We start from the raw sequence: 61699 nt of genomic DNA, 5'->3' as shown, positions 1-61699 counted from the left end.
CAAAATGTGTAAAAAGTAATCATTTCTAGATTATGGGTTTTTACTAGGTTTTTTATTAACATCAGAATTTTCTTGTTTGTGTCAATGGTAAAATAAAGACTGCCGAATACAATAATATTTTATTAAAAAAAGAAATGCCATCAACAAAAATAAGTAGCGGCACGTGATTACCTCTCACCCCAGCAGGAAAGGGGTTCAATCCCAGTCGACGCTGCCGGGATGTTCTGAGGCATAACATCTCTGATCACGCCGAGGATCACGCCTTCCTTCGGAAGGGAAGTGAAGCCATTGGTCCCCGGTTCATGAGTTGACGGGTCGATAGGTAGGGTCCAGGTGTGGGAGCTTCCTCCCTAGCGTCGGTAGCATTGGTGCTCAGCACGGAAAACAAATCAAGGGAAGAAAAACAAAAATCAGTATATGAAGTATATAAACTAAACTAAAAGTAAAAACTATGAAAAAAGTATAAATCACTTACCCTCTAACATGTCCATCGTTGCGCACTGTCCAGTTTGGACCGTAGTTCCTCCACTTTCCTGCTGTTCTTCACTATTTAGCAAATGGAATGCGTAAACAAAGCAGGATGCAGCAAAGTTTGAAGTTTTTTTTTTACCCATTAATGAGTATAAAAATACACATTTTTTGACTGGTACTGCATACTTAAAATGTGTATTTTTTACACATTTTAGGATCTCCAAATATACACATTTTTTGACAGCTGCATATAAATATGAAAAATGTGTATTTTTTTACTCATTTATGTGTTTACGCTGGTTACCGTGTACACGGTGTTTCGTGAAAACCCATTTATGGGTAAAAAAATACCCATTTTCAAACCATGTATGCAGCTGTCAAAAAATGGGGGAATTTGGAAATCATAAAATGGGTGAAAAAATACCCATTTAAAGAATCAGTTCACGATTGCATAATGGGTATATTTTCTACCCACTAATGGGTGAAAAAACACTTTGAAATTTTATCGTCTCATTCCGTCACCGACCATTGGGAATGCAAAAAGTTTCTGTCCGCTTTTTTTAGCAAAAATGAACGATCTCTGGAAAAGGTTAGATTCCGAAACATTGGAGAGACTTACGGATAAGTCTATACAGTTTTATCCAATGTGGTATTATAATATCTCGTGTTATATTTTTTTTCGCTACAAATGCATTTATTCTCAATGTAAATATTAGAAAGTTTTTTTTTATATCAACGAGGACCAGCATCCTCCATTTGAAGAAATGGGTATTTTTTTACCCATTTTACGAAAAACACAATTCAAGAAGATGGGTAAAAAAACACCCATTTATTGACAGATCCCTCATTTACCCATTAATGAGTAAACCATAGTTTACCCATTAAATGAGGAGGGGCACTTTTAGCGAAAATGGGTGTTTTTATACCCATTAATGGGTTTTCGCGAAACACCGTGTAGGTAAATTGATGCAGTCCCAAAAAAGCCATCGTTGCGTAAAATTAACTTACCGGTAGGTAAAAAAGATTAGGAGAAGATCCAGCTAAATAAAGCCAGCAAATATAGGTGGTAAAGAGATCAATAGATGCCGTTTACAAAGAATTTACGAGATATATGAATCTCTAATAATTTCTTCTGACAATGAAGAAGAACCAAACGGAAAAAAAACATGCTGTTTCAATCATCAAACAAATAAAAATACAGTTTTTACCAATTTTAATTGACCACTGAAAATCAATTTTTATTGACCAAATCAATATACAAAAATTTTCACATTTCATTCGACTGTTGAATTATTCAAAAATTCCTTGTATCGCACAGTTAGCTCTGTGACGGATTTACATTTACTGTAATGTTTCGTTCCCCAGACATTTACCGATATCATGTCATTGAGTTTCCGGAGCAACATTGGTACTTTCAAGCCAAGTACAGAAAACGATTTGAACAAAATCTCGATAGCTCGTGTGCTTGAATCGCCACAAGGAATGACGTTTTGATTGAAGACAACGTACATATTGCCTTGTTTGTATCGATCAGCTACACAGATGATGTGTGGTCCAACAAATGTTGCGGATGATTGTTTCACCGCAAGCTTCTCATCAAATCCAATGTCTGTTTGCGTGTATTTAGTCCATCTAATCAAAGGTGCAGCGGCAATTTCCTCCATGCTAGCATTTGCCAATGTTATGGTTCGCTTGATGCCTTTATTTGACAGCTTTTTCATCAGCCTCAAAGCTCCTCGGACAAAATCTGAATAAGGAAAAATAGAAATGTATAATTTTAACATGCGATATTTAGTTTTCTTACCATCTTCTACCATATTCCAGCTAGTAGTGTCGAAGAGCAGTCCTACGCGAAGTAGTGTTTTCAAATCACCAGCTACATAAATATTTGCCTGGATTCGATCGAATGCCTGTATGATCTGTAAAAAAAAACACTGTTAATAGAAATTAGTTTATGATACCTGTAGGAATAAGGGCAGCAAGATGTGCAGCATGTCGAACGCATTCGTCCTCCACAATAATCATGTCCTTCTTAGTTCGCCGAAACAGCCTATCTTCGGGCAGCAAGTCCTTCCGCATGTTGCTTACCCTCGTTTCGATCAGGCCTGTGTGAGGTCCTTTGCCCAAACCTCCGTTGTGCCAAAAGAAGTTACAGTCCTAGAAGTTATTCATTCATAGGCGCTCAGTCAACAGTGATTGGGGTTGCCGGTTTTAGCCCTGTACAACATCAGTTATGTGTCTTCGAACTCACCTCCTTTGGTGCCTTTTCCGAGATTCAAGTTTTTTCCAAATGAGGAAACTCCTCCAATATTTGTATAGCCAACTCTTTCTTTTGCTGCCAAGTGGGATACCTTAAATAGCAATAAAAGAAAATTAGGATAATTAGTGTCCATAATGACGACATACCTCTTTTCTCGTAAAATTTGATGTTCGAAGAAATGTTTTGTAAGCAAACGGTTCATAAGGAGTAATTGTTTCGAGTCTGGAACCAACTTGCAATCCAACTGCCGGGTTAAGGTTTTAAGAAACTTTGGTTCCTTGGCGAGAATAGAGCGAATCGTCTCATTTTGTTGTTCGTTAACGGACATGTCTTGTTTGTTTTCTGCCACGTTTTCAGAAACATCATTGTCTTCAAAGTGTCGTTCGATGAGATTGAGTATGATTTTGCGGGGACCTTTTTCTATTATGCCCATTTCACGCAAGTCGTCATCATTCAATTCCCAGAGGGACACGTTATCAATAAGGTTTGCTGAAATAAAAAAAAGGAAAAAGGACTTTTGTTAATGTTATGGATAGAGGAAGGGTGCCAGTTTTGGTCATAGCAAGTTTTTGCCTGATAAAATTATAAGTAAGTAGTAAGGTTTCAAATATCTGTTACCCTATCTTTTTCTCATCTTACAAAGAAAGGTATATACACATACAAACAGATAAAAGACTCGCATTTTGTTCATCGAATTCAAATTAATTTAAATGTTTCATAGTCCTCGCCTGTGGCGCACATAGTCAACATCTTTGCGTTTGACGTTTACACATTACCACACTGACGAGCATGCTGCTCTTAACAGTGTACTCAAAAGATGGTGATAGTGTTTAAGCGACGATGTTTTTCAGTGAAATATATTCAATGCGTTATGTCTGTTTGTCTATGGTATATGTATTTATATATCTATCGTTTGGAAAGCCGCCTTCGATCCAGGTCATATAACATTCGACTTAGCTCGACGAGATAGGAACATGGGTATGCGTGTTGTGTGTGTATCTGTGCATATGTGTGTGTGTGTACGTATGTAACAAAAAAAAAACACACACATACACACACACGAAAGTGTTTCGGATTAAAAATGGAAAGTTAACGATATAATGGCATAACCATTTTTATTTTATGCTTTTACAATCTTGTCCTATTTAGTTATCATTAATGTTAGTTAGTTATGTTATGTGTTATGTTAGTTATCAATAAACAATTGTATTTCAAACTTATATAATAAAAGCTTTCAAAGTTATTTCCCAACTGCCACAAGCTGTAACATCTTCTGTTCAATAAATTTTCAAAAATGATTCTTACTACATTAGGGGAAATAGTCACTTTGTATACAAAAAGTTGTGTATCAAATTCAACAATATTCAATTCTTGAATAATAAAAAATATGTCAGAATCATGTTCGATTGTTGCTAGAAGTATTCCATAAGATTGTAGAGAACATTTTTCGTATTTTACAACGAAGCTTGGACAAAAATTAACTCCATTAATTTCAAGACGATCAATTGTTTTCAGTTCGTTAGGTAGATCAAATAATAGTAGGGCAGTGTCCAATAAAGTTTTGTTAATAAATGATGATGAATGGATTATTGGTTTATCAACTACATAGTTATGTTTTAAAATTGAATTGACTTGCTTCAAATTCAATCTTTTTGTCAGGCTGAGGGATAAGTTTCTGAAATTATTGCATGTTTTACTTTGCGATTTTGACTCCTTAAACTTTGCTTCGAATATCATACAGCTAAAATGAGCAATTGGACCATTTTCTCGGCAAACTTGAGCGTAATGCGCAATATGATGGATTTTGTTTATTGCGTTAGTAGAAGGGAAACATATCTTAAACGACTGATGATCAGTCCGCATCGTGCTCTCTTGCCGTGCGGATCTATTTGCTTTTTGCTTAAGGAAGTGTTACTACTACCTAAAGCTACAACAAATTTAAACAGCACTTTTCAGTGCTAAACCTGTAAAAATTTTCTACCTTGTTCAACTCCTCTTATTCCTCTTCGATCCTTGTTTGGACCCTACCCGAGGTAATCCTTCTTGGATATCGATTTGGAAAATTCCTCTTCGATCCTTCAGATTCTTATAGTAATCTGCTTGGAAGTCGATTTGGATAATCGCATAATCGCACTTTTCAGTGCTCAACCTGTAAAAATTTTCTACCTTGTTCAACTCCTCTTATTCCTCTTCGATCCTTGTTTGGACCCTACCCGAGGTAATCCTTCTTGGATATCGATTTGGAAAATTCCTCTTCGATCCTTCAGATTCTTATAGTAATCTGCTTGGAAGTCGATTTGGATAAAAATTTACTGCCGCCATGGCGCCTAAACGCAAAAGAAAGGGGCAAACTCTTGACCCCCCTTCTGATGAAATTAATTTGAGTAATCAATTTGATTTACTCACGGATGATGAGAATGATCCATCATCCAAGAAAAATTCTAGTAAACTTTCCCGGCTTAATGCCAAGAAGGAAAAGATTCCCCCTATTGTGATAACCACTACCGATTTCCATGCTCTTCGCATGGAACTTTTGAATTTCGTGAAAGTTAAGTTTTCACTACAAATTGGACGTCGGGGTGAATGCCGTGTTTTGGCTGAAACCTTGGACGGATTTAAATGTCTTCTCAAGTATCTTACTGAGAAGAAGCACAAATTTTTTACTTACGACACCAAAACTGAACGTGTGTTCAAGGTTGTCATGAAAGGACTGCCCAGTGGTGAATCCCTGGATCAGATCAAAGATGAACTGGCAAAATTACTTGGAGTTGTGCCACTCCAAGTAATCAAAATGAAAATGAAATCCCGTCCTGGCGATTCGCGCAACGGGATTTCTAATGATTTTTATTTAGTTCACTTCAAGTCTAGTGAACTAAACAACCTTAAGGCCTTAGAAAAAGCTAGCCTTATGCTCCATGTCCGAGTGAAGTGGGAACACTTCAGGAAGACTGGAGGAAATTTCCAAAACCTCACTCAGTGCCGTAAGTGCCAGGGTTGGGGCCACGGAACTAAAAATTGCTACATGCCAGCTAAATGCATGAATTGTGGTGATTCCTCTCACGCAAAGGACGACTGTCCTGTGAAGGAAGATCCTAAGAAATTTAAATGCTCAAATTGTGGTGAAAACCACAAATCCAATTTTTGGGAATGTAAGACTCGCAAAGCGATCCTACAATCTCGTTCTAACCGACAGGTAAGAAACGCTCCACGTTTCCGACCAGGTACAAATTCCTCTGCTGTTAACAACGGTCAGCGAGGAACAAATTCTACATTCGTACCCGTAGGTACAAATATCACCCCTGCTTCAAATCTTTCATCTGTACCTACTCCCCTCGCTGCTAACAATGTTCAGCGACTTAATGGAGCTACCTATGCTGCTATTGCAGCGGGTAGAAATCAAAATACTAACCAAAGTAATTCTAACGGAAATTTTGACAATTTTGACTTAGGAAGCATTACTGCCCCTAAAATGGAATTTTTACAGAAATCATTAATTGACATGATTTCTGATATGCTTAAATCTAACTCCATGTTTGATGCTATTCAAACTGGAGTAAAATTTGCAAATAATATTGTCATGACTTTAAAATTCAGTAATGGATTTTAAAGCATTAAACATTTTAAATTGGAATGCTCGATCTCTTAAAGATAATGAAGACGAGCTATTTAATTTTTTGAGAGTTCATAACGTGCATATTGCCGTTATAACTGAAACGTTCCTTAAACCTGGCCATAAGGTTAAGAAGGACTCAAATTATTTAATTTATAGAAATGATCGTCTTGATGGACCCTGTGGTGGCGTTGCCATCATTATTCATAGACGAATCAAACACAAAATACTTTCTTCATTTGAAACCAAAGTTTTTGAAACTTTGGGAGTTTCTGTTGAAACAAAATTTGGACAACTTACGTTTATAGCTGCCTATTTGCCATTCCAATGCGTAGGCCTGCAAAAGAATTTTCTCAAGGGTGACCTTCAGAAACTTACCCGTCATAGGTCTAAATTCTTCATTATTGGTGATTTTAATGCAAAACACCGCTCATGGAATAATGCTCAAAGCAATTCCAATGGTAATATTCTGTTTGATGATTGTTCTGCAGGTTATTACACTATTCAATATCCAAACAGCCCAACATGCTTTTCTTCTGCAAGAAATCCCTCAACTATTGATTTGGCCTTAACTGATTCATGTCATCTTTGTAGCCAATTGGTTACCCATGCTGACTTCGGTTCTGATCACCTTCCAGTAACTTTTGAAATATCCCAAGAAATAATTTCTAATCCCAACAGCTTTACTTTCAATTACCATAGGGTTGATTGGGAGCAATATCGAACATTTATGGAATATAACTTCGATCCAAACATTCCTTTGCAAACCAAAGATGAAATTAATTATGCTCTTGAATCTCTGACTACTTCTATAGTTGAAGCAAGAGCTGCCTCAGTACCAAAATGCGAGGTTAAATTCGATTCAATTATAATAGACGATGATCTTCAGCTCTTGATCCGTCTTAAAAATGTCCGTAGGAGACAATTTCAAAGAACACGCGATCCTGCCATGAAAGTTATCTGGCGGGATTTGCAAAAACAAATTAAAAAGCGATTCTCTGCCCTGAGGAACAAAACTTTTGAAAATAATGTTTCTAAATTAGACCCGAGTTCCAAACCCTTTTGGAAACTCACAAAAATTTTGAAAAAACCTCAAAAGCCAATTCCAGCGCTTAAAGAAGGTGGTAAAATTTTGATCACAAATTTGGAAAAAGCTCAGAAACTTGCTAAGCAATTCGAGAGTTCCCATAATTTCAGTTTGGGTCTTACTAGTCCTATTGAGAATCAGGTTGCTGGGGATTTTCTGAATATTTTCTCTCGCGAAAATATTTTTGATGATTCCTGGGGGACTGATTTGGACGAAGTAAGGTCTATAACTAAAAAATTTCAAAATATGAAAGCTCCAGGTGATGATGGAATTTTCTATATCCTCATCAAAAAACTCCCAGAGAGTACCTTGTCTTTCTTGGTAAAATTATTTAACAGATGTTTCCATTTGGCATACTTTCCTGATAAATGGAAAAATGCAAAAGTTGTTCCAATTTTGAAGCCGGATAAAAATCCAGCTGAAGCTTCTAGCTACCGTCCAATAAGTTTGCTTTCTTCAATAAGTAAACTTTTTGAAAAAATAATTTTGAATAGAATGATGCTTCACATCAATACGAACTCAATTTTTGCAGATGAGCAGTTTGGATTTCGCCATGGGCATTCAACTACTCATCAACTCTTGAGAGTTACCAATTTAATTCGTTCAAACAAATCGGAAGGCCACTCAACTGCAGTTGCTCTTCTAGACATAGAAAAAGCATTCGACAGTGTTTGGCATGAAGGTTTGATTGCTAAATTGAAAAAGTTTAATTTTCCACTTTACATTATGAAATTAGTTCAAAATTATTTAACTGACAGAACTCTGCAGGTAAACTATCAAAATTCCAAATCTAATCGACTACCTGTTAAAGCAGGAGTTCCTCAGGGTAGCATTCTTGGGCCTATATTGTATAACATTTTCACTTCGGACCTCCCTGATTTGCCTCAGGGTTGCCACAAATCTTTGTTCGCTGATGACACAGGCATTTCCGCTAAAGGAAGAAGTCTTCGTGTTATTTGCAGCAGACTTCAGAAAAGTTTAGATATTTTCTCTTCTTATTTACAAAAATGGAAGATTTCTCCCAACGCTTCCAAAACTCAACTTATAATATTTCCACATAAGCCTAGGGCTTCCTTTTTGAAACCTAGTAGTAGTCACATAGTCACTATGAACGGAGTTCCAATTTCCTGGTCAAACCAAGTGAAATATCTTGGATTAGTTCTTGACCAAAAATTAACTTTTAAAGATCACATTGAGGGCATTCAAGCCAAATGTAACAAATATATAAAATGTTTGTATCCTCTTATAAACAGGAAATCCAAACTTTGCCTGACGAATAAACTTCTAATATTTAAACAAGTTTTTAGACCGGCCATGCTTTACGCTGTGCCAATATGGTCTAGTTGTTGCACTACCAGGAAAAAAGCACTTCAAAGGATTCAGAACAAAATTCTGAAGATGATTTTGAAGTTGCCTCCCTGGTACAGTACTACCGAAGTACATAGAATTTCGAATGTTGAGACTTTAGCACAAATGTCCAACAAAATAATTAATAATTTCCGGCAAAAATCGTTACAATCCTCAATTGCAACGATTAATTCCCTTTATACTTAGATAAGATTTAGTTTTAGTTATTTAGTTTTAAGCTATCAATTGTTATACTGACATGCAGGTTTAAAAAACCTGTTTAAAATACTGAATTGCCAAGACAGGAACAATGTAAAAACACTTAGATATATATCATAACAATTAAGGCTGGTAAGTTACTGTAGTAACTGGAGCACCTAGGTTAAAAATGAAATGTAATTTATTTTGAATTTGGAACAAATAAAGAGTTAAAAAAAAAAAAAAAAAAAAAAAAAAAAAAAAAAAAAACGACTGATGAAATTTCGTGACAGATTCTGACATGTTTTCAATCATTTCTGGTGTTACTTTGTTTGAAAAGCTAATGTAAGTAATTTGAAGTAGGGCTGCTATTATCTCTCGATAATTTTCATTGGACTTCAAAATTTCGTGAAATATGAAGGGGAAGCTACGCAATAGTAGCCAGCATTGAGCCGCTGACTGACTTAGACCATTATTTTTACTTTTTAGGTTAAGTTTGGTGAAGTTTGCTGAGGGTTTGTCTCGCACCTCAGTGTCTCCTTATTCAAAATTGTCTATCAACTGATTTATGTTGTACTCAGTAATTATTTTGCTTCTAAAAACCACTGCTTGCAAGATTTTTTTAAGAACCATTGGGACGATGCCTTCTAAGAGGTCATGCATAGGATCTAGCGTTCGGCTTATTGGCCACCTGAAATACTTAAGCATGTGGAGAGCACAACTAGCTTTTATGCCATAGAGGCTCGATGGTTTTTGAGATTCTTCCGAAGCAATCAAGGCATTTTGAACTGTCTCAACAGTTCTTATAGGGAAATTATCACTGAATTGTCCTGAAATCAATTCATTTCTACTTATCTCACAAACCCTGCAAAACATATTAGCAGATGGTCCCATCATGCCGTATATATCGTGTAGCGCTAAAGTATCACCTAGTACGTGGACTAGTACTGCCCTCAGAACCCAAACTCCGGACTCTGTTTTGACTGGAATTCCTTCATCTGACTCTAATCGAGAAAGGTCTTCAATTAAAGGTTGTAGAACTTTTTTGTACCTAGCAGGACAGAAAAAAATACTGATTAATAGGCTGTTACTATGATAAGTATAGTACACCGGAGCATTTAAAACCAAATAGTTAGTGAAAAAACTAGAGACTACTAGAGCTATTCAGTAATATGTGTTCTGATTTCAGTTGACATAAAAAATACAATATTTTTAGTAAAAATCTTCCATATAATGCCCCGGTGTATATACCTCAGTGGGCCAGGAATTAAATCTAGCATGAAAAAAACAATAACGATCTTTAATTCTGGTCCACTAGGCAATGTAATTATTAGTATAACTCTTGATTTATTACCAAAACTTTTGATGAAAATTGTATTTTTTGAACTTCCGTTCATTTAAAACATAAAAAAAAATCATACAATAGCATGAATTTTACCCTAATAATGGATCAATACAGGATGAACAATTCAAAGATTTATTTTGTTCATTTAGAGATTTTCTCCCTCAAACTGATGCGTCTCTGGAACTTCTCTTAAGGGCCACCCACATTAGATCCGTAGACAATAGATTTCGCTGTCACTTTGCCGCAACGCGTCAGATGAGTGACAGGATCAGGATTATGACAGAAAAGTTATTTTTATTTTCGGTGAAAAATATTCTTGTTAACAAACCTTTTAAAAACAACGGAAAACTCTGCGATACTTAGCTTGCACTAGCGAAAAATATTAATCTGGTTAATTTAGTAAAGTAACGAAAAAGGAAATTGACGAAGAGAATCAATCCCTATAGAAAGGGGTTGTAAATAAACATAGAACACGCTTTAGATTTTTTTTGTATAAACGATTTTCTACGCTGGGGGAGGGGGTTTGAGATACCTTAAAACTATCTACGTAGTTTATGGACAGTCCCATAGAACTTTTTGAATCGCCTAATGTGGGATGAATACACTCTGGCTCAAGCATATGTATCAGATGACTGTTTATTATTGGTAAAAATCATGAGTTAACTTATAAATTATAATGAAGTAATGAAATTGGGTTGTTAGCGGAATGCTTAAATAAAACAGCAAACAAGGTTATCTTCCATTTAATTCCACTTAATTAAGTGGAATTAAATGGAAGATAACCTTTTTTGCTGTTTTATTTTATTATAAATTATAGCTAAAGGTCCACAAATGGGACAGTTACTTTGATCTTACCCGTATTTTTTTAGCACAATTGACTTTACCATCAATGTCAAATGAATGCGATCTAGTGATGAGTTGATTCGTGGATCAAAGTTTTCAATTTTGAAACAGATGTTAGTCATTTTATTTTTGCTTTTGCGCGAACCGAGTGGGTTCACATACTCCCCCTCATCAATGTGAATTGAGAGCCTTAGACAATTCAGATGAAGTTGGAGAAAAGGATGATTTTGGAAGTGCTCACCATCTTTGAACGTTACTATTGAACTATCGGTACTCGTTGTTTCATTTTCAACCATCGCTCTTGCTTTAGGATTGGACATGATGAGTTGCAGTGTCTCTAAAATCGATATGTAGTGAAATACATCTTTTTGGATTTTTACTCTCGTGATGTATTCATGCTTCCGAAATGTTCGCTGAAATTTTCTTCCTCTTGAGCGGCAGACTACGACCCGTTTCAATTGTTTGTGTTTTCCCAAGACAATCTCCTTAGGCTCTGGTATTGAGCATCCAGCCTTTCCAGATAAATATGCAATATTGTCTGCTGGACACTTAACGTTGCTAGTCAAGTCAGGAATTTGCAATTCATTGATAAGTCGTACCGTATCCTCGTCATGTAGCATTTTTTTCGTTGTTAGGTAAGATTTTATTTTTGACATTGTATACTGTTGAATCCACTCAGATATGAATACATATCCATTGATAAACGACTTTAATTTAGTCTCTGGGACTGATACATCACACCTGAGATCTGTTATCAAGGTAGAAACAGCATTTGTGGTATCTTGCAATGAAACGGGCGTTTTGTAGAAAAATGGATTTTCTATTTTTGATTCATCGCAATCGTTGACATTTTGGGTTGGCTCTGTATCTAGAGGATGACTAGACTGAAAGTCAAAGTCTGTCAATGGATGCTTGTTTAGTACGTGTAGTTTGAAGCTTGAGAAGTAGGAATAAATTGATCCACACAATGAACATTTAAATGGGAATTCTGCTTGTAAGCCTGTTAATATTCCGTGACTCGTCACAAAATGGTGCTTAAGCTCATCGATGAATCCTTTAATAAATAAGCCACAATCCTGAACATGACATGTAAACCCTTTAAATGAAAAAAAAAGTAAGTTTCATTTATACACTAGTAAAAATCCACACATAACTAATAGAAAATTTCTATAAAATATTAAGCATAATATTCATTTGGCCACACATAATTAGATATCATGGAACAAAACACATACAGATTATGTGTCATATAAACAGTATGTGTGATCACATATAGAGATGATATGTGCAAGTGAGATTTATGTGTCTGGCATATAGAAACTATATCATAAATCTAATTGCAAAAATCTATGTGTGGAACACATAGAAACAATCATTGACTTTTTCTCAGTGTAGGTATTTTGCCCATTTACATTATAGCCAATATTACTAAATAATGTTGACGGGTCGTTTAATATTTACGTTTTAATCATTTTAACGTAATAGCAAAAGTTAAGAAATTCTTGTGACTATGTTCTTTTTTTTTTTTTTTTTTTTTTTTTTTTATTAAAGTCACTTTAACACTCATGGGTCATTCGTGACTTGTCCGGGTGAGATTTGTACTCGTGACTCTGGCGTGAGAGGTATGAATGTTAACCACTATGCCGGGGTCGCCCCCTACTACTATGTTCTTTTTTTTTTTTTTTTACTATGTTCTTTTTTTTCCCTTTGGTTTGTTTTTTTTTCCGTCGATCTTGTTTTCCGTGCTGAGCACCAATGCTACCGACGTGCCAGGAAGGTAGCTCCCACACCTGGACCCTATCTATCGACCCATCAACTCATGAACCGGGGACCAACGGCTTTACTTCCCATCCGAAGGAAGGCGTGATCAGAGATGTTATGCCTCAGAACATCCCGGCGGCGCCGACTGGGATTGAACCCAGGCCTGCTGGGGTGAGAGGTAATCACCACCGGCGCCGTTCCATGTGACTATGTTCAAAATCGTATTTATCTGTACGGAATATGACACACGGCCCTCCGGGCCTCGGATTGCAAGCCTCAACTTCAAACACATGTTATTTCATTTTAAATAATCTTTAAAATTGTAAAAGTAACAAATTATAGGCGAAGGGTCAATCCTGATTGAGGCAGAAACAAATTCAGGTTAAATTTAAGACAAATGAGAGTAAATAGTAAATAGATGGTTTACAAAGCCGGGAGATCACTGAAGCACAAATAATGAAATTTGTTTTGAGCTGATGTATTTCAATACTCTCCCTAATAAAAATACCATAAACGAATGATAACCCAAATGGTTGAACTATTCCACAAATGGTTGGGATGATACCCGGAACACGTCGTTAAGCAACATCACCATAACAGTTTTATTAGGGCTGTATGAGATCTTTTTTGAATCAAGGCCGTGGAAATACGTGAGAATGTAGTAAAACATACATCTTAAAATAGTTGATTTTAAATAAAAACACATCACACTTACCAGTGAGCTTTTCATAGGTACCGCTGTCCAATTTTTTTGTAGCCGTTCCATTCCGTGATATCATCAATTCGAAACCGTTTGATTGGACTGTACGCCAGTCGGAAGCTCAGACAAACCGAAAAACCGCCGCAAGTGAAATGCACTTTGCACAATCCGTCTACCAATGCTGCAGAGAGAAATTTAATATATAACCTAAAATCAATCAATGTTATTAAAATAACCTTACAAGATACTGCCTACTAGAACGGTCGGAGGTTTAGCCAAATCAGCAAGGGGCTCAGCCAAATTCAGACAATCCGCCGCAAGGGAAGTGGAAGCGTAAAAATTACCGGCTGCTTCCTCTGCTACGCCTGCCAGGAGCTCAGTCAAATCCGGAAAAAATCACCGTAAGCAAAGTGAAAGCAAAATCCTTCTACCACTGCTACTGAGAGAAATTGATTAGAGAATTAAAAAACAACCGTTGTTGTTAAAATAACATCATACTTACAAAATACTGTCTATTGGAACGGTTGCAATGTTATCTGTCGGAGGTTAAGCCAAGTCCGGAAAATCCACCGCGAAGTAAAAGCGTAATCCAACTACAGTTGTCAACTGGAATTGGCTCTGCCAAATCCGGAAAATCTGCGACAAGCGAAATGAAAATGGAACACCGCGAACAACTGCTGCAGAGAGAAACCTAAAATTACCATCGAATTAAAAATCAACCAATGTTGTTAAAATAACATCATTCTTACAACACTTACCCGGAACTATTATTGTACTGTAGCCGAACAGAAGCTTAGCCAAAGCTACCAAAGGCTCAGTTAAATCCAGGAAATCCACCGCCACCGTTAACTAGGGAAGTGGTTAACAACTGGAACGGCTATCTCACAACCACTCTACGCCTGCTGGAAGCTCAACCAAAACCGAAAAAACCGCCTCAAGCGAGGTGAAACTGCAATCCGGCTACCACTGCTAGAGAGAAGTTTAATGTTGAATTAAAGATAAATCAATGTTGTTAAAACAACGTAATACTTACAAAATACTCTCAACCGGAACGGTTGTATTGTAACTGGCCGGAGGCTTCACCAAATCTGTCGGACACTCGGCCAAATCCAGATAATCTTGTGATCTAATTAGAAACAGCACTGATCCTACTGCAACCTCGAACGGCTATCGCACAACCACTGCTACGCCTGCCGGAAGCTCAGCCTAATCTAGAAAAAAACACAGCAAACAAAATTGGAATCCACTGTTGCAGAGATAAGTGTAATCAAAATCAACCAATCAAAAATATCAGGAGACGGGACAGCTCGGGAGACAGGAGATATCCACAAATTTTCTGAGCCGTGTTAAATGCGCGAACAGCCGGACCGCGCGAGCAATAAGAGCGTAGAGAAACAGAGGGGCACGACTTGCACTCAAGATTCATACTGATATACACGGTATTCTGGGACTACTCAGTTTTTAGTTGAAAGATGTATTTTACAAAATCGATCGGATTCAGGACTGTATTGGTGATCAATAGTTGAGCATTTGTGGTTCAACTAAGTACAATCGAAATGATGATAGTTTTGCCTAGTCGAAATCATGTATACTTAAAATGCTCAGGTAATACAAAACATTTTTAAAATAATGTTTATATTCTACCAAAAATGCTCAACTGTTGATCTTCAATTGTTGAAACTTTATTAAGGAGAACCTAAGACATCATATACGAATAACGTTACGCATGGTTGCTTAATTTGAAATGTTACATACCAGATAACAGATTGACCGAAGGAAAAACAAATCAAAAACGAAAAAAGCTGTCAATTGCATCCTTTGTATTTATAAAATAATAAAAAAGATTTAAACTGATAAATATGATTTTTTATTTAATCTTGAAAACCACACCGAATGCACTTCATCGAGGAGGGTCTTAGGAAGAGTTCTGCATGTTTGGTTTATCCCGATTGGCCTGGAGTGCTGATCAATAGTCGATTTTATTGAAATATTAGAAAAATGGTAAGTTTCTCATATATTGCCCACTTATTGAAAAAAAAAGTATATTGGAGCTATTGTTGCACAACCACACCGAATGCACTTCATCGAGGAGGGTCTTAGGAAGAGTTCTGCATGCTTGGTTTATCCCGATTGGCCTGGAGTGCTGATCAATAGTCGATTTTATTGAAATTTTAGAAAAATGGTAAGTTTCTCATATATTGCCCACTTATTGAAAAAAAAAGTATATGGGAGCTATTGTTGCACAACCACACCGAATGCACTTCATCGAGGAGGGTCTTAGGAAGAGTTCTGCATGTTTGGTTTATCCCGATTGGCCTGGAGTGCTGATCAATAGTCGATTTTATTGAAATATTAGAAAAATGGTAAGTTTCTCATATATTGCCCACTTATTGAAAAAAAAAGTATATTGGAGCTATTGTTGCACAACCACACCGAATGCACTTCATCAAGGAGGATCTTAGGAAGAGTTCTGCATGCTTGGTTTATCCCGATTGGCCTGGAGTGCTGATCAATAGTCGATTTTATTGAAATATTAGAAAAATGGTAAGTTTCTCATATATTGCCCACTTATTGAAAAAAAAAAGTATATTGGAGCTATTGTTGCACAACCACACCGAATGCACTTCATCGAAGAGGGTCTTAGGAAGAGTTCTGCATGTTTGGTTTATCCCGATTGGCCTGGAGTGCTGATCAATAGTCGATTTTATTGAAATATTAGAAAAATGGTAAGTTTCTCATATATTGCCCACTTATTGAAAAAAAAAAGTATATTGGAGCTATTGTTGCACAACCACACCGAATGCACTTCATCGAAGAGGGTCTTAGGAAGAGTTCTGCATGCTTGGTTTATCCCGATTGGCCTGGAGTGCTGATCAATAGTCGATTTTATTGAAATATTAGAAAAATGGTAAGTTTCTCATATATTGCCCACTTATTGAAAAAAAAAAGTATATGGGAGCTATTGTTGCACAACCACACCGAATGCACTTCATCGAGGAGGGTCTTAGGAAGAGTTCTGCATGTTTGGTTTATCCCGATTGGCCTGGAGTGCTGATCAATAGTCGATTTTATTGAAATATTAGAAAAATGGTAAGTTTCTCATATATTGCCCACTTATTGAAAAAAAAAGTATATTGGAGCTATTGTTGCACAACCACACCGAATGCACTTCATCGAGGAGGGTCTTAGGAAGAGTTCTGCATGCTTGGTTTATCCCGATTGGCCTGGAGTGCTGATCAATAGTCGATTTTATTGAAATATTAGAAAAATGGTAAGTTTCTCATATATTGCCCACTTATTGAAAAAAAAAAGTATATTGGAGCTATTGTTGCACAACCACACCGAATACACTTCATCGAGGAGGGTCTTAGGAAAAGTTCTGCATGTTTGGTTTATCCCGATTGGCCTGGAGTGCTGATCAATAGTCGATTTTATTGAAATATTAGAAAAATGGTAAGTTTCTCATATATTGCCCACTTATTGAAAAAAAAAGTATATTGGAGCGATTGTTGCACAACCACACCGAATGCACTTCATCGAGGAGGGTCTTAGGAAGAGTTCTGCATGTTTGGATTATCCCGATTGGCCTGGAGTGCTGATCAATAGTCGATTTTATTGAAATATTAGAAAAATGGTAAGTTTCTCATATATTGCCCACTTATTGAAAAAAAAAGTATATTGGAGCTATTGTTGCACAACCACACCGAATGCACTTCATCGAGGAGGGTCTTAGGAAGAGTTCTGCATGTTTGGTTTATCCCGATTGGCCTGGAGTGCTGATCAATAGTCGATTTTATTGAAATATTAGAAAAATGGTAAGTTTCTCATATATTGCCCACTTATTGAAAAAAAAAGTATATTGGAGCGATTGTTGCACAACCACACCGAATGTACTTCATCGAGGAGGGTCTTAGGAAGAGTTCTGCATGCTTGGTTTATCCCGATTGGCCTGGAGTGCTGATCAATAGTCGATTTTATTGAAATATTAGAAAAATGGTAAGTTTCTCATATATTGCCCACTTATTGAAAAAAAAAGTATATTGGAGCTATTGTTGCACAACCACACCGAATGCACTTCATCGAGGAGGGTCTTAGGAAGAGTTCTGCATGCTTGGTTTATCCCGATTGGCCTGGAGTGCTGATCAATAGTCGATTTTATTGAAATATTAGAAAAATGGTAAGTTTCTCATATATTGCCCACTTATTGAAAAAAAAAGTATATTGGAGCTATTGTTGCACAACCACACCGAATGCACTTCATCGAGGAGGATCTTAGGAAGAGTTCTGCATGCTTGGTTTATCCCGATTGGCCTGGAGTGCTGATCAATAGTCGATTTTATTGAAATATTAGAAAAATGGTAAGTTTCTCATATATTGCCCACTTATTGAAAAAAAATAGTATTTTGGAGCTATTGTTGCACAACCACACCGAATGCACTTCATCGAGGAGGGTCTTAGGAAGAGTTCTGCATGTTTGGTTTATCCCGATTGGCCTGGAGTGCTGATCAATAGTCGATTTTATTGAAATATTAGAAAAATGGTAAGTTTCTCATATATTGCCCACTTATTGAAAAAAAAAAGTATATTGGAGCTATTGTTCCACAACCACACCGAATGCACTTCATCGAAGAGGGTCTTAGGAAGAGTTCTGCATGCTTGGTTTATCCCGATTGGCCTGGAGTGCTGATCAATAGTCGATTTTATTGAAATATTAGAAAAATGGTAAGTTTCTCATATATTGCCCACTTATTGAAAAAAAAAAGTATATGGGAGCTATTGTTGCACAACCACACCGAATGCACTTCATCGAGGAGGGTCTTAGGAAGAGTTCTGCATGTTTGGTTTATCCCGATTGGCCTGGAGTGCTGATCAATAGTCGATTTTATTGAAATATTAGAAAAATGGTAAGTTTCTCATATATTGCCCACTTATTGAAAAAAAAAGTATATTGGAGCTATTGTTGCACAACCACACCGAATGCACTTCATCGAGGAGGGTCTTAGGAAGAGTTCTGCATGCTTGGTTTATCCCGATTGGCCTGGAGTGCTGATCAATAGTCGATTTTATTGAAATATTAGAAAAATGGTAAGTTTCTCATATATTGCCCACTTATTGAAAAAAAAAGTATATTGGAGCTATTGTTGCACAACCACACCGAATGCACTTCATCGAGGAGGGTCTTAGGAAGAGTTCTGCATGTTTGGTTTATCCCGATTGGCCTGGAGTGCTGATCAATAGTCGATTTTATTGAAATATTAGAAAAATGGTAAGTTTCTCATATATTGCCCACTTATTGAAAAAAAAAGTATATTGGAGCTATTGTTGCACAACCACACCGAATGCACTTCATCGAGGAGGATCTTAGGAAGAGTTCTGCATGCTTGGTTTATCCCGATTGGCCTGGAGTGCTGATCAATAGTCGATTTTATTGAAATATTAGAAAAATGGTAAGTTTCTCATATATTGCCCACTTATTGAAAAAAAAAAGTATATTGGAGCTATTGTTGCACAACCACACCGAATGCACTTCATCGAGGAGGGTCTTAGGAAGAGTTCTGCATGTTTGGTTTATCCCGATTGGCCTGGAGTGCTGATCAATAGTCGATTTTATTGAAATATTAGAAAAATGGTAAGTTTCTCATATATTGCCCACTTATTGAAAAAAAAAAGTATATTGGAGCTATTGTTCCACAACCACACCGAATGCACTTCATCGAAGAGGGTCTTAGGAAGAGTTCTGCATGCTTGGTTTATCCCGATTGGCCTGGAGTGCTGATCAATAGTCGATTTTATTGAAATATTAGAAAAATGGTAAGTTTCTCATATATTGCCCACTTATTGAAAAAAAAAAGTATATGGGAGCTATTGTTGCACAACCACACCGAATGCACTTCATCGAGGAGGGTCTTAGGAAGAGTTCTGCATGTTTGGTTTATCCCGATTGGCCTGGAGTGCTGATCAATAGTCGATTTTATTGAAATATTAGAAAAATGGTAAGTTTCTCATATATTGCCCACTTATTGAAAAAAAAAGTATATTGGAGCTATTGTTGCACAACCTCACCGAATGCACTTCATCGAGGAGGGTCTTAGGAAGAGTTCTGCATGTTTGGTTTATCCCGATTGGCCTGGAGTGCTGATCAATAGTCGATTTTATTGAAATATTAGAAAAATGGTTAGTTTCTCATATATTGCCCAATTATTTAAGTGAAAATTCATTAGTTTGTCATAAGTCATTAGTTTGCAAAAGTTTTTGTGCCGTTTGCAAATGTTACACCTCATAATTTGAAAAAAAAATCAGATTTTTATTTTCGATACAGTGCTTAGGGTGGGTGAGCCAGTGATAGTGGAACTAAGTCATTTTATTTATTATAAAATAAATATATCAGGCGTAACATTTGATAACGGCACAAAAGCTTTTGTAAACAAACTTTGTAAGGCCCTTTACACGCGAACTGAAGTACGCCCAAACCATTACCACTTTCGGAAAGGTGAGAGTTGCTCCTACCCGATGATGTTGTTGGTTTGCGTGGGCGTACTTCGGTTCGCGTGTAAAGGGTCTTACAAAGTTTGTTTACAAAAGCTTTTGTGCCGTTATCAAATGTTATGCCTGATATGATCTACATACTATTTTTATTCGTCAATCTATAGCTTCAAATCTCTAGTATGCTAGAAAAATATTACATTGTGAATAAATTGTATGATTTTTTGGCAAACGCGTCCTCCATTAACAGGAACACTGTTCCAGTAGTTGTGGGAGTTGCTAACTTTGGTTCCTATAATAGTGGAACGCATTGGTTTCTTATGGCTTATTGGCAACTATAGGTGCAAAGGAGTCAAAATCTTTAGGAAAATTAATTGTTTTCCGTAAATTTTGGGCTAATTGTGGTTTGAAATATGCAAATCTGCTTTATTTTAGAAGAGCTACCTATGAAAAATAAAATTATTCGGTTTTCCACTTTGCACTTTGATTAATAGAGTTGCTTTGCCATAACTAACATTAGTATGTTATGTCTATTACAACTAAAGGAATATAAAGAAATCATTCATGGATTTTGTCGTTCACTTATTTCCCAGAAATTATTGTTAAACAAGTTACAATTCAATTAAAATGATTTTTCCCGATACAGTTCTACCAACAGGTGAGCACTCGTGTTTATTTCAGTTACCGTGGGAACATAATTTGTGATCAGCCACGGTCCCTTTCATATTGTCTCATTATTTATGAATGGCCCTTATATTTGAAATGACGTTTCACATTCATCTAGTGATGTTCGGTTTTCTTTCGAATAATCGATTAATCTATTAACGAACCGAAAAGTAAAATATTTTTAATCGGTTATATCATGCCGATATTAGCATTCACTTCTCCAGAGGATCATCACCCATCGTTTCAAACATGTTCTGCATTCTAATTGGTGGAAAAATGACAACACAGCGAACAAAAACTAATCGATTAATTGTTAATCGAGTAATTAGAAAGTGAGACATCTCTGATTTTGGTAGGATTGTTTTGATAAAAAAAATGCGCCAAATTTCTGCTCTACTGAGGGGGCAGCAAAACCACAAAATTACCTTGCTTACGGGGGTGTTAATTTGATGAAAGGGACCGTGAAATAGGACACTAAAATAGAAAGTTTTTCCTTCCGACTGTTTCATCTTAGTATTCTTCTTTGGTTCCCTCTCTGCAATTTGAGAGAGAAAATTCTCCCTTATGAGCGAGATTGAGCCCATGTATTTGTATGACACTCCATTTCTGATTTCCCTCTCACAGTAGTAGCGACTGCAAAACATGTCTGGTACCTCTATATATGCATTTAGATTAACATTCGAAGTCCCTCCTTTTTTACATATTCTGCACAAAAGATACTTTCTGCCCCGCCCTATAAATAAAAACACGGCGGGAAATTTGTGATTAGAAGTTTTTTTGCAGAATATGTAAAAATGGAGGGACTCCGGATTTTAATCTAACATACATAGAGTACCCTCTAATCTACTAACTAAGTGTATGCGTAATTTCTGATGTGTACAGCATGTACAGCATTTGAAAAAAATGTATCCTCGCTTTTGTGGTACGAGGCAATCACGGCACACCACCTCCGCTTTTTTATTTTGTTTTTTTTTTTTTTTTTTATTTTTTTTTCTTTTTTACATTTATTTCATTTATTTCATTTATTCCGGGACTGGAGCCGGCAGCGGAACTGGAGCCGGCAGCGGAACTGGAGCCAGGAGCTTAGCAGCGTCTGGAAGCGGAGCAGCATTCGGTTGTTGTTGTTGCTGCAGCTGCTGCAGTTGGCCGAGCAGTCTGTTGACGGTCTCAGGGAGGTTTCCCCCTCCAGTGTTTCGTCTCCCACGGGCATTGTTTCCTCTTCCCCTAGAGGAGGGCCCGGAAAAAAATTGCCTTTCTCCACAGCGGTGGCAATAGTAATTGACCATGATGAATGATTGTGGAATGATTCGTCTGTTTAGGTATAAATTGAAAATCTGCTGTATATTGTACGCCGTACAACACCGTACGATAGTGAAACATATTGACGTTGACGGCGACTCTGTAGCTCTTTACTCTGTAGCTCTGGCGTTGACGGCACCGTCGAAAAATTTGCTCTTCCAGCAAATTTAGATAGTTTCTTATGGGAATTTTCGGTGGAGTGAAAGGATAGTACAAAGTCCGCCATGTTTCACGCACAGTCTGACGTTTCCTTATGGATTTTCTCATAGGAGTAAAGAGCTACAGAGTCGCCGTCAACGCGTGAAACATGGCGGACTTTGTACTATCCTTTCACTCCACCGAAAATTCCCATAAGAAACTGTCTAAATTTGCTGGAAGTGCAAATTTTTCGACGGTGCCGTCAACGCCAATTAAACACACTCATGTTAAACAACCTCTAACTTGGAAGTAACCATTAATGAGTACAATTTCACCCATTTTCTTCACTTGTTACGATTTTTGAGTAAACTTATCTCAAATTTTAGGGAATCCCATTGGCCGTGTAAATCATTTATGATAGTTTTCGTGTTGTGTCACATTTGAAATGGGCCTATGTCCAAAACGTAAACAAACCAGAAAATGAATTTTAATTTTTTTCCGCCACTATTCAATTCATATAAGGAAATGGAAGTATTTTAGGCATTTATATTGTTCACAATAACAAAAGTAACTGTATCTCAGTATACAATATCCAAAATATGCGAAAAGTTTTCAAAAATATATGAAAATCGATAACAATTTAATTTAATAAATTAATAAGCCTTTTTGTGAATCTTTCAATGGATAGGCGCTTTTTATCAAGCCGTTGTGCTTGTCATTAGAAATGGTACGCCCTTTGCTATGTCTTTTCGCAACCTCAAATAAATTACCCATACCGACCGACACCATTGCATCGGGGACAGTCTCATTCACTTTTTCCGCTTAGGCATGGGTTGTTGATATATAGGGGAATTTACGTATTCTCGGCAACCTAAGCAGCGACCTTCTTTCTATAGCCTTTTTCTCTATGAAACGCACACATATGCAGTATTGGTTTGTTTACAATCTTTTGCTGCCAGCTGCTCTAACAATTTCAGTCGAAAGAATTGTCAAAAACTGTTTTGAAACGCTTTTACAAAGCTCCAATCTTCTCTAGTGAGAGCGAGTATTGTCGGCAACCAGTTTTTCTTCGGCAACCGTTCCATTTGAACTGCATGTAAATCTGCTGTTCTATTATCGGCAGCTCGAAATCAGCTACAATTTGTAGTGCGTGTGTTTCATTTCAAGAAAACCTTGCTAGATTGCTCTTTCTCAGTGGTAAAAATATAGTCAAATTGAAGCTGTCATGCCGAAGCCGTAATTTCCCCTACTTGGATATTCGAAACAATATTCATTTATGGTATGAGAACTACTATTGAAACAAATCTATGTACAACTAAAGAGCTAAAGGAATATAAAGGAACATATTTTCAAATTTCAAAAATTAAATCTTAATTTTAGTATTTATTCAATAATGGGCCACCCACATTAGATCCGGATCGGACGCGTTGTGGCAAACTGACAGCTAAATCTATTGTCTAACTGTCAAATTTACGTCACCGCAACGCACACGGATCTAATGTGAGTGGCCCTTAACCACCCAATTTAAAAAAATAATAATCAATTGTTCATTTTGGAGTGAAGTTTCTAAACTATTTATTTTGTTATTAATATATTAGTGAATGAAGCAGCAACAACTCGTAGTTCTACGTCAAAAATGCGGTCGTGCTTTGGACACAACCCATAACTTTTTTTTTTACAAGTTTCGTTCTAGCAACGTCCTCTGAAATTTTGCAAATTTGTCCCCCGGCGGACTGCTGGTAGACAGTCAGCCGCGTGTGGGCCAATGCTATCCAATGTCCTTTATATAGTGTTAATGAAATGTGCAAATGTTTAGTGGTGTTTGTATTGCTTTGCAATGTTTATCTTTAGACACGACACAGCTGTTGTCATTGACGTCAATCTCACTGTTCGCAGAATGGAATGTTGTGGTAGAGTGATGTCGTCACTTGACTGCTCAGCAATGTTTACCTTATATAAACATAATTGAATGCTACCGACGCCAGGGAAGCAGCTCCCACACCTGGACCCTGCCTATCAACACATCGACCATGTACCGGGGATCAACGGAACATTTGAAAACCGTTGCCGTTTTCAAATGTTAAGGCTCAAATGCAATTTGGTCGGAAGCGGAACGGAAACGGCATGTTTGACAAAAACGCACCTCTCGCAATGCTGAGTTGCAGTTTCATTATTCGAGCACTTTTTTGCACCAGATTTGCAACTGCTCGACTATTCTGTTTTATTTCTGAGCGAGTTTGAAACACGAATGGAACTCTGTTTCAAATTTCGGTATGTATTTAAAGATGCTTCGAAGAACTTCACAAAAAAAACTCTATGAACTTCATAGGGAACAGTAAAGTTTATGGAACTTGATTATTAGGCCGTTCGCAATGCTGAGTTTCAAAATTGTTTTAAACTACTCGTCAATTCTATAATTTGAAACTGTCAAAAATAAAACTGCAACACGATCAGCGCAACGCATAGTTCTAAAAGATGTTTGTAATCATCAAGTTCCATAAACTTTACTGTTCTCTATGAAATTCTCCGTTTTTATTTGTGAAGCTCTCGAAACATCTCTAACACATCCAAAGAAATTTGAAACAGAGTTCCAATCGTGTTTCAAACTCGCTCAGAAATAAAACAGAATAGTCGAGCAGTTGCAAATCTGGTGCAAAATAGTGCTCGAATAATGAAACTGCAACTCAGCATTGCGAGAGGTGCGTTTCTGTTCTAGTTTCAAATTGAAACAGTCCTTATAAAATACAACAGCATTGCGAACGGCCTTACAAACATCTTTTAGAACTGTGCGTTGTGCTGATCGTTCTGCAGTCTCGGTTGCAGTTTTATTTTTGACAGTTTCAAATTATAGAATTGTCTAGTCGTTTAAAACAATTTTGAAACTCAGCATTGCGAACGGCCTGATAAAATTGTTATGGTTATTTTGCTTAACGACGTGTTCTGGGTATCTTCCAAACCATTTGTGGAAAAGTTCAATTATTTGGTTTATCGTTCGTTTATGGTTATTTTTTATTAGGGTAAGTCTATTTGATTCTAAATAGTTTTCAATCCGACAAGTTGTCTTACGCAGATCGGGCTTTGCCGCTGCCGTCATTGCACTATGGCCTTAACTTGACCACTGGACGATTGTATTTCAAAATGGGACTGATATGCGATTATTTTGCTTGATGGGACAAACTGACTAGATGTTGTTTTCACATTTTTCATCAATGTTCTTTCTTAGTTTTATCACATAATATGAAAGTAGATGCCAATTGATAATGGATAGCGTTTTAATCTGAAAATATACGAAAATCCATATGGGATATATGCGGACTGATATGCGATATACGGAAAATTATCTCTTGAATGATAGGCCTTTTACAAATGTTACGCGAGATTTTTACAATTCAAGCTGAACATTGCATTAGGTCCTAAGTAACATTGATCGATTCTCTTCGTCGACTTCCTCTTTCGTTAAAACTTGAGCACATAACCGTTTCTTGTTGTGTTTGTCGTACTATATGCTAGATAAAAGCTTTTATCGATCTGTGTGCTGAAAATACCTGGGAATGTCTTCACATGACCGTGGGGATACAAAGAGAATGTCGACGAAGAGAATCTGTCAATGTTACTTAGGACCTAATGAAATGTTCAACTTGAATTATTATTATTGATTATTATTGATTTAAAACTACACTGCCAGTAGATTGCCTCAAATTACTCATAAATCGCAAAAAGTGCAAATTTACTCAGCTCTGAGTTCATGCACTTTTTGTGATTTATGAGTAAACTGAACTCTAATTTGAGGTAATCTCATTGGCTATTTAAATCATTTATGATTAGTTTTCGTTTTCTGTGCAACGAAATTGTAACATTTGTATTGGCAAATCAAAGTTGGTACTCGTGGAGAATAGAAGAACTATAAAAGTGATGATGGTTTCAAAATTTTCCACGGGGAAGTATACGAGTGCAATCTTAAAATGCGTTTATTTTGCAAATGGAACATTTTATTTAAATCTGGTTGGTGCTATGTTAGTAGAAAACTTAAGGACTACTCAATAGACAAATAATATAGAAAAATTCATTTCTTTTCAGATTTTTAGGTGTACACATAGATTTGAGCTTTTCTACCACTGTAGCAGCAACCAGATATAAATAAAATGTTCCATTTGCAAAATAAAAGCATTTTAAGATTGCACTCGTATACTTCCCCGTGGAAAATTTTGAAACCATCATCACTTTTATAGTTCTTCTATTCTCCACGAGCGCCAACTTTGATTTGCCAATTGGCAAATCAAAGTTGGCACTCGTGGAGAATAGACGAACTATAAAAGTGATGATGGTTTTAAAAATTTTCCACGGAGAGCTATACGAGTGCAATCTTAAAATGCTTTTATTTTAAAAATGGAGCATTGTATTTAAATCTGGTTGTTGCTACAGTTGTAGAAAAGCTGAAATCTATGCATACACCTAAAAATCTGAAAAGAAATTATTTTTTCTATATTATATATCTATTGAGTAGTCCTTTTTCTCCTAACGTAGCATTAACCAGATTTAAATAAAATGCTCCATTTGCAAAATAAAGGCATTTTAAGATTGAACTCGTATACCTAACCGTGTAAAATTTTGAAACCATCATCACTTTCATAGTTCAAGAGCAAATTTTCATTATGTCGTAAGTAACATTCGCACCAATCCGAGAAAAATAAAGTTTTGTTTTGATGACCGAAAAGTTATTCCTATTTCCAATTAAACCTATATAATCTCATAGTGATAGCAATGTTTAACATATTTAGCCAGGTTTTAATCATACAAATGCAAATCGCTAGCTTTCATGCTAAAAAATACTGGTTTTTGAGTCAAAATTTATTATACGTCGTTTGGTGGCCCCTATTGTTACTTAAGTCAAAGTGTATTTACCAGGATATTCGGGAGAATTATCAATTACGTCTCCTTACGTGCAGCCCATTCATCATTTTAGGACTACCGAAATCATCTTAGCTACAAACAGTTCGATTTATTCACTTTAATAATGAGAAAGCGAAACGACGAACGTACACTTTTCACGGGTTTCTCAGCGCTGTTACTTAAGTCAAACGGCATCTCCATAGAAATTGGGTGACTTAAGTAACATCGAAAACTATTTTGATCGGAAGGTGATTACGTCAAAAAGCAATTTGACTGGCAAATAAATTTAAAAATGGAATTTGATCCTATATTCGGACAGTATATAGTGTAATAGCAGGAGAATCGATTGACACTGATAGCTCGACTTTGTTTACCTTTGTTACATTCGACGTAATGAAAATTTGCTCTTGAGTTCATCTATTCTCCACGAGTGCCAACTTTGATTTGCCAATAGTGTCTGGTGATATTCACGCTAACTTGAAAGTAATCATTAAAGAGTAAAAAATACCCATTTTGCAGAAAAGTGCACTCAAAAATATTACTAAACAAAAATGTGATTAAGCAATGTTTATACATTGATCCGATTAAAATGTTATTTAAAACTATACTAAATCTGAATAAAGGCGTAAAATTCGTTCCTTGTATACAAAGGAAAAAAACAAACTGCTGTTTGTTGTGCATAAAAAAAAACCAATTGTTAAAACAAATCGGCACGAAAATTCATCACATTTTCAACGCTTCCTGCAGAAACCGCAGTTGGACTGTCTCCGGTAAGTTACTTCTCAAATAGTAGTATAAACATTTCTAGACTAAAAAAGGAAATTGTATCCCTAAAGGTCAAATCCACCCTGCAAAATCGACTAGTTCAAACTCTGGATCACGGTCCCCATCAAGAAGCAGCCGTTCTGGTTCGGCTGATTCTGAAGTGGGAGAAAAAACGAAAACAAGCCGCTATATCATCCAGTGATTCCAAATCGGATGCTGAGAAGGAGGAAACGATAATGATTCAAACTCTGATGAAGCTTCCGATAGAGAGTAACCAGGTGTACGTGAAGCAGAACGACATGGCCAATGTATACAATCTGAAGCTGATTATATTCCAAGGTAAGAAAGGGTTTAATATGGTTGACAAAGAGGTTTGACTTTTTATTTTTTATTACTGATTTAGGTCATTTGCTATCGTCGGGTTGGGGATGACATAAGAAAGACACTGTTGAATACGATTGTGCTCGAGTGGCAGAAACAACCGACATATTGCACTGCGAAAACGGTATCAACAGTACGTGGAGGAGGAACCAGTACGATTAAGTGCAAAATCTACAAGATCATGACTAGATCTGAAGGACCGATTCAAACATGTCCTGCACCAGAGGTTACATCTATGTGCAGCCTGATTGTGGGTTTATTTTCACTAACATTCGTACTTTCCTTTCTCGGCTGCTGTGTTGTGGTTATTATGCCATCGGGCGGGCAGCCTCATTATATTTAATTTAAATGCGTCAATAAAAACATAATTCCATTATTTCCAGATCTTTTGTATACTTTGTTAAAAATTTACAAATTTACAATATTTACAACAATACTTTTTGTTCAAATTTGTCTACATGAAAGGCAAAGTAGTCACCTGTGGCAGATTCCTTCTCCGAATCAAATTGCCGAAATGAGTGATGATTTTATACTTTTTTCTTCGTTTAATAAAATTAGATCGGAACGCCTACATTTATTTTCAATTTATTAGAAAGTTTTTTTTTATCTACGAGGACAAATAAACGAGGCACTCCATTTGTAAAAATGGGTATTTTTTACCCATTTTACGGTAAACACAATTTAAGAAAATAGGTAAAAAATACCCATTTATTGACAGATTTCCCATTTACCCATTAATGGGTAAACCATAGAGAAATACCGTTGCGGCGGTGAAGGGCAGTCTCTTTGTTTACGTTGTGTGGCGACATCTACTATTTGCAAGTGGGTACGTGAAACTAAGGTTATCTGTCACGTTGCCGGGGACTTGGTTCGTTGGTTCATGCACTGTATTAATGATAAATTTGTCCTTTTTGGCAAGTAATATTATACCATATTTTCGACACGATTGAAGTGTATCCACTTTTATGTGATATTAAAATTATTTTTTTGCTGTGTAGCGTCCCCCTGTTGCATCAGAGATATTTGAAACCACACATACAATATCCTCATTTTTCAAACGCCCTCCAGAAGCATGCACATTGCACATAATCAAAGTAAACAAAAAAAAAACAAATTCAGCGCCCGCTGTTGCTGCAATGGCATTAAATCCAACAATTACAATTTCGTCATACATTACAAAAGTTTTCCAATTGCATCAGCATCATCCAAGTATGAAATAAAATTAAAATAAAGACCTCTAGCGTCCCTTATTACAAAAAATCAATTCCAATTTCAGGAAACAAAAATTAAAAAATTAAATCAACTTCAACTAAAGACTCCAACATTTCAAAGGGGCGTAATTGCATTTGTAAACAATGGCTTTAGCCGTCGATTTCTCGTGAATAAAAGCTCACTCATGAAAAATAATGACACCAGCAGGTAGAGAGATGTTTCCTCTACCAGTTAGCATTGTCATTTTGGAGAGGTAAGATTTCATTCGCGAGAAATTGACGACTAAAGCCATTGTTTACAAAAGCAATTACGCCCCTTTGAAATGTTGGCACTGAATTGGTGCAAATGCTAGAACAATCCAGTAGTAGTATTGCCATGTGGTACAATCTAGTAGTAGTGGTGTTGCCATGTGCACACTAAGATTTTTTTACAGAACATTGTAATTTTTTACCGAATATGGAACAGCTGAACATTCGGTAATCGATTCGGTAATTTTTATGTTTTGCAGTACATTCAGTAAATTTATATTCAGCTGAGCTGTCAAAATTTACCGATACATACTGTAAATTTTGCATTTACAACTCTGTAAATTTTTACCGAAAATGCTGTAAAATATTTACCGGTCGATCTAAAATTTGTTCGGTAAAAATTACCGATTGTTTTGTTACTGCATTTTTTATGGATGCATGGATTATTCTTTCTTTTTTCAAATTTGAAGTTAACAATAAGATAAATAGGTTATTTTGTATTTTTTTTTTCTACGAATGTTATTAGCTACAATGTCTTTAATATGCATGCATTTTCCGTCTGTGTCGGAAAACTGTTAACAGCATTGTGATTTGGAACATGAAGGTACCCAGAGTTCATATTCCTTCATTCTCTGAATTCGGTGGATGCATTTTCCCGATGCATCTTCTCACTTCTGCAGGGAACACAAATGCTGATAGCGCATGGATGGTGATGGAGGTGGTGCCCGAGCTGACCGTAGGAAAAACACATGATGGGATCTTCATTCATCTCGAGAACCATCTAAAAAATATAATCGAAATTAATAATAATAATAATAATAATAGTAATAATAGTTTTAATTTTACTTCCTAACGAAAGAGATTTTCTGTTCCTCCATCGAGAGCTTAAATTTGTTGGAGTATTTACTCATTTTTCAAACACTTTCCAATTGCGCACTTTATAACACCGGAGAAACGAGTCATAACCTACTTTAAAAAGGTGGGCAATAAATAAGTTTGACAGCACGTAATTCACAAATCGTTCGGTACTTTTTCAAAAATATCGTACTTAACTGTACAGTTTGTTTTGTAAAACATTATTTTTACTGTACATACGTAATAGTTTTTTACAGTATTACGGAATTGCAGCCATTTACAGGTTCAATCCGTAATTTTATTTACAGTTTACGGTGATTTTCTGTAAATTACAGAAATTCGTCACTTTTAAATGCTGACAAGCGGTAAAACACCGTATTTTACAGAACAATCGGTAAAAATTGTATTTTACAGACTAAGTTCAGCAAAAAAAAGTACCGAACATAATTTAAGAAGTTTGGTGTGTGGTACACTGAAAAATTGAAATAGCAGGTTAGTCACCAAAGTTTTCGAGCCGCTCCGTCTGTCACTTCGTTTGTGGTGACAACTGTCAAACTTTTCGTTTCCGTTCCGCTTCCGCCCACATTGCGTTTGGGCGTTTGGGCCTTTCATTGGATTTTCTTATAGCGCAAATTTATTAGGCTTCCACATAACGAGAATCTGTCATATTGGTTCAGTGTAGGGTTGCGAATAGTTCCACCGGCTGGAGCGGGAATCGAACCCTCCTCCCTTCGTGGCACTCACAATACGCCTGAACGACGGGTGATGCCGCTAACCGCACAACCACGAAGTCCACAGGCTACTAAGGTATATAAAAACCTATTAAAACACTGCACTATGAAGGCAAAACCAATATAAACAAACACACTTCGATATATCATAACAAAAAAAGTTGGTCAGTTACTGTAGTAGCAGGAGCACCTATATTAAAATTAAATGTAATCTGAAAAATGTAAAAAATCATAATTCCCAACCAACCAACCCATACTTTAAGCAACCCATACTTTAAGCAAAATCTAAAATAAAATGTTTCTAACAAATGTTCAAGTTAATTATAAAGATGATTATTCAAAACCTTTTATCGAATAAAATGGTAGATCTCGACGGAGACTAAGTTTTCAATCATAATTATGTAAGTTGTTAAAGATAAATAGATGAGATGAGATGAGGAATTAGGAATGTCTTCGATAAAAATAATAAATCTTTAAGTATTGAATGTTCACCAAATTGTAGAATATTAAAATCTTTTGATCCTTTTATAAGCCTTGGTTAAAAAAAAATATGTTTTAAATGCACAACATTTACCGAAGTGGGAAAATTGTAACATTATATCCGGTCCGGTGAAAATAAAATTCAGATGTCGAGCAAAACATGAGTTCGTAACCTTAAACCCTATCCTTTGGATCTTAATTCCTTGCAAGCTTTATACCCCGTTCACATTACAGCATATATCACGTAATATAGGCTGTCTTGCAATGAGCACTCATACATAGGATTTCCAGTGAATACTAGATGTATGAGTGCTCATTGCAAGATAGCGTTTATCACGTGATATACGCTGTAATGTAAAACCAATTATTTATCGCTTTTCCACCCTGATTAATTACACTGCAACATTTTCGAGGTCATCATATGGGAAACCAACTTTTTGTTTCACCATGTATGGATGTCAAACAACAAGCAACAATGACATATGAAAAGAGCGAATTTATGATTTTCGTGGTGAAATGAAATAAATCCAAACAAATCGAAACAGATTGAAGGAGGTCTTCCTTATATAATCAAATGGAAATAAATATACTTTGGTCACTTCTATTATATTTTGCTCTTGAATATTATCAGCCTTGAGAATAATGTTTCTGAGCATAGCTGTGCGATGAAGATAAAAGCCGTATCAATAAAAAGAATTTACTTCCCCATACTTATATTGCGGGGTTAAAAAAATACAAAATTGATTCTTATTCGCGGTGAGTAACAGGTTTGCTGTGTGAAAACTAACATTTCGTATATCCATGCACTAACATAGTGTAGTACTTGAACTTCGACTAGAATGGGGTACGTTTTTAGATGTACTTGGGACCGATAGGCTAGTCAAGTAGTGAGCCAATTTAAAATCGTTAGTTTCATACGGTTGATTGTACTAACATTGTACTCTTTTAAGCTATTACCTCAAATTGTATATTATGCAGTACTAAATGCATTTAATTAGTACGCTCTTTCTCGCTGCAAAACCATTCTTTCTTTGTTCATCATCGACGACAATAGCAATAGCGTCGAAAACATCGAAAGTATCCACGCTCAATTCTCATTTGTTTCGATTCATTCGATGGCAATCACTTATTTTCGTTTTACAAATCATATGTTTAAGCTTTTGGTTTTGTTCTGCTCAAAGACATACGCGGCTTCACAAAAAAAGATTAATAAACTGATTATGTATATGCAATAAGATTATCTTTAAAAATACTTTTAATTTACTGTATGTCATTTCCGCATTCGCCCTATTCAGATAACACTTCTGAAATTTGTAAGTTTGACAGAACCACCAGCACCAAATTTTCGGGGTACACTGGAAAAGTACTGGAATTGTCAAGTTGCCCCCGGGTTGGCATGAACTGACATTACGCTACTTTTAAACGCTTGCTCGCATTTGAAATGCTGGCGCCATAGAAGTGTTATACAAGCCATAACATTTCGAACTTATCAGTGATACCAGTTATTTTTCAGGTCAAATACTAGATGCCTAGAATGCATCCCACGGGGGACACGTACCACATACTAGTCTGACGAATACAGAATAAAATGTTATTGAATATTACTTTCAAACAGTTAGTGATCACAGGATCGTAGCCAGGATTCAAATTAGGGGTCTCAAAAACTTTATATGGAGAATTTGGTCAGACCCCGATTAGCTGAACGCCATTAAACCAAACGCTATTAGACAGAACGTGGGAAAAGCAACGAGTGAAAAAATTGTATATTGGGAATGTCCATGATAGAGGGTCCCGAATAGAAATATACCATTAGCGATGGCAAGTCACGCGAAACGATTCTGAATGTTGATAACCTTTTTTTACCGTCTAGCAAAGATGCTGAATGCAGCTGTCTTACATCCAGTATCTTCACTAGCGCGGTAGTGAATGTCGAGTTTTTAAAACTACCCGAGACACGTTTCAAGTTCTCGATAGCCAGACTCGCGTCGGAGACCACGCCTTCTACATCCACATCAAATGGCTCAAGTTTGTTCTGGAAAAAGTGATTTTTCGTATGGTTAAGATACATAACAACCCCCTTGTTCTATTGTAGATTTCCCCATTTACCATAGATTCTATTGTAAAAACTATAGTTATTTTATTGTTGAGGACAGCACGATTTATTGTGAATACAATAAATCCTATTGTATGGTTAGGATACATTTCATTGTACCTCTATGGTTCTTTTTTTTTACGGGTCGTCACCATTTAATGAATAAATGTAAAGATACAAAAAGTCTCAAAATATTGCTACGAATCGTTACCAAAATATCGATTGTGTTGCCAGATCAAAAATATCAACTTCTGTTGTCAAATCAAAATATCGATACACAGTACTGATATTTGTGATTTTTTATCCGCATAATTTCTAGTTTCGATCCCATGCCATCTGGTGTACTGATTTCATTGTTGGTTGCTAATCCTCGGGTCCACGGCTGCTGTTGGTGAGCATATCAACGACAGGAAAACACATTCTAGTATTGATGTATTGGAATTTCTGTAAATCGTTTCATACATGAATTCAATATTTATTTTTCATTCCAAATGCTGAAAATCCTACAACGCATGCTATCATGGGTTATTAAATACGACATTAAATAAATAGATGTAAAGTTGAAGAACTACAATTGCAATCATTTTGCTTACTCTAACGATGTTTATTTTTCTTATAAGCGAGTGTTGTGTGGAAGAAGGTAAAATATCACTTTTGCGTGAAAATTAGTCCCGTCATTTGAAAAATAAACTGAACTGGCAATTGTGCGAATAAGTTCTCCCGTTGTTCTCTCTAGAGTATGAGCTTACTGACTGCGACAATTGTTGGCACGCTCACGTTATCTGTTCCCCTGTGTGTGAGACATATTTGGTTGGATGATATTTGGTCACCGTTTATGAATGGGTTATTAATTAATTAATTAATTGTGAAGCAACGCGTTCAGAAATGTTTGTTAGTTGACGACCTCTCACCGAAAGTGAAGAAGGTTGGGAACGATCTGATGGATGGAATAAACAAGTGATTGGGATCCAGTATTAGCAGCGGGTAGAAACTAAATTGATTCACTGTTTGAGTAGCCTATTGGTCCCAAGTACTCCTATAGCGTATCCCATTCTAGTCTAAATTCTACTACTACACTATTTTTGTTTTGATTCGCTATGAGATTTTGACAGATAAAACGAGGGGTTCGTGGATTCTCTTATGTTTCGAGGGGTGCATCGATTAGCTGGGGACCGTTGTTCTGGAACTGAGTGAGCCAAAATAATAATGATTTTCTTCGGGACCTTAGTGGCCTTAGAGTTACCCTAATAAAAATGTTATGGTTAATTTGCTTAACGACGTGTTCGGAGTATCATCCAAACCATTTGTGGAATAGTTCAACCATTTGGGTTATCGTTCGCGTACGATAATTTTTTATTAGGGTACCTCTATGGTATTAGTATCTTAATCAGTAATTCTAGTATGAGGTGGTATATGAGTCTCTGGTACGAAAATTACAAAACCAAATGAAGGATCAGCCGCCAGAAAAAATGAAAATAGATCAACCGGAGATGTTTAAATCAACGCCAAAATCATCACTCTGGGAAGTGAATCCGTGGGCAAGCTGCAGAATGAGCAACCCGTTGCTGTTTGTAATATTGAGCTGGACAAATACTTGGCAGAACCTCTTCTCTCAAGGATCAATGATCCTTTAGCATGGTGGGCTGAACGGAAATCGATCTACACAATGCTTTATACCGTAATGCAAGAAATTATTTGCATCCCACTACCTCCGTACCATGCGAACGCATTTTTTTTTCTAAAACAGGACAGATATGCATGCAACGAAAGAAGGAGCAGATTGAAGGCCACGAACGTTTTCTAAATTATCGGCCTTAATTATAACCTGCAAGAAAATATTGGTATTATATAACTGTAAAATCGCTCTTCGAAATTATTCATCGAATACAATCCACAGACCCAAATATGATTTAAAATATATAGGTTGTTTTATTTAAAAGGACAAGTTGCTTGAAAACTATTAATTTGATTGAAAAGTATTTTTGCCAATTCTATTTTTTTTTCAAATATAAACAAATATAGAAAAAAAATCTATAAGAGCGAAGAACGGTTCCAAAGAACTAGTTCTTTATACCAGCGGGTAGAAACTAACGATTTTAAATTGATTCACTGCTTGAGTAGCCTATTGGTCCCAAGTACTTCTATGGCGTACCCCATTCTAGTTGAAATTCTATTACTACACTATGTTTGTTTTGATTCGCTATGAAAGTTTGACAGATAACATCAGGGGTGTGTGGATTCATGCAGAACATGCAGGGGTGAGTGAAATAGCTTGGGACTGCTTGGGACCGTTGTTCTGGTGAGCCAAAAATAATAATGATTTTCTTCGGGACCCAGTGGTCTTAGAGTTACCTCTATGTTTATACCGAATGGTTCTACAAGGTACTGTAAACTGAACTGTTTTGCCCATCTCTAGTTGGTCGGGTAGGTATGCTCATATCATTTTCGGTACATTTGACGGTCGAGAGAAGTGATAAAAACATTAGACTTGCTAATCCTGTGATGGAACGAAAGTTGAACAGGATATTGTAGGAAAACCCGAATCTGTACTGCGGATATTTGACGAAGTTTTCATGCGTTGTTAGGGATCGTCCATTAATTATGCCACACTTTTAGGGGGGAGGGGGGTTTTGGAAATTGTGACGAGTCATACAAATAAAAAGGTTCATACAAAAAATGTGATAAAGGGGGGAGGGTGGATTGAAAATGGGCCAAATTTGCGTGACATAATTAATGGACCTTCCCTTATGGACGATAAAACTTATGTTCTGGAGGATTCCAAGCAGCTTCCAGGGCTGGCTCTCTATTCAGCTATGGCTAAAACTGCTACAGCTGAGTATTTCAGGACAAAGGATCGAAATTTCCCAAAAATACCTTATTTGGCAAGCAATTTGCACATGTGGCCGAAACAGTAAATCTTTCGTCACTACAGTCCACAATCAACAAGGAGATTTACCAGAAAGAGTGCCGGCAGAGACGATTGCTATCCTTCATCAAAAGTCACTAAGAAAACCTGTTCTGGCCCGATTTGGCATCATGCCATTATGTTAAAACTGTGATGGAGTGGTACGAAGCAATACAGTGAATATTGTACAAAAAACCGCAAATTTGCAAAATTGTCCAAATGATGAAGCGGTAAAGCTTTCTGAAAAGAAACAAGGAATCAAAGATATCACACACTTCCAACAAATTTGCTGAAATAAACAACAATTGAAAAATAATGTGAAATTTGTGTTTTACTTAAATTTTGATGTGTCCGGATTATTGTAGATACAGACCTTAATGTTTTCATTTGGTGAAATCACAGGGATAAATATGACGAAATAAAAAAATAGTTTAAGGTTAAAACTTTGCTGAAGAAACTGTAGCCCTAAATCTTAGGCCAGGCCTGATTACGATTTGATGACTTTCCGATGCGACCAGAAAGAGTTTAAGATCCTTGGTAAGGATTTCAAATCTCTCTTTGGTCGAAATTGGTTGAATGCGGAAGCTGTTGATATCAGTATGAAGGTCATGTTGTCCAAATTTAAGGATGTTAACTTTGTAGCACTCACTGTTTACGAAACTAAAGTGCTACTGAGAGAACTTTTAGCTGTAGATGTGAAATCAATGGTGTCAAGCATGCTGGAGCATGATATCATCATTTGCCCAATCCACATGCTGAATCATTATGCTCTGTTTGTTGCTGACGCAAGTCACGCTGTGGTATTGGATTCAAATAATTTACACGGCGCCGCATTAAAAAAATTGCGGAAGGAATACTTCTTGAAGTTTCTACAAACACTTGAGCATTTTGCTAGCATTGGGGTGCACAAAGCTATAGAGTTGAATAAAAAACAATGGTCTATGAGCAGTCTTCTTAGCGAAGAACAACGCGATGGATATAATTGCGGCATATTTACCATCTTCAACGCTCATCGTTTTCTGAAATTGCAGAAATATGGCGATGAGGAAAAAATTATTAGTGCAGATGCATGGAGACGCTCTATTCACGAAAAAGTTTTGGAACATATGATTCCTGACGATCATATCAGTCAAAACTGTACTGTTTGTTCGAAAACGGTATCAGTTTTGAATGTTCATGGAGCTGAGTGCGCAAATTTTATGTGCGATGAATGTTCGGATGTTTTCAAAGCGAACATTCAAGATGTACAAGCCGATTACAAAGAATTTGTTAATGAGCTTCCAACTGATATCGTTGAGAAGAAAATTTCTAAAACTTATATGTCTGGAGTGAGTTGGGGCTTGGATACCAATAACTGGACCCACTTTACGACCATTCATTTTACCCAAGAAGACCTGGATATGTGCTATTTAGATCAACAAGCTCATAGTATCAAAAAAGGAAAGCCCCAAAGAGGGGGTATTTTTGATAAAATGAAGTATCCTGTTTTGTTGAGGGACAAGATGAATGCATATGAGAAGAATTGCATTTATTGTGTACAGAATCAGTCCCACTGTAAAAGTTCTATTTCCATTTTTGGGTACTGCAAACATTATTCCGCAGTAAAGCCATGCAGGTTGTTTAAATACGTGGCGTCATTGCCACAAAAAAATGGCTTATCATTTGAAGTTCTGGTTAACCAGAATCATGATAATCAACCACAGATAAATCATGAAAAAAAAATGACACAACCCTGCAAAGGATTGGCAATGGACCGTTTGAAAAAACAGACATTGGTAGAACTACCAAAACAAATTCATCAACAACAGGTTGTTAGAGTTGATGGGTCGTCGGAAGTTACGAAAAATTGTACCGAAGTGCAAACTGCAAATATGATCCGATGGGCCAGGCATAAAGCACTTGCTGCAAATGATGGTGATAAGGATCCAATTATTGCAATTTGTGAGAAATACGACGATCCTAACAACATATTTATTAAAGGGGTAGATATTCGCCCCTTCGCAGTCCGCATGTATTCTGATGCAGGACATGATGTAGTACACCGAGAAATAGTACGAAACAAAAGTAAACCTATTGCACATATGGACGGAACTGCATCAATTTTCAAGTTTCTCAGTCATGCACCAAAGGTTGACATTAAACTTCTTTTGCTGGTAATAAGAGTTAAAAATTGCTCACAGGATTCGATGAAAAGTACTGTTACTTTTCCTGTACATTACCACATTACTTCCGATAGCCACGCTATTACCCTGCAAGCAGGATTAGGGTATTATTTGACATCTTACATGAAGCGTTACAAGAACGATGGTTTACCGTTCAGCGGAGTAGTTAGCGATAACTGCAAAGCAAACATTCATGCATTGTGTGTAACATTTAATAAAATGAATTTATCAGAATACTTAAAAAAAATGCCATGAATGGGTAGCTCTTAGCATACCCGAACAGCAAAGCGTCTTTGAAAGTGTTTGCTTAATTTATCTTTGTGTTGCACATCTAACGAAAAAACAGTACCAATTGGTAGATGAATCGTTTCTAAACATAGAAGTTAAGATGAGAGCACCGGTTAAAATTATCATATCGAACATGTATGATATTGTTGACTTTGAAACATTAAAGAAATATTGGTTCAACGTGTGCCTATTTCTCTTGAGCAGTGAAGAAGATACTTCTTATTGTGAAGCGTATTCATGTCTTAAACTCAACACAAACATTATAAATGAGTTTGTTCTGTCTAATCATGATTCGCAAAATTATGAAAAAAATGACGCACGTAGCGATAGCCAGTATAAGCAGAGCCCATTTTATCATGAAGCAAATGCTTTATTGCAGCAAGCAATTCGAAAAGTTGAGAATAAAGCGATTAACTTTGAAGTGCGCCTTAAATTTTTGGAGATTTTTATGAAAAGATACATGTATCTTCTTCCACTTTGGATTCCTATTTTCAGTGAATCTGTTGGTATCAACCCTGAGTTTGAAAAAACAATCAGGAAAAGTAATGCTGCAATCGAAGGCAAATTTTCTGAAATAAAACAGTATCTTGAGGCAAAGAGTTTATCAATAGGCCACGGTTGTAGGAAAAATGTCGTTCGAGTAATCAATTTTCTTGAAAACGACCACTTTCTTAGTGCAGCAGTACATTCAAAGGAAGTACCTTCAACTGCATTACAAAGCAGGCGCGTTTCGCCTAAAACAAGTCCTGCTTCCAATAAGTATTCAACTCCGATTAAGAGAATGGTAATCAAAAGAAAGCCAGAGCTCTCAACTTTGAAGGAGTGTAGTGAAGAAGAATTTGACAGCGTGCATGACTTCTTATTCACACCAAGCACATTCAAGCGTAGACGACAAAATGCACTTTCATTTATGCAAAATAAGAAGCTGGGGACGGCTCATACTCTCTTCGATGTAAATCTTCCAGATAGTCCACCAAAGATGAGGACAGCGCATACTCTTTTTGATGCAAATCTACTGAATAGTCCACCAAAGATGAGTTTTGATGCTGTCAAACCCAACACCCATTCTTCATCAGTACCTCGACAAGATAAGACATCCTCATACAACGAGGATGCATCTTCAATTCGAGATATTTCAATAGATGGCGTTACATTTAAACGTGAAACTGTGTTTTATGAGAACATGGCAATTAGTTATCCCGACTATTATATGCATTTTGATGATACTGTAAAGATACATGTAATGGTTCAAAATACGAAAAGAAAACAATGTTATGCATTGACAGTCAAAGAATTTAAATGTTTGCGATACAACAATTGGTTGACTGATAACATTATAGAAATAAGTCTCAAACTATTGTTGGCATCGCAACAGCAAACTAATGTTATTGCATTATCTGTCCATGATTCTTGTAAACTATTCATGGAAAATATCGCCTTAGGGAATATTGAAAAAATGTATGCGAGAGTGGAGAACATATTGAGTCATGATGTGATCGTAGCCCCACTTTACAAATCACATCATTTTTCATTAGTAATAATTGACTCCACAAAACATATTTTGTATTGTTATGACTCTCTTCCCAACGATCACAAATTAAATAGAAGATCATTACTGAACAGCTTCAAGCAGGCACTTGACTACTATGTAAAGTGTGGTGTTTCAATTGCGCACAAATTGAAGTCGTTTGAATGGACTGTAAGCGAAGAGATTGGTGAGCTACAAAAAGATGGTAGCAATTGTGGTGTTTTTGTAATACATAATGCAGAATGCTACTTGAAAGGTAAATTTACACCTTTAAATCCATCGGAAAAGAGACTAGATATTCAAAGATTATTTGTACAAAACTTACAAATTGATCGCAACATATGTCCAATGTGTAATGAAACATACGAAAACGGTACAGCCATGCACTACTGTGAACTTTGTTGTAGATGGCTTCATTACACTTGCGATTATCGCGAAGAAATAACGGAAATTTTGCCCAATACCATGGATTACATTTGTTTAAACTGTGTTACATGTTTTAAGGGTAAAGCATTTGGGAAAAAAATAAACAATGTTCTGAAACTTGTGCAAGTTTAAACACAGTGTGACAAATGCATTCAAAATACATAAGAAAAACAACATTTCAATTGTATATCATTTTCTGATGGGCTAGTATTTGGAAAACAAGTTAACTAATGTTGATAAAATTGTCGTAGTTTAAGTATAAAATGCTGAAGATAATACACACGGCTAAAAGCTTGTGTCATGCAATTCACATCAATAAAATTTGATGATGAAGAACCCAGCACACATTTTGTGTGTTGATGATGTTTTGGCCCACTATTATACCAATAATAGTACTGCTTGTTCAATAAAATAGCAAAATCTCTGATCAGTGTTAACACACATGACACAAGTCATAGTATATAAATAACGATTAACTATGTATTAAAACACAAGTACACAACAATGTACTGTGGTGAACACTGACAAATAGTTTATTCATTGAGATTTTAAAGTGATTAACAAATAAAAAAAGCAAATCAAAAAAGTAGAGGCCAATTCATAAAGCACTCTGTATTTCAGCAGAAGTGCACAACGTGTGTATTAATTTTCAGATGACATACATAACTATAGCTTTATGAGAAATACAAAATCATACATTAAACTTAATCCAATTCTAGAAATTAAACGAAGTGGGAATTCCGCCGATGACTTTTATGAAACATGTGACACGAAATTGATCAAAATAAACCAAATAGGTAGTTCAGTTTTCGCTCATTTTTGGAATTTCCTAAGAATCTTATGAGTTGCCAAAAACGATTGAATAATGTATAAATAAACGGTCACTTGTTTTATAATAAAAGTCGCGCCGGTCACAAGCCCGGAAAAAGGAAGAGTGACACTATGTTTAAAAAAAACCATAAGTTGTATATTAGGTTTTGCACCGTTGGGGTTAACCTCAATCTGATGACAGTTTAGTGGTACTGTTTACGTGGACTTAGCCGATTTTTTCTTGGGTGGATTTTCTCGATAATTTTTCAGACTGCAGTGAGATGTAAACCACATTTCTGCAATGTTCACGAGCATCATCCTTGCAATACGCTGTTCCTCGACAATTTTTAAGTTAAAATTCGGAAATTTTAGAATTTTTTTTTCGAAAAAACGACTAAGTGCTTGTAAACAGTACCACTGAACTGTCAAAAAGGTTCAGCCGATTAACACTGAGTTCATTCGTGACGTCACGCTGTAGAACCTAATTGCGAAGTTTTTCTTCATTTAGACTCGTCGTTCTCACATTTCGCTTTCGATTTCGATCTCACCAATCCCACCACCACCCACATTTCTTCTGATGTTTACTTTTGACTCCTTTGTTCCAAACCAGCTGTTCCATATGTTTACCATATGGCATTTTAAATTTAATTTTTTTCATTTAGTATTTGTTGAACTGGTACCCCTACACAGGTGTAGTCATCCTACTACTTTTGAAATTTGTTTCAAAATTTCAGATTTATGAAACTTTATTTTTCCTGAAGGTCAAAGATCTTCTTAGAAGTCAAGAGCAAAGAAAGCGTTGTATAAATTCAAGAACTTCATAGATTTAAAAAAAAAAAACATTAATACATTGGCAGGGATGCTTTGGAAAATTTTTAGAAGTGTAGCAAATTGTATAGAAATCCAGCCAACCTTGTAAAAGCAAACTTTGTAGAAGCTCAGTGCGAACACATAAAGTAAGAAAAAAAAAAACATAAAGAAAGTTCTATTTACTGCACCAAAGTTTCCCAAACTTGCATAAAGTTCCCAATTCTGCAAAGTTTTTTCCGAATTTTACAAAAACTCACTTCTTCGAAATTCTATGATGCTCTTCGGAGTTTTCCGAATTTATATTTTACTAACTGAGTGTGCCCGGCCTTGCTCGGCATGCTCGGGATTCCCGCCCCCCTTTTATCTAAGGGGATACCCCCTATGACCATCTCCTTATAGCAAGGAATACGTATGCCAAGTTTGGTGGAATTCGGTCCAGGCGTTCCAGAGTTATGTTGGAACATACATACTTATAAACATTGACTTTTATATACATACCAGAGAGGGAAGGGGTCTCAAACCACCATAGAAACATTTCTTGCCTTCATAAACCTCCACTGACAAATTTAATTGGTACCATTTGCTTGATTTGTTCTAGAGTTATGCAGAAATTTCTGTTTCATTTGTATAAGAACCTTTTCCGGCCCCAAAAACCCCTGCATAGAAATTTTCACGCCGATCGGTTCAGTAGTTTCCGAGTCTATAAGGGTCAGACAGACAGTCAGAAATTCATTTTTATTTATATAGAGATAAGAAGTTGATTTAGATCCTTTCTCGTAGACCATCTGAAATTTGTTTGTGTGGTCCTGGATGCTACTTAGGGTCTGGTGGGGCAAGAGCGCCACCTTAACAATTGTACGATCTATATATGCCAAATAGTGGATATTTATAGGAGTTTCTACACCGTATTGCAAGTTCATATTATTGCATTCATACATCAGAATGTAATTCAAATTATATCTAGTCAAAAGTTGTTTACGATTGGATGTTTCACTTGGTTGATTATGGTTAACCCTCCGTTACTCGCGCCAACTTTTGTAACACGAGTACTTGCGCGTTGTACTTTGTGCCATGCCCTGCTTTGATTACAGTTAACCCCCGAAAAATGCAGATAATAGGGAAAATGTAAATGGAAACTACGATTGGTTACAACATAGAATATATCTAGATTCTGACCAGGTAGAAAGCTCCTGTCTTCGGCAAAGTTGTTCAGGAGATCATAACCTTTTCGCTGGTGGACAGTAGTTCAGAATTCTCTCGCTACTTAGCGCTAGTATACATGTGAGATCCTGACCAGATAGAAAGTTACTGTCTTTGACAAAGTTGTTCAGGTTCTATTGCTTGGTGCACAATAGTTAAGAATTTACTCACTACGTGGTGCTAGTATACCCGTGAATTTCTTATATAAAATATCTCGAGATCCTGACCAGATAGAAATTTACTGTCTTTGCCAAAGTTGTTCAGGAGATCAAGGCTTTTTTGCTGATGAACAGTAGTTCAGAGTTTTCTCACTTAGTGGAGCTAGTATACATGTACACATCTCGCATATAAAATATCTCTAGATTTTTACCAGATAGAAAGTAAATGTCTTCGGCAAATTTGTTCAGAAAGTCAAGATCTTTTCGTTGGTGGACAGTAGTTCTGAATGTTCTCACTACGCGGTGCAAGTACAACTCTGGCTAGTACAATAGCTCAAGATCTTGACCAGCTAGAAAGTTACTGTCTTGGGCAAACTTGTTCAGGGGATCAAGACTGTTTGGCTGGCGGACAGTTGTTCAGAATTTTCTCACCACGTGGCGCTAGTATACATGTGGGTCGTTCCAGCTCAAGTGTATACACCACTCGTCGTCAATGTCACCGATTTGACATCCTGAACAAACAACTTTTCAACAATTCAACAACAACAATCAATCCCGGGATTTTCGAAATTTTTAGAAATGTTTTTTTTTAAGAAGATATTACTCAACAACCAAGCAAGCTATTTTGATACGCCATTGTAAAGGTATTTTAATATAGATTGTTATAGGTGTACTGAAAATACAGTAACTACAGTAAAAACACTTATTTCCGAAATGTATTCAAGTTATAAATAAATGGGCTATTTTCACCCAAAGCGGGATTCTTTATTTCTTAATATTTTGGGCTCAAATTTTCTCTACACTTTGCACTTTGCAAACCCCGTATGATGTGTTTTGAAGGGCAAACGATTTGAACAAATAGTTTTTAAGATACGGCCAGATGAGTGACAGGTAGTTTTGAACTTTTCTGGTGAAATATCACTGTTATTTAATATTTTTGTATTTTTTTTAATTCCTTCACGCCGATAGCATATTATTATAATGTTATAATGTTATTTTTGACATGATTTGGACAGGTTTTTATGAAACCATTTATTTACATGTTTCAGAATTTAAATGGGCATTAGCATTAGCATTAGCCTTATTGACCGCCCACGGTTGCTACTCTGTTATTGCCAGATCAGCTGCAATTACACAGAGAACCAACAGATCAGTGCTAACATTTGAAAACGGCACAAAAGCCATTTGTAAACAAATGGTTTGTGGGCCCTTTACTCACTACTTGAAGTACACCCACGCGACACAACAGCAACATCGGGTAGGGGAAATTTTCCCCTTCCTGACGATGCTGTTGGTTTGCGTGGGCGTTCTTCGGGTAGCGAGTAAAGGGCCCACAAACCATTTGTTTACAAATGGCTTTTGCGCCGTTTTCAAATGTTAGCACTGAGATGATGTTTATGACTAACATTCATACAAACACAAAAACACACACACACACACGCACGCATACACACTAGACCTGTTCATTTTAAACGAAATGTTCGGAATGTAACGGGTCAACCGTGATTACTGTTCGTCATGTTAATTTGTACTTCTGTGTAAATTTTCAGCAAAATCGGTGATGATTTTGAGGTGCTTCAAGTTAATTTTATGTTTTTAAGGTAATTTACGGCTTACAAACTTTGTATCTCGAGACTGAAATAACGAAAACTGCTGTAACAACTTTCATAGAAAAGTTTAATGTGTCATGTATCAACTTTGTGACCAAAGGTAGACTATCAGAAGTGATTTTATTGAAGTTTGACTTAGTAGACGTGTTTTTTTTTATCAAAGGCAAGTGTCACTCGAGCCATTCAAAATATTCGTTATTTTATAAATTGCTGTTATGGTTCGAGTGACACTTGCCTTTGATAAAAAACACGTCTACTGAGGATTCATATTTATGAAAAAAATCATATATCAATGAAACAGTCATCGGTCGTCATTGAAAAGCAATGCAACTATGTTCTGTCAATCTAATTGACTTTTATTGGTTCTGTTGTCTTGTGAATTTTAGCTAAAACGGCCTCTTTTCTGATTTTTATCTCTCAATCTATGAAATAAACACGAAAACTATGTTGGAATGAAACTTCTAGAACAATATGAGGAACATTATGCCGTACACTACACATTTTTATATCATACGGGTGGAAAATTCGTAGAACAAATACTTTAAAATTCTTCACATTTTAAGATATCTTCGAGCATGAAACTAAGTCAAAATTCAATAAAATCACTTCGAATAGTCAACCTTTGGCCACAAAGTTGGTAGATAACACATTAAGCTTTGCTATGAAAGTTGTTACAGCAGCTTTCGTTGTTTCAGTCTCGAGATACAAATATTATAAGCCGTAAATTACCTTGAAAACATAAAATTAACTAGAAGCACCTCTAAATCAACACCGATTTTGCTGAAAATTTGCACAAAAGTTCAAATTAACATGACGAACAGTAATCACGGTTGACCCGTTACATTCCGAACATTTCAATTAAAATGAACAGGTCTAATACACACGCACACAAACGCACTCGTGACTATAAACAGAATATAACATGATATTTAACTGAACTTTAACTTAACTTTCCGTTAGGTGTTTATGGCAGCTGCTACTTGAATAATCTCCCTAAAAGTGCCATTTGTTTATTATTTTAATTAAAAGATGGAAATATTTTTTATTATTCAAATTTAAAGAACAAGTCAAAACAAATTATTTTACAGTATATTTTACACATAACCATAGTGCACAGGAAGTAGTAAAAGGCTTATCTGAATTTCTAAGTATTAGTACAGATTTTTGGGTGTGCAAGAATATCAGTGGATGAAACATATGTCAACCCACGAATCTCCATTAATACGTGTGCATTCAGAGAAAAAAAAAGTAGTAAGTAGGCAAACTTCTCCTGAGTCATGTGAAGAAGTATATTTTAAAAGTTGGAAGCACTACAAAAATTGTTTCATCATCAGACAGGTAGTAAACTAATATTTTTGTAAAAGGGTTGACATTAGGGTTGAAAGCAAAAAATCAGCTAGATAGGTTGGAAGACAGCAGAGAAATAACGTTGGGTGGACGACACCACCCACCGTGCTCATCGGGGGATGGCTGTAAACACATGGTACATAATGGTCGACAAACTAATTTAGAACAACCGGTTACGTTACGTGATATGATTGAAAAGTAAATGTAGTAAAAACTGAAAGATAATAGATCAACATTTTAACTACATTTATTTATCTTTACAACAACAAGGGAACGCCTTCTTGCTCGTGAGATTGTTTCTTAATAATTAATTTTATTTGTTCTAGACCCCTCGGTAGGACATTTTGAATTTACCCTAAAATGAATGGCAGACTCCAAACTTTCATTTGATGAAGTTTCAGCGATACTGATCTTTTTAGAAAATGTTTTCCATCAGAGATACCGTATTTCCACAAATGTATCAGTAGCATACAGGGGCCACCCTAATTTATGTATCCTCAAATCTGCATGGAAATCCCATTTCTAAAATAAATCCAAAATATATTTTTCTTAGCCCACTTACGCCGATGCAAAATCACCTTGAAAAATCCATAATATTGAAGGAACACACCTAAATTTTCCCAATTTAAAATTGATATTCATATTCGCTTATTTTGAAAATGTCTAAATATATGTTTTTGATATTTTTTACATTATTTGACTATAACTTGCGTGTCATTTAGTTTTTGTCAAAGACAGTAATTTTCTAGCTAGTCAGGAACTCATGATATTTTATATGCGAGAATTGCACGCCACGTATTGAAAAGCTTCTCGAGAAAGCTCGATATAGCATATGCAAGAATTGTACATGTATACTAACGCCACGTGGTGAGAAAATTCTGAACAACTGTCTACCAGCCAAAAAGACTTGATCCCCTGAACAAGCTTGCAGAAGACAGTAACTTTCTAGCTGGTCAGGATCTAGAGATATTTTATATGCGAGATGTGTACATGTATACTAGCTCCACTAAGTGAGAAAACTCTGAACTACTGTCCATCAGCAAAAAGGCCTTGATCTCCTGAGCAACTTTGTCAAAGACAGTAACTTTTTATCTGGTCAGGATATCGGGATATATGATGATGATGATGATGGTCCCACCTCTTACCCCTACAAAGGTTTGAGCTGGACGAGTTATCTTTAAGATAATTAAATATAAACATTTTAACCAGGTTGCAAACAAAATCGAGCTATTACAATTACAGATATAAAAGTCCTGTTATCAAGTTATCAAGAGTCCAAGTATAATCCTCGACAATACTTCCACTTACACGTGACCTGGGGTTTACACGTTTAAGCTTCCGCAGTGTCAGGACTATATCCAAGGAAACGATTTCCAGCCAACCCTTAACTAATTCAAGGCTTTTGCCACAATTTCCACGTATTAGTCATTTATACCTTTATTCCGCGCACGCGGCTCAAACCATTGTAGACTACTCAAAGCTATTTTTACTATTACTAATACAAAATCAAAAACCTAAAAATCCATCATCACCATCGAGGCAAACAATGTAGTTTTTTGTATATGCTACACAAATTACTAAAATGCCTTTATGACAGTCTCCATACAAAATAATCCGTTAGAGATAACTTCGTCAAGATACATGATTTATCCATTCATAAAAATTTAACTGTTCAATAAACATGATGCAAGCGAACCGACTTGCAGGAAATCCTCACAAGTCAGACTCGCTTCGGTGACCACTCCTTCAATTTCTACGTCACAACTGGGGACGTAGACTCGATATTCGATCGAAAAAAGCTCACAGGCAACAATCCGGGTTGCCTGCTTCAGGTCATCAACGGTAACGCGCAGTTTGTTTAGTGTCACCCTAAAGATATCGGTTACGGCCGAAAATTTGTTTGTCAGATCCTTCGAAATCCGAGCAATATTCAAAGGTTTTTGGTTGGGCCGCAAAAAAACAACCCACGGACCTTTCGAGTCATCAGAGTAAGCCTTGTGGCGGGGGGTCGCTGAGATTTTCGGGGGAACGAGTGGAGTAGGGGGCACAGGTGGACAAGGCGGCGATGGAGGGGAAGGGTGCGTAGGAGGAGAAAGGGGCAATGGTAAACATTTCACTTTTGGATAGGCTCCAGTGCTCTTGCTGGTGGTTTGATCAAGGTGCTCTTCGAGGGTACCCATTTCCTCAGAGCTATCAAGCTTTTCAAATGAGGGAGACTTTATCGACTCATCATCAGAGATGTCAAGCGACAGACCCCGCCTTTATATTTATCATCCATTGCGGTGACTTAAGATACCACCGCAACGGACACAAATGTCAAATATATGGATTGAAATTGGGAAGGAAACAACAAGAAAAGGAAGTCAACACTGTGGGTGAATTGCTGAAAGTGTTAATAAAAAATAAAATATGGGGCTCAGTCGGTAAAGGCGCAGCTACAAAGCAAGACCATGCTGGAGGTGGCTGGGTTCGATTCCCGGTCTGGTCTAGGAATTTTTCGAGTTGGAAAATTTCTCGACTTCCCTGGGCATAAAGTATGATTGTACTTGCCACACAATTATACTAATGCAAAAATGGTACAGGCATCGAAAGCTCTCAATTAATAACTGTGGAAGTGCATCTTGAGCACTAAGTTGAGAGCACGCAATAAGCTAATATGCGATGAGCAATAAGCTTGAAATGCGATGAAGGAAGAAGAAGAAGCAAAAAAAAAAACTAAAAAGATAATGAATAATAATAAAAATAATAATGGATGGGAAAGGAAATTCAACACTACAGGGGGATTACTTAAATATAAAGAAACTCAAAACCAAAAAAAAAATAAAATTAGGCGAGACAAAAAAAATAACTTATCTCTATATGCCGGTATGCCTGTGGCACTGCACACCAGAAGGTGAATAAAAAAAACTCCGATCGAAATCCGAAAAAAAACAAAACTTTTTGCGGCGTCGAGAGAGTAGCGTAAAGCAAACTTACTCTGTCGAACGTTCGACTAGGAATAATTTTTTTGAGCTTATGAAAAATAAAAAATTCTGAAGTAGGTATTGAAAACCTTGAACACTTAAAAATAATTCTACGATTTTTGTCAATTTTTAAGTGTCCAAGATTTTCATTTTCCATAAGTTCATCTAATCAAAATGACATCTGAAACAAAGTTGGGGGAATCTAGAGTGCCTTTTCAGAAGAAAAAAACACTGACAAGAAATAAAAATATTTGTTAAAAAGAAAACTGTTAAAACTTCAATAACAAAAAAAAAAATACATTTTTTTAGATTTTTAACTTATGTTCGTATGTTTTTAAACTTTTTCCATAAATATTTTTGATTATTTCTTCTGTACATTTTTTAGTTCAGAAAATCATTTACTATGCACAAATCACATAAATATTGGGTGAAAAAAAAAGTTCAAACATTTTATTAAAAGTTTATATTCTCCGTTTTTCTTCAATTTTGAAGTGTACATTGTGTCGCAAAAGTGCCCAAACAAGAAAACCCATAACTAGGGAATGATTGACACTTAAACTTATCCACTATCTACAGCTTGACATTCGCCAAGTCGAGTTAAGGAACATAGTTAAAACATAAAAGCTACATAAAGCAACTGCGATGGTCCCATTAAGTGGTTTCCATTGTATTTCTAGTCAAATTTGTAATGTGTATTAAGTTTGAATGATCTTATTTATACATGCATATCTCAATTTTCAATTACATGCCGCTCATGGCAAGTCCAGGCATAAATCAGCTAGCCGAGAACAACACGTATTAAGTTAGGTTCATACCATTGCTTCTTATGCACCCGTTTGGCTGTTTTTCAAACTTTTCCAGGACAAAGCTTTTGAGTTTATCCAGTATTATGAAACTATGGGTGATTAGCTACCACTTTCATTCAAAAACTTAGTTTTGACTACAACGCAAATGGGACCGACTCGCGATGAGCGGCAGTAAAACGCTTTATATATACCTACCCAAATCTTTTGTATATATTTGGTCATCAAATCGACAAATTCAAATTATTAGTAAATACCTTCTATCATTAATTAAATACTTACTGAAAAACATACATTTTGTGATATCGTGCATATTTTAAAAATAAAATAAAAAAAAAAATGTGTTTGGTGATAAAAACTATGGATATTGTCCTGCTTTTTCTCCAGAGTTCAAATGCAATGTCCTCCTTTTCAATTTATTGTTATGGTAATCCTACCTGAAACCTATGGCGATTTTTGTGTTAAATTTCATTGATTGGAAATTGTTTTTGCTTCAGAAGGCTTTAGATCTATATGGAGTTTTTATAAACCTAGTGCCTAGATCGTAACTGTAATACCTTTTCATTGTAATAGTAATCGTTAATGTCTCCAAATTTAATCATACCGATTTGTAGGTTGCTCTTATTAATGAACCGGATCAGAACATTAATTCTTACCATCTAAACTATCCTACTGGTGACGGAAATGCTAATGTGGTGAGTCTCTCTGCTTTGAATGTTATCTTCTTTCAAGTTGCGTGTTTTCATATTTTGATTAACATAATCACTCATCATACGACGCTTAAACCTAGTACCTAACATGCATGTCACCCATTGTTACAACTTATTTCGACATTTAATACCTGTTTATCCTGTGAACAGGATAACGGATTGCGTGCCATTAGTCCCGCCACGGTTACCATAGTTATGGATATTTTGTCCAAGCGGGAAAGCGATTCGAGCTTACGCCAGCTCGTACTGCAATGTTTCACCATGATGGCAATCATATTGCAAAAATCTAGTCCTGAACAGGTACAGTAGTTTTCGACTGCATTGCAATCGTGTAGCTAATTACCATCGCTCTAATTTTAGCGCCAAATCGATTTACTTACTATTTTTCAACTGTATCTGGGAGCCGTTCACACCTTACTGGAAACGGAACATTTCCTGCAGAAAGGATCGCCGAGGTTATATTTCGAGGTGAAAGTTTCGAGGTGTCGCCAAATGATGATAATTACATTGACGTCGGGGCTCTGACTACTATTATCGGAGTGTCACGTCAACAAGCATGTACTGTGCAATGCCATGTTCGAAGCAAAATTTATACCCAGTCTAGTGCTGATCCCGGAACGAGTTAAGGTAAGAGTTGCACTTACTCGCCGCCCACAAACATTCAAGATAGTTGTTGGCTTTTCGTTTATCTCCACAACAGATCTGGCATATCGATCATCAAACATTGGGCTCAACACTGGTCAGGAATTTCCATAAGCTTTGCAGCAGTTCTGAAAAAATCCACTACAATCTAATGCATACCAACAACGTGAACGTTTTGTTCGATGGATTGAAACTTTTCGGGCGACCGTCTCACGATTTGGTATGCGATTGTTTGTACTTTGCCTTCGAGGGAGGCGAATACCATAGTTTGAACGCTCGAATCGTTACCAAGCTGGTGGAGTGGATACCTGTGATGGCTGAGGCGGAACAAAACTACACCAGTGACGTACTGCTGAAGAAGTGTTCGGCCAGCATTCAAAGGTAAAAAAACCCTTCAACCTGTTTAAAAAACAAACAAATAAATCGACATTATTTTTTTAAGCAAACATTCAATATCGGAGCAACGGATGATTAAGTGTATCGTGGATTACTGCTTGGAAGATCAACATAAATTGTCAGCGAAATGCGCTATAAATTTGCTTAAACTAATAGATGAACTCGCCAAGCATACACGGTGTTTCGTGAAAACCCATTAATGGGTAAAAAAATACCCATTTTCAAACCATGTATGCAGCTGTCAAAAAATGGGGGAATTTTGAAATCATAAAATGGGTGAAAAAATACCCATTTAAAGAATCAGTTCACGGCTGAATAATGGGTATATTTTTTACCCATTAATGGGTGAAAAAAACACTTCGAAATTTTATCGTCTCATTTCCGTCACCGGCTCGTTGGGAATGCAAACCTCAATGCAAACAGTTACTTAACTGTCCGCAGTATATTTGGCAAAAATAGACGATCTCCGGAAAATGTTAGAATCAAAAACGTTGGAGAGGCTTACGGATAAGTCAATACAATTGATAATTTGTATTATAATGTTTCGTGAAAAATTTGAGCGGAACACCTGCATTTATTTTCAATGTTTTAGAAACATTTTTACATCAACGAGCGCTTGCATTCTCCATTTGTAAAAATGGGTATTTTTCACCCATTTTACGGTAAACACAATATAAGAAAATGGGTGAAAAAACACCCATTTATTGACAGACCACCCATTTACCAATTTATGAGTAAACCATAGTTTACCCATTAAATGAGGAGGGGCACTTTTAGCGGAAATGGGTATTTTTATACCCATCAATGGGTTTTCGCGAAACACCGTGTAGTATCCACCCGAATATCTCCGGTTGCTCAGGAACGAGGCTAACTTTGAGCATAGAAAACAGTTACTGGAAGTCATTATGAAGGTTTCTCAACAGGCTGTCACTTGGAATTACCCCGATAGAGTATCTGGATATCCAAGGTAACACAAATGGCATTACAATTCCCGAAATACGTAAATGGGATACCGCCCATGGGTTCGTGTTTCATGCTTGGGTTCGACTTGATAAAGACGTAGAACATTTCAACGACGCGGAAGGCATCAATCTGCAAAACTATCGCAGACATTTATTCAGCTTGACGACGAATTTCGGAACCGGGTATGAATTTTTCATCCAGAAAAACGGCAATTTTGTGGTTAGTGTCATCACGAAAAAGGAATTTTTCACCGCAACCGCTCAGTCGACCCACTTGCTGGATGGTCGATGGCATTCGATTACTGGAAGCGTAGTTCCACCGAAGAGATTGTTTTCCTACCATCAAATCAACGTTTATATAGACTCGGTGCAGAAGCTTGGATCAACGATCCAAGCATTTGCCGAGGTGAATATTATATATGTACCGCCAAAACCTGCTACACTAGATGATTAGAATTCAAAGAAATATAAGTTTTTGACACGTTAATTGGAACACGAGCTGTAAATGGCACACTGATGGTAGTAAAAAAAATGAATAAATGCAAATTGATTTAATACTTGTTTAAAAAATAACAAACCTCTATTTTCGGCAAAAGATATCGACAAGGTATGTACGGCAAAAAATTTACGTCTTCAAAAGATCTAAAAGTTATTTGAAGACACTTTTGCTGAGAAATTTTAAATAAGAAAAGCAAAATAAAACGTTTTGTTTTAAGTCACCTTAACCCTAATTTATGAACATTACTCTAAACCGGTCAATTTAAGAAATACAAACTCTTCTCTTTCTACAAAGTTGCTTGAAATAAGCTAAGCTACAACTTTAAAAAAATGCATTATTTCTTTAAAAAAAGTTAAATTTTTGATATCAATGATCAATATCAATATCAATAACACATACAAAATAATAAGAAGCACCTTAGAATTAAATGTTATAAAAATTGTAGAAGACAAGCTTTTTGCGTTTTCGACCACTGTGCACTGTACATTAAATTTAGAAAAGCTGTGTAATGAAATAGGCCTGAAGTAGTAGTATAGACTATGTCAAGAATCATAAGGGCCTAACTGCGATGATCGATTCTCTTCACCAATTTCCCGACATTTTTCCAATACAGTGTTGTAATATGTTGTATTGGCTAGCAAAAGCAATAGCAAACTCATCGAATGGGAAAGTCGATGAAGATAATCGGTATTTTTTTTTTACTTTTTGCTTACCATAGGCACTGTTTTACTAATAATATTGTAATTTTTTGCTGAATGTTAGGTAATCGTTGCTTACTCATAATTTAGATGTGTGCACTTTTTGAGATTATCGATATTTTTCACAGATTATTCCGTATTTTTTTTAATGATTATCGTTTACATTGTTAGCATGCTATAATCCCCCATACACAATTTTACTCAAATCTCTAAAAGCGTTAGGTCAACTCAGGTTAGGCGACTAAAAGTAGACTTATCCACTATTTAGTTTAAAGCATTATCAATTTTCATACGGTTTCACTTAGTTTTGAGTTATTTGTCACTCACTAAAACTTCGTAATGAGTTATCAATTTTTTTTTCAAAAATCATTGAATTTTATTAATTTTTGAATAGCTTTCAACGGTCGTGTATGCTCTGTTATGCTTGTGTAATGTACATTGCAGACATTGAGGTGTAATATGTGATTTAGGCAGCATGCACGGTAACCGCAAAATACTCAATAATTACTATAAAATACTCAATATTGACTACAAGGTATGCATTTTCGAGGGAAACTGGAACTACCCATTAAATGAGTAAATTTTTTACCCATTTATGAGTATTTGTTTACTCATAAATGAATACTTACTACTAATTTTTGTACTTTGTAGTCATTATTGGGTATTTTGCGGTAACCGTGTTTAGTATACCTTTGCAAAGTTCCACATTTCCATAACTGTTGCACGGTCGATGAGAATAGTCAAAATTGATAAAAGTTGAGAGCACATCAAAATTGAGTTCAATTTGACTCAATTTAGCAAAAAGTCAATTTTCTCACATGGTGATGAATAATGTCTATTTATTAACTTATTAAGATAGCTATGGCGTTGTTTTTTTACCTTATTTAATGATGTTGTCTTTTTTCCTAAAAAGTAAATGCTTATCAAATTAGGGTAGTTTCAAATTAGCGTAAATTTTTTTTTCTTAACATTAGCATTAGCATTAAGCAAGTTGCACAAATTCGTAAGTGGTACAAGTTCCAGACTATTGTTTGAGAGTATTGCCACCTCCATCCGTTACCGTTTTATCCGAGATTTGGGATTGATCTCGGCCTCTTAGATGGAAGAAGCACTATCTCCAACAATCGAGAACTGTCCTGGCCACGTCCTTGAAACTGGTGGGGATGGGCAGGATTGTCAGTTGGACACTTACTTAAGAGAGATGCAGAGAACTCTACGACCTCTCATAAGTGTCACAGGAGTTTGGAGGTTGGTTGGTGGGGAAGGTAAGCCATAGGATACGTTCGGTAAACGTTGCTGGCAGATTTTCGATAGTAATGATTGTTGTATGTGTCAAAAAATGTGTGTGTCTGTGTGAGTATTTTATTTAATAAAAAAATTAAAGCTTTCACCAATGTTGTGATTTTTACAGCAGCTTCTTGTTCTGTTTGAATTCCTTTCTGGGAAATTTACGGGATTCCATTAGGTTGGGCTACTCATTACTGGTATTTTATTTAATAAAAAATTTAAAGCTTTCACAACTTTTGTGATTTTTACAGCAGCTTCTTGTTCTGTTTGAATTCCTTTCTGGGAAATTTACGGGATTCCATTAGGTTGGGCTACTCATTACTGGGGTCGCGATACCTACATCATGTTGGTGGGGCTGCCACCTTAGGTGTAGCTGACGTGATACTCCTCCATGGTGAACAGACGCTCGAGGGTCGCACCTACTCACTTTGCTATCACCACGATCCGGATCCATGTTTTTATCGTGGTGACATTGCCCAGGCTACGCTACCAGTATCTTTTGCTGGCGGTCTTTGTCATCGGTTGACCCGTGGAAGCGTGAGGTAGGAACTTGTGAGGACCAGAGCTGTTGGAACAACACTCCTTCCAGGTTGTCGACTCACCATTTGTAGCCCGTAAAATATTTTTTCTTAACATGGACACAAAATTATACTCAAATTTGAGTTCGGTTTACTAGAAAATGGCAAAAAGAGCTTTACTGGAATGAATGAGTTAAAGTTTACTCAAATTTGATTAAATGACACTAATATCTTTTTTTAGATTTTCCAACAACAGTTTACTCATTCTGCAGTTTAGAGTAAATTCAACGGAAATTTGAGTAGTATTTTTTTTCGTGTCGCGCAAACAAACTTGCACACAAGATTTCATAATGTTGTATTTGCTCGCGCACTTGTATGCAAGTTGTCCCCTTTCTGGTGCCCATGGAAAATATCATTGCTCGCGCGGATCGATTGTCCGCGCATTTAACAGCGATCTTTAAAATAATCCTTAAAACTGAAAAATACAGAATAACACCAACTTGCCTTATTGTCAAAGATCGAAACAATTATGGCACCGTAGCTTGCAATAACGCTGGAGGAAATTTTCATCCAATTTTAAGTTTATTTTACACAACGTGAACTATACTTGATAAACTTAGCGTTGGGTAGCCAAGTCCAAGGTTATTTTGGGAAATATATTGTCGTTCAAGTTGGACACCGGAAAACCCACACGCGACATTCGATTTTACCCTCGTTCTGAACGTTAAACATAACGTCGGACATAGTGCGCTGAATAGCGCATCATTGTGCAAATACAGCGCACTATGTCCGACGTTATGTTTAACGTACAGAACGAGAGTAAATTCAATTGGCGCGTGTGGGATTTTCCGGTTTTCAACTGAAACGATAATAATATAAAGATCGTTAAGACATATTATAATATGAAATTAATGGAAGCACCTATATTCCCGAAAAGCAAGTGTTTTAGAGAATGTCGAGGAGAATCTAGACTTATGATTTTTTTTTTTCAATATTTGGTATCACCATCACAGACAAACAGACGTAACACTTTGTAAAAGTTTTTTTTGAAAATATAGTATCTCAAAACATAGGTCCTCAGTAACGACATCTCTCTGGCTTCTCACGGGAAACAAGCTTGCTCGCTAACTCGCAAACAATATTGCATAAAAGTTCTATATAATGTATAGAAACGTCAAAGTGATTCGATGCCAGCGCTGCGGCGAGTAGTTCGCGGAACTGATAATATTCAAATCAACCGTTAAATACGTGAACGAAGATACACAATGAAGTGTTACGTCTGTTTGTCTGTGTCACCATGATTATGATAAGGGCATAATTACAAGTTTTTTTTACTCAAAGCTAGGTATTGTAATATTTACTCAACCTATGAGTAAAAAGTATTTACCTGTCAGTTAAACTTTTACCCAACGGAGTGTAAGATGGTTCACTGATAAATTGAACTATTCCCATTTTGCTTGAAATTTAATCAATTTGACATTAAACTCAGTTTAATCATATCGAATGATTAAAAAATAAGCATCTGATATTAATCCCAGTTTAATCATGGTTGATTAGATTGTAGATTATCTTTTTTTGAATAAATTTTAATCATTTTAGATTCTATTTTAATAATTTTTGATTGAATTTTAATCTTTTTTGATTATACATCAGTATTCAAAAAGAATAAAATTTAATACTGGAAAGATTATTTCGATTTTAATCATGCATGACTATTGCCGAAGTAATCATGGCTCGGACTCAATAAGGTGATGCGGGAAACTGCATACTTTTTAAGCTTTTATGATTTAATTTATCTTTGAGTGTTGAGAACCACTGACATAAAACAGAATCATAAATTAACCTAAAGGCCATCCGCCTCAAAATATGCTTCGCATCCAATATGCATAACAGACAACTCAATTACAAACATGTGACACTGCAATAGCTATCGTTCAATTCTTTCACTCGTCACCTCCCGCGTAGGCTCCGTCCTCGGGTGCACTCGAACAAAAGGGTTTCAAATTGCACTATCGAGTAGGGCCAATGCCATCCAAATTTCTCTGACTTTGCAGTCTTGTAAATGGTTCTCCAGCCGTCTCTTTTTCTCTTACTGTTAATATAGATAGGCAAACATTGTACGAATCATATATAAGTAAGAATCTTTCAAGTCATTAGGTCCGCTCTGGTCCACCATAGTCCGGATACCTATTCGTCTCCGAAAAGACCTTCTCCAAGCAAAGTAAATGAGAACTTGCAACAGGAGCACTTTAAGCAATATACTCAATTTTGAGTAGTTTAAACCTATTGTTTGGGTATTTTTTTATTACCTTATTAGTAAATTTCGTACACGGTAACCACATAAAATTTCACACATTTCGTGAAAAAAGGGGCCTACTCATAAAATGTGTAAGCTACGTTTACACATTTATGTGTAAACCCAGCAAGCGTCAATACGCCTTTTTAATGCAATGAGGTACAGAGAGAGGTGGTGCAGATCGTGAAATAGGGTTGTATTAGTAAACCAAAAAATCAACGTAAACGCAAGTAGTGACGTCACTACTTGCGTGTACTTGCGTGTATCGTACAGTGGTTGTGTGAGTGATTGCTTCACCTCGGTAATCCAGCTCATTGTTTTTAATGCACCACCAACGTAGAGTGCGCCACGCGAGTTCGAGAAGAAACGTCAACCAATCTTAAAATGCTTTTATTTTGAAAATGGAGCATTGTATTTAAATCTAATTGTTGCTACAGTTGTAGAAAATCTGAAATCTATGTCTACACATAAAAATCTGAAAAGAAATTATTTTTTCTATATTATATGCATTTTGAGTAGTCCTTAAGTTTTCTACTAACGTAACATCAACCAGATTTAAATAAAATGCTCAATTTGCAAAATAATAGCATTTTAAGATTGCACTCGTATACCTCACCGTGTAAAATTTTGAAACCATCATCACTCTCATAGTTCTTCTATTCTCCACGAGTGCCAACTTTGATTTGCCAATCAACATCTTGCCAATTTCTATCAGTAATTGGCTTATTATACGATTTTCCACAGATCTGAACTGATTTGTACCTTAACTATTCACACACAAGAAATCCGGAAGATCATAAACACTAAGGCACTTTTCTAATTTTCCATTTTTCTCAACAAAAATATCCCTGAACACCAGCAGGATCTTTGCAAAAACGTTACAGAATTAAATTTTTCAATTGTAGAATAAGTTTTGGAGCATCTCAGATGAATCAATTTATCAGGAAAAGTAAAAAAGTGTTCCACTTCCTATGTCTCATGGCAAACATTTCTGCTCACAACACTCTTTTTAATGTCCTCCTATTCACCACCAGAGGTTGACTCGATCGTTTAGTTCCCATTAAAAAGGCCTTTTTTACACATTTTTCAAGAACGCTTTTTACAGAAAAATGTGTAAAAAGTAATAATTTCAAGAACTTAAATATAATGGGTGCGCATGGTTGTTTATTATCTTCGGATGTGTCAATGATAAAATAAAGATTGCTCGAATACAATAATATTTTATTAAAAAAAGGAATGCCATCAAAAAAATCAGTAGCGGCGCTGGACAGTAGTGATAAGCGTGATTACCTCTTACCCCAGCAGGCCTGATTTCAATCTCAGTCGGCACCGCTGGGATGTTCTGAGGCATAACATCTCTGATCACGCTAAGAATCACGTCTTCCTTCAGAAGGAAAGTAAAGCCATTGGTCCCCGTTTCATGAGTTGATGGATCGATAGGTAGGATCCAGGTGTGGGAAAAAACAAAAATCAGTATGAAGCAAGCAAGCGAGACACCGGACATTGATTATGATTTTTTTTCTAAAACTTAACTATGAAAACAGTATAAATCACCTACCCTCTAGTATGTCCATCGTTGCACTGTCCAGCATGAACCTAGTAGTTCCTTCATTTTCCTGTTGTACTTCATTGAAATATATACAAATTACGTGCGTAAACAAGGCAGGTTACAGCAAAGTTTGAATTTTTTTTTTCACCCATTACTAAATTCTTAAAATGTGTATTTTTTTATTCTCCAAATTTACACATTTTTTGACAGCTGCATATAATTATAAAAAAATGTAGTTTTTTACTCATTTATGTGTTTACGCTGGTTACCGTGTATGGAAAGAAAATTCTCTGCACGGTAATTCGCCTTGACACCAGTCCCGAAGTGACGTTTCTTCACACACATTTTGACAGTTCCTTATGGGGTTTTGCGTTGGAGTGAGAGAATAAGAAAAAGTCCGCCATGTTTCACACATAGACTGACAGATCAGTGCTAACATTTGAAAACGGCGCAAAAGCCATTTGTAAACAAATGGTTTGTGGGCCCTTTACTCGCTACCCGAAGAACGCCCACGCAAACCAACAGCATCGTCAGGAAGGGGAAAATTCCCCTTACCCGATGTTGCTGTTGTGTCGCGTGGGTGTACTTCAAGTAGTGAGTAAAGGGCCCACAAACCATTTGTTTACAAATGGCTTTTGCGCCGTTTTCAAATGTTAGCACTGAGATACATATGAGATTTCTCCATAGGAGTAAAGAGTTACAGAGCTCTCGTCAACGCCAATCACAACAAACTCTCTTATGACTAAGTACGCTCTTTCTTTGGAAAATGAGACTACCCAATAAAGGAGTATACTGTTTTTACTCTCTTTTGCGTAAATTGAATGTACGTCAGAATCTGCTTACTTTTTACACCACCCCGACCAACCATTCGTGAAACTTCTTCAAAGTTCTTTATACAAAAATAAAGATTAATGTCTGTAATTCTTTACTTTCAAGTTTCTTTGATTTCGATGAATATATTTAAAAACCTTTATTGATCGATACTTACATTTAAGATAATTTCTTTATCGGTCGCATGATAGTAATCTATAAAGATGCCATACTAAATTTCTTCTAATTTCGATGTGTCACAAGGACTATGGTTTTCTTTATAAATATTCATCTAAAAATATTTGAATACTGATACCATCGTAACGTTGAACTTTGGCAAAGAACAATAAAGTTTGCCATCGATGTACATTTATAATCTCCTTGCTATCGATTTGCATCGCTGGGTAAATACAGTTTGATACACACTAGATGACAGATGGCAATGTTTATATTAGTTATC

The 61699-nt window shown here is 36.3% G+C and overlaps 1 long non-coding RNA gene and 1 pseudogene across 3 annotated transcripts; one reads left to right on the top strand and one right to left on the bottom strand.

The window, feature by feature from the left end:
- Positions 1-1745: 1745 nt before the first annotated feature.
- On the bottom strand, positions 1746-13701 carry LOC135714679 (uncharacterized; annotated as a pseudogene).
- A 37556-nt stretch (positions 13702-51257) lies between these two features.
- On the top strand, positions 51258-52764 carry LOC135714678 (uncharacterized). 3 transcript variants are annotated; one of them, XR_010518867.1, is made up of 4 exons: positions 51258-51567; positions 51733-51882; positions 51943-52209; positions 52283-52764. It is a non-coding gene; the product is annotated as an uncharacterized LOC135714678 (long non-coding RNA). The 3 variants fall into 3 exon arrangements; XR_010518868.1 differs by lacking the exon at positions 51258-51567 and having other exon boundaries at positions 51605-51882; positions 52283-52605; positions 52667-52764; XR_010518866.1 differs by lacking the exon at positions 51258-51567 and having other exon boundaries at positions 51599-51882.
- The last annotated feature ends 8935 nt before the right edge of the window (positions 52765-61699 follow it).

Source organism: Ochlerotatus camptorhynchus, unplaced genomic scaffold (assembly GCF_037179485.1).
Source record: "Ochlerotatus camptorhynchus isolate MF236.1 unplaced genomic scaffold, CSIRO-AGI_Acam_v1.1 ptg000691l, whole genome shotgun sequence".
Taxonomy (NCBI): domain Eukaryota; kingdom Metazoa; phylum Arthropoda; class Insecta; order Diptera; family Culicidae; genus Ochlerotatus; species Ochlerotatus camptorhynchus.
Note: the sequence above shows the minus strand (reverse complement) of the source record. Positions and strands in the feature narration are given on the sequence as shown.